This window comes from Strix aluco, chromosome 3, assembly GCF_031877795.1.
Source record: "Strix aluco isolate bStrAlu1 chromosome 3, bStrAlu1.hap1, whole genome shotgun sequence".
NCBI lineage: Eukaryota > Metazoa > Chordata > Aves > Strigiformes > Strigidae > Strix > Strix aluco.
Window position 1 is genome coordinate 115,019,063 of NC_133933.1, and position 72,089 is coordinate 115,091,151.

Sequence of the window (72,089 nt, forward strand, 5' to 3'; positions counted from 1 at the left end):
AAGAGCAGAAGGCTATTCAAAGCCGAGTCAATAGTGGCATTACTGGAACTCATTTGGAATGGACAATGTTTGGCCTATTGTGTTAAATTCCTGAGGGTTTGCCTATTTTTGTATCAGATTACAGCTTTATTAGGTACAACTGTTTTTACATTGCATTTTTGTGATTAATGATGCTAAAAGGATTTTGGCATTTCAAATGTTGTACACAAACCTAATGGGCAAAATCTTCTGTAAACTTCTTCTAAGCTCTTGGCAAACTTTCCTCGGGAGCAAATATTAACTCCAGATAGTGTTTATTAGCTTTTATAAAATAATCACTGTAATAGTGGCATGTAATTGCTGGAGGTAAGAGAACATCCAGGCCAAGAATTAATCAAGTTTGAGCTCCTTAATAGAAACAGGTCAGGAACAATTTATTTCTTGCCCAGTTTGTATTTTAAATAATATAATTTTTCTCTGATTTTGTGTCATATTCCAAGAGTGATTTCATACACAACATTCCCTGAATAAACTGTGTTCTTAACTAGAGAAGGGTCTGAACAGCAAAGTTCAGGACCTACTTTATACTCTGACAAAGTATGGAGGCATTTGGGCCTTAAGCTTTAATTTGCACATTATGTGGGGTAGAACAAGCAAAACATTCAGATCTGAATCCAACCCCACTGACTTTTTAACTTGATGCCCGAAGTTTGAATGTTTCTGTAGGCAGGTTTTTATTTGAGGTTGTCCTGTCAGCATCAGACAAATGGGAACCAAATATTATTCTTCAAAGAGATCAGAGTCAGTATGCCAGACTCATTAAGTTTTTACTTGTAATCAGTTATAGGTTACAGTTGATCAAAAAAAAAAAAATCAAATCACAGCAGGAGGAATACAACCATGACTTCTTATATATGGTATCTTTCATGTATCAGACATAAAAGTCTCCTGCAGTTGCGCTCTGGAATGTCAGTGAAGCCTTCCTATTGAACCACTGTGTCACAGGTAATTCCTTAAACAGAAGCAGTGCAGAAACTGTCTTTTAACAAGAGACATGAGGAATGATTAGAGCATGAATATAGACATATCTAAGACAACACCAGGTGAAAAATCCTGGAAGTACCACCAAAAAAAGGATTTTACCTGAGTTCAGTCCAGTATAAACACCACTATATATCCTCACAATTTGGGATACTAAGTTAGATGTATCGCTTAGGGTTCATGTTACCTCAGGCACCTCTGATTCCCACTCTATGTACAGTGAAGCTGTTGGTCATGCATTTTCTTTGAAGTTAAAGCCATAGTTCAGGATGCATATCAGGAGATGTGATCTCTCAGGCATATCAAGCTGCATCAAGGCATCCAAGTACAGTTTCAACACATTAGCTCAGCTGACATCTCTGCAAAATCTAACATGCCCAGGACCTTTCTCTAACACTGAGGACAACAAACTAGGAATCATCTGTGTCTATATTCAGTTCTCTTACCCTCCAAAGCAAGGTGGTTGTATCTAAAATGCTCTCTGGGTAGTCAGCTCCCCATTTCTGTCTGGAAATTGTCTGGGAGAGCGCCAGTTAGCTCAGGCAAATACCATGCCTGTGACCAGCCTATTTGACAGCATGGATCACTGAACTCTGGTACCTGGTTTTGTACTCTGAAGCTGTTTAATTTGCTAGGAAACAAAGACAAAGAGGTTTCATATATACTAGCTCATAGGGAAATTTTTGTTCGGTTTGTTCTGGGAAACAAAGATGTCCTTTGTTACAGGCCAGTCCTGGAATCTGCCATTTTTCCATTTGTAAGAAAAGTGAGAGACTTGCCATGGCAGTTTTAAGGCAAGGGTCTCATCACCAACAGCATGAAGTTCTCTGCCTGGATAAGCAGGAATCAAAAGCACAAAACCCACACTGCAGAAATCTGCAGAAATCCATTATCTAGTGCTAAAATTCATATTTCTGTTCAAAAGAGCCCACAGAAGCTAGTCCACTCTTCTTTTATAATCTGTTGAACATCGTCTATCATTCATATTTAATGTATATAAACACCTCTGCACAAAATCTTAGGGGATTCTAATCCAAATAAAACCATTAACTTTGAGCTTTGAAACGTCTTTTTTTTAAATCATAAGATTTGCCTTTATATTTGTCCTGATCAAATCAAAGTTATTTCAAGGTTATTTTCCTAACCCTACCCTCCTAGCGTATACTGTGAAATCACAATACTGTCCAGAGGAATACTGTAAATGGATAATGACTCGCAGTTGTTATGCATTACATCATGGAAAGAAGTGTTTCCCACTTCTCGGTACTGGAGCTTCACTTAGAAAACCTGCCGTTTCAGTGCCTCACGGGGCTCCCCAGCTCCAGGGGTGTCGGAGCCTTCTATTTATCTAAATCACTTCTGGTATCAGCTGTGGAAAAGGTAGTATTAAAACTAAATATGTAAGTCTGTCCAGACTTGGACCTCATCCAACTCCATGCAGACCTATGCAGGTGTCTCTGAATGCTGATCTCCAGGGCTCCAAGGGAACACAGAGCAGAAAATCCCACACTGACCCTGTCCAAAGCCAGCACAGGCTGCAGATCAGTTGATTTGCATGAGCTGTATATCTAACAATTGCCCTGCAAGATACACCTCACTTGCTAAAATATAGTGATAATTTTAATAAACTTTTATATTGGGTGGTCACTTTGGAGGACTAACATGGGCACCTAACTGCTATTCAAAAACATATTCAAGAACCTACCACTTACATAGGAAGAGGAAAGGAGCAGAATAATTCCCAGGAGTTATTCTTCAGTCTAATTCATGAAAATATACGTCTTTGTCTTTTTACCTTGATTCAAAATCCTAATATAAAACTCAGTGCAGTTTACACAGATTGATTCAGAACCTGTTGGTTCACATTTGCAACTCAATTTTCCCCCCAGGCAGAAGAACTGTGGAGTTATAAAACCAAGCTGAGATGAGATGAACCTAGTTTTGGTTGGGAGTTCTAGTGCAAGCAATTTTTTTATAGAGACCCTATAGCTAGAATGAGAAAAGACAGCAAAACTCTCAAAACTGTTAAGTGGCATTTACAAAAGTCCACAATAACTCAATTGTTTTCAGTGTTCCACAGAAAAATCTTTAACAGGCCTGTGAAGAAACAAAAGAAGTTTTCTTAGTCCTCTTCACAAATTGGCTAACCACAATTGCATCTTAAGTAAAGAATTTACCTTCAGGTAAGAATCTCCACAAGAGAAATGAAAAATGCAGGAGAGAAAAGGGCCCTTCCCTCTGCATCTGGCCAGCAGAGTAAGCTGACCATTTCAGGCATCAGGACCACAGCAAATGGCAGCATGTGACAGAGATTCCGAGTTCTGACTTTGCCATATATATCATCATTCAAAGTAAAAATTTCATATTTATACCAAATTATGGCCTTAATGAGAAAGAATGCCATAGAGTTTTATTGCTATGGAATTTTATATTACGTATATAAAAATACAGTGCTCACTGCACAGTTGAGTAAAGCTAAAATTCCTCCCTAGAAAATAATCTTGTGTTTGACAGGACATGGCAAATATCATTCATGAATAAAAAAGAGGAGAGAAATGCAGAGAAAGCATAAAGGAGACAATGTCAGCATGAGGTATTAACTTGAACAGACATTCATGAAAAATTATAGGTTTCATCCATTTCTGGTAACTTATTGTAGGCCTGTGTAAAAAATAACTTTTAGAATGAAAATACAAGTCTCAGAAGTAAACATGGCTTTCTGGCTGGAACAGGTCACACAGAAGAAGGCACAGAGATGTAACCCAGAAACACTTGTAGGACAAAACAAAGTTTGTTTCACATGTAAAGACATAATCCATGGGGAATGAGAATCTGGAACTGTCCCTGAGACCATTTTGGGGGGATCCTAGAAAAGAGCTATACCTACTGGCATATATACCTCTGTATCTTCACCACTGGCAGTAAATTATGGGAAGAAAAAAAAAAACTAATTTGATTTTCAGGCCCTAAGGAATCTGATCTGGACTTGCTGAGGCACAGTAAGTCTCAAGTATGATTTCCAGAGTATCATGCTGAGCAGGCTGGCACACTTAGGTGCATGCACACACACACGGACACAGACACAGACACACACACCTATCAAAGCCACACTCCTAGGATTGTGCCAGTTCACTTCTACCAGTCAGGCAGCACTTTCACGTGTTGTCTTTGCAGTGATGGTGTCAAAAATGTATGTTTCAGACATATAGTGAAGCATAGGATGAAAGTCTAGCTATAATTTTATAATCACTCATCTGGAAGCATATTTTTATGCCAGTGTGACACTTAACTTCAGCACGCAAATACTGTTTACAAAATCTTTTTCTAAATGTGTATTATCTACACAGCACTGTACATTTTACTGATGATTAAGAATCAAAGTCCCTGCCACAAAAGGTTCATAATCTGAATTAAAAACACAGGCTAGAGCTGGATTATGTGATGTAAGAAATAAGGCAGTAGGTGAAAAAAATAGCACACAACTGTTCAGGTTAGACACTTTTTAGAGAATAATAAAAATCAAGATTTCCTAAAGAAAAAGAGAAAAATCCTACCTATTAAAGCCACAATAGAAAGGCATTTTGGAATCTTCTATGTTTCTCAGTTATGTTCTTTTTGGGTCTATTTTCATCCAATTTTTGTAGAGATTTCAGCCTGTGACTGAACTGTAACCAACCAATCTCTCTTTCTGGTTCGTGTATATTAGCTCAGTGCTGTTTGGTTTGTTTCTCCAAAACAGCAGGGTGCTGGGATTTTTTAAAGGTTTCCACAGAAATTAAGAGGAGAGGGATATAATACCTTCAACTCAAATTTATTTCTTTTAATTCATTTTATATGCACTTGGGGCCTAAATAACTCAAGAGTAATTACTGAAAAGTAGCCTATTGTGTGACTTGCACCCCTTTGTGAGCAACTATTGCCTTAACTCCAGATGCAGAGTATTTTGTAACATGACTATGCTCCATATTCCCTTTGTGGAGCATACAGACAAGCAGTGGATGCATTTTTCACTTGCATGCCAGAATAGTTAATGTGTACATATGTGTACAGTTACCCATGTATATAAAGGCCAGCAATCAATTACTACTACTAGAAGTTAGTACAAATCAGGAGGCAGACAACACCTTAAAACTGTCTCTCTAAATATTAGTGCCCCCTAAGCCTACTTCTATAATAGATTAAAGTTATTCCTGGTAACACAATGTAGTTCTTAATATTTTGACTAGTAAGTGCCAACTTCTGGAAATGTGGTCTTGAATAATAGCAACAACAAGCAAGAAATTTTAAGCATTCATTCAAGTTGCTGGTCTCTGTTCAAATTGGTACTACTCATAGTGTGGCTTCAAAACTTTAATACACACATTCATTTGAACAGAGTTTACTTTGTGCGGGGCAAACAAGGCATCTCACACAAAAAAAAGCTGTCAGCTGCACAATATACAGTCATATCATTATTACAGGTCTCCAGGGCCTGTGTGAAATACAAATGAATGTGCAAGAATTATCAGAATGAAAGGGAAGAAATGAGGAAAATCTGGAACCAGCTAGCCACATTTCACTGAGCTAGATAACTACATCTTACCTCTCCTCATTTTTCCTCTCCATTACAAGCATCTGGAAAAAAAATGAATAAGGTGTGTGGGGAGAGGAGTCATGTCTGAAACTTTTTTCTTTGTTGCAATAAGCTGGAAATCTCAGGATCTCTAACAGCTGAGGGTTTTTTCCTTCTCAGTCCAAAGATAGGGGGCTGTGCTTCTCCCTCAGTATGAAGATTTTTATTTTTTCATACTTTTTATTTTTTCACACTTCTTTCTCTTAGAAATTTTCCTTGAACAAAAAACATTTGTTATAAAATCAGATTTTAGACAAAAACATTAAACCAGTACTATTCCTGGGATGTTTTATGTTTAGATTTTCCATGCACTTATTAAGAAAATGCAGTTCTGAATCTGCATTGCAGATTCACATTGTGTAATGTAGACGGACACACTGAACACACACATATACTGTAATGTAGTTTCAGAATTGTATTTTCTTAATGAATACATTCAAATATATACAAAAGACATCAGTATTACACAACCTACCACTCAAAAAATAGAAAACCACAGAATTAACATTGTCCATGGAATCTTAACTTATCCCCCTTTGGGAATATACATCATGAGGTTTGTACAAGATGGTATAACTGCACCACCTCCTATTTTTGCACAGGACCTTGACTCATTCTTCTCATTCTCCTTGCCTTCTTCACTCAGTATGTGATGGCATGAAGTCATGTGCTGAGTATAAGATTATAAATTTCCTTCTGGGTGTTATGTCCAGTCTGTCACTACTGTAACTTAATTATTCCCAACTATGAGTGAATATATCTGCCTGACACCTCTAGGACTTTAACTGCTGCTATTATTATTATCATCATCATCATTATCATCATCATCATTATATTAAATATAAAATAATAATATAATTAATAAGAATAATTTACAAGTTAGGAATAAATGAGAGATTAATGCTAAAATTTTCTATTTAGAAGTTTGACAACTGAAGATCCTGCTTTGATTATAATTGATGTTTCAGAGATCTTTGAGTATTGAAACACAGCAACAATTAGTAGAAGTTGTACCTGTTAGCAGTCAACATTCCTGCAAATCTGTAACAGCATCTGATGTTAAAATCCCTATAAATAAGGAAGGCACAGTTAGTGCCCAAGAGTAAAACTGTAGGTTTAAATAATGTTTGCTTAGTCACAAAAGAACTCTGCGAACAACTGTAATCACAGAGTAAAATTGCATGGCATTGCACCTCTTGAGCCAGAAAGCTGTTCATCTTTCCTGCAACTCCCCAGCTTTTTGTCCATACACACTTATAAGACAAGATCCTTCACAGAATGTTCTTTAATAAACACCCTCCAAGCAAGTGAATATGCAGTCTGATGCACTAAATAAAACTGTCATTCTGAAGAAAAAATGAAAAAAAAAATTTACATACTTGTTTAAATAAAGAGCAGAGGTGACAGTGTTTTTATAATAAGATAAAATACTGTGTAATCAAACATGGTCCATCATACCATATCAGTTTTGGAAAAAAAAAAATCTACTGGTACGGAGGCATGTTTCAATTGTAAACATATTTTCTATAATATTCTGAAATAGGGATATTTTTGAACAACAGAACCAAAATTTCTCTTTGAAAATTTTCAACTTTGTAAGAGACAGGCAACTGGTTTCTAGTCAGCTGTGTTACAGGCTGTCATAATTAACATATGGAAAGAGGCTGAATTAAAGTTACGTAGATAAACTTAAAAAATAGTATTTTCTTCCTTTTCAGACCTATTCATGATGCTAAAATTCTTCCTCTCTCTCCTATGTCCCACAGATAAAATTACAACCCATAATACTATCATACGGAACTAAACTGGTTACCGATGTGGTCTTTGGCAAATCCACAGTACCAACTTTATTCATTTGAGCCAAACAGATCACCAAGCATTACATTATTTTCTATGTAATGTTATACATTGCCTATATAAATGTTATACACATTTTACAAGAGCATTGCAGAGCAAAGGAATATGTAGTTTCAGCAAGACTGAGCTAAGATCAAACTTTTGGAAGAAAATGTCCCATCTCTCTCACAGAATCATAGAATGATTTGGAAAAAACCTTTAAGTTCATTGAATCCAACCATAAACTTAACACTGCCAAGTCCACCACTAAACCATGTCCCTAAGCACCACCACTCTTGTTCTGTCCAACCACTCAACACTGGGTCATTCTTGCAATCTTCTTCTACCTGCAGTTCTTGCAATGGATAGCAAGCCAGTGCCTAAACTGGAACCAGGGCTCCAGTTCACTCCCCAGCTACTCTTCTGGAAAAAGAAAGGTAGCTGGGCATGCCTGGTATTTTCTATGTGCTGAATTTGATATCCATGTAGAGAAAAGACATATCTCTCTTGCTGGTGTGTATAGTCCAGGTTCACTTGGGATGAGTATGTCTACATTACATCATTCAGTCTAAAAAGAAAGGCCATCAGTGTCTTACTGTGATACTGATGTTTCCCTTTTCTAAGCACTAGTGTCTTAGGGTTTTATAGGTCAGTTTCCTACTCAATAAGAATTAAAAAGTCAGGGACAGTCAGGGAATATTCTAGCTTACATTTTTACTTCCATGCATGCACAAATCCTAAAAAAAGCAGAGGCTAAATTGAATATAGGTACTGTACATCTCTTCTTTCAGAGTTCTTTGTCCAACACCAAAGCCTGGTTGACAGCAAGCAACTTTGTATGGAAACTTTAGGGCATCAGAGCAGCATAAAGCAAATACCTCTTTTGCTCCTATAAGTCCCTCTAATAAAGTATTGTGCATAATGTATTTCTTCTCAAGACTGAACGTTTGCTCAAACACAGAAAAATAACTTGGCAGACTATGTGTAATAGCACCACCTAGTGATTTCCTGCAAGAACCACGTGCTATTCCAGCATGGGCATTATAAAATTAAAATTATGTAAAACAGAAGCACTTTGAAATATTTAAACAGTAATTCTAATCTACGTAATCTATTGTACATCTTAAATTATTTGTAACTTGTTTCCAAAAGAATTATTCTTAGAATAATGTGTTCTTTCAACGATCCATGAGCAAGCTCACAGGAGATGCAGAAATTTTTAGAACAGAATTGAAGGTAGTAGAAAGAAGGTTTTTGCATTACTAAGAAATTCACCAGTGCTTAACGTTTTAAAGGAATGATGGTATTTTTTAATCATTTACTTGAAAATGTACCATTATTGTTTAAATTAATCCTTTGCAGCAAAGGGAGTCTGATTTCATTGAAAGAACATATATGGTTTAAGAGAAATTTGGCCTGCTTCTGTCAAAGAAGTATTTGCAATGACGTGTATTCTGTGAATGTAAAAAACTGGTAGGATTGTACACAACACAAAGTTCCCAGGTTGGCAAATATTGCCAGGAATAAACTTCTCCCCAAAAAACCCCACACGTGTTTTGAATATGTCACAACTCCAAGTATTGAATCATCTTAGCTATTCCTTGAGCACCTTTTTTTGTTTGTACAAGGGGCTTTTACTCAATACCTGACTACATTTGAATGTGGTCTTATGGACATAAATAGTTCAGATGAGCCAAAACTTGGGCATATATAGAACACACAGAATTTAAGTTTCAGAAGAAAGGATAGCACCAATGAACACAAAGATAGGCTTAGATAGGCTCTAAGTCCTTAACCTTCCCTGCTGAAGCCAATGGAAAGCCTTCATTAACCAAACTAAGTTCAAAAAATGCTCAAATGCTCATATGTGTGTGTATGCATATGCCTACATATGCATATATATTTATTTCCATGTGTATGCATATGTAAGTCTAGATTGGCCCTAGAGGAAATCAGGCCCTCTAAAAATGCTCTGATAATGACTGTACAATGGGATCCTTTCCTCCTCCAAAGTTGTGCATATGTCACAATGTGCTGAAAAGCATAAAAAATAATTAAGATTATCCTTTTTAAAAAAAGAAATGCCTAAACCCTGCTTCTCCTTAACAGCAGTTCTAACCTTCATCAGAGATAAATCAATCTACAGCTGTGGCAGGAAGCTATTTAAGGCCAGCGGATGGGGCCAGAGCCATGGTAAGTGCAGGACCATAGCTGTCGCATCCCCAGTCACTGCATTCCCATGCATAGGACTGAGTCACAAAATTTCTTGTGTGCAAGGCTGTCATCAGTTCGACTTTTTGTCTCTTTATCTCTGTTTGGAATCTTCCTGTACATAGATCTCAATTATTGCCCTTGCACATATGCATTATTTTAAATGCTTGGGGTTTGTTTTGTTTTAACTTAAAGTCTTGAATCCAAAGATTCACTGGAAATGCCTTGAGGTAAGTGGTAAGAGCCAGAACCTGAGCTGGATAAATGGCGATCTAAAGTGCGTGTGATAGTTTTTTCTTACCTGACTGGATAACCTCTATTTAATAAGACCTAAGACATAGTTGCATCATGCCATCAAGCCAGGACAGAGTTGTGTGAACTAATATGGCTCTAAACTGAAATTTCCTTCAGTGCAGCACGGCACTATGAAGAGATCCATGCTTCATCTGAAAGAAGCAAAACAGAATCAGTAGCACACTAATTGGCATACCTGCTAATCCCAGCTCAACACAGCACTGATTTGCTGCTCTACATGTAATCAGGAAGCTATCCTGGACCCCGACACTTCAACCCTATCTGCACCATGGTCCCATTGAGAGTGTGAGCTTATAGCAGTATACAGAGAAATCTCCACTCAGATATCATGTAGTTGTTTTCTTTTCTTTGAGAAAAGAAGAATCATCATCACTATTGCAATTTCCATCTCTTTCTGTGACATCTACAGAAACAGATTCAGCCTGGCTGCCAGCCAGTGGTGGCTGTATGACACCAGTGTTGCTCTTCACCCTACAGCTGAGAACCACAAAGACAGGATGTGGTCCCATGGCAGTGACTGCTCCTGCTGCAGTACCCATAGGGAGCTATAAGAGCTATGTTGGCAATAAAAGATCTAAAAGACATTAATTTTCCTCTGTGACCATGAGACTCAGCACTTGGACACTGGACACAAAGTGTGAGCTGTATGAAGAGACGTGTGGTCTCCTGCCCTGTGCAGACATACAGCTTTTTGGTTGTTCTCCTTCAGGTAACTCACCTCCCCTTACTTCCTTTGGAAACATTAATATACCTTAATCTATGGTATAGACTGTACCAACTGCGTCTTAGTACTCTAGAGTATACAGAAATCTTAAATGTAGATCTGCATTTTTTTACTATTTTTCTGTGGCATCTCTCTCACTCACATTCTGTTGTCATCTACGTTTTCTACGCTCTGTTTTCACAACTCATTTTCACCTTCCCACATGAAGGATATCTCTGGCAGGGGACATTTATATTGTAAGTAACCTAAACATTTCAGTTTGTGCTTACTATACTGAAACTGGCAGTAGTCTTAGAGCGATGGGGAAATGCATGCCCCAGTGTGGCCTTGAAAACATGCATGTATTGTACACAGGACCTACAGTCCCTTAAGCTCCCCATGTACAGACTCCTACCATTCTCTACGTTCCCATTTGCCCATAAAAACTAAACTTCTATTTTGTTCCTCAGAACAAACTTGAAATGCAAATGAAGGGCTAGAAGAGGACTGAGGTCTGTCTGCACATGATTCAATGGTGGCTTCAAGGAAAAGAACTTCTCTATTTTAAAATAAGAGAGAAGCAAACAAGTCACTGAGTCTTGCCACCTGGTTTGATCAGGGCACCATCTTTAACACTACTGTGGCACTACTTTGCATGTTTCCCTTTGAATTTAAAAAAAAAAAAAAAAAGGCAAGTAGGGAAAGACCTAAAAGAGACTTGGGTCTGGCAGTAAGAAGGGCTTCTGGGGAAATCCAACAACTTACAGTGCATGCTTAATAAAAAGGTTTCTTCTTAAGAAAAAGAGAAGTTGCTGTACTCTGGTTGGGCACTTCCCCTGAGGACCTTGAAAGAAACCCTGGTAGATGAAGTGCGAACTCACTTGAGAAACTCAGTAGATGGCACTCCTCCCCCTGAGTCCACACAAGGGATCAGCTTTGGGTTAAAGGCCATTCTGCCAAGGGGGATGAGCCGATATCTCTTCTATAAGATATAGGATTTTATATATATATACACAAAAACATATATGTTCAAGTTGTAAACATGTATAAAACTTAAAACACTCTAGGACCCAACTTGCTTGGAGATACCGTTCTCCATATGTCTCATTGTGACCCATTTCTGCCTAACTCCAGTCATGGTGGTTGTCGGTCCTGGCATGGACCAGAGGAGCAGACAACAGGCTATTGCAATATGATATTGCCTAGGAGTTTGTGGGGAGCCTGTTAAATCTTCCTGCCTGCACAGGACAAGACAAATGTCCTGCTTGGATAACTTCTTCTGTTTAAAAATATAAAATCATCCTCTTGATCTACCCAGGAGATGATTGCAATGTTTGGATAAATAATTCCTGTATTTGTACAGAATTTGCAAATTCTTTTATGATCTTTAGAACCAAAAGTCCACAATAAGCGGTTACTGTTAAGGTATACAGAGAAATAATACATCTAAATCTAGCTAAGTCAATCCGCATGTCAGTAATATTAATTTACACTGAAGTTCCTTCATCATTGATTTTCCATATATATTACTCTGCTGAACAACCTTTTCTTAATACTTGCTGAAGCACTTACCAATCCAGAGCCATAGTTCACATACATCTATGCTATCTTTCAAATCAGAGTTTGGAAGAAAACTGCAAAGTGAAATGACAAATAATCTGAAGAGGTAAAAGTAAGAAGATTTAGAAAATAAAGAATAGTTGGAACAGATATTAGAATTTTCCATTGCAAATTATCACCACTAACCGGCTGTCTGGGAAACACTCCAACCTGATGTTGGGTTCTCTTTGATAACGTGGTGTTTCTAAGCAACATTTCTAGTCAACCCATGTGTATGAGTGGTCAGCCACCACTCTGCAACTTCAAAACATGAAATTCTTTTGTTAGATCCAGATCCAATTTGCTGTTTGGTTTTCATATGAAAAATACAGCATGCTTTTTAAGATACAGTTTTAAAAAAAGGAAGCAGTTCTAAATATTGTAACACATTTCAACACATATAACAGCATGTCTAATTTATTTATTCAATACTACATTAATGAACCCCCTTTTTGTTCCTAAGCTAAGCAGATGGGTATTCAGGTAGCATGTGTTGTCAAGAATTTATGTTCTAATTCCTTTCACATAAGCAGACGAAGGCACTTCTTACATAAGAATGACAGTGATAACAATTAGCTAGTCTCTTCACTCAATATGTTTCCACTATAATCCCAGATGAAATATTTTTCAGGATTTAGACCTGCTGAACTAGAATTTCCAAAGTTCATTCCTTCCAAACTTTGTGAAAAAGATGTGAATTCCAATCCCTCAGACTCCATGGACTGCCCGTCCAGTTTGCATCTATGCTTTGCATGTGTTCAAGTGCAAGACATATATAGTGATTAGGTAATTCACAATTTAATTTCAAAACTGTTCCTATCTCACCCAAAAATAATTTTAGTTTGTTATGTAGGGATTCATATCACTGATAAATAAAGAACAGGCATGTTCCTGTGAAGCAAGCAATAATCAGTTCTGCAACAGACGGAATCTCTCATACAGACAGTAGAAGGGAACCGGACCTGTCCTTGGCTGATGGACGTTGAGCTAGACAGAGTCCTGCAGACTGCTGGAAGGGATGGGGATACGGTGGAGTCACGGGAGATCACTGTGTTCAGTGAAGTTAGGCACCATTTTCTGTGGCTGTGCTTGCATCTCGAAGAGACTGATTTCAGATCGCTGGCAAGGACAGTTGCCTTCCAGACTTAGGCAGAAAATATTTTAGATTTCTATAAAATCATCCTATCAAAATGAATATATTTTATCAACTCAGATCTGGAATATATGCATCCTACCAGTGCTAATTATAACGAGACATATGGTGAAACAGCATTTCAGATGGAGACAGTTTGGGGAATTTCTCTACCTATGATTTCTTCTTGACACTGGAATCTTTCTTATGGACATCTGTCAGGATGCAAGTTCCAGCAGGAATGTGGCACACTCAGCTCCTTCTTCTGATCCTTTGCTTCCATATTGACATAAAACCCACAGTAGGTGACAGAAAAGTTGCTTGCACCTGGCTCATGGCTAAAAATAGTGAGCCATTAAACTTTGATGATCCTCCATTTAAATGGAGCACACTTGGATAAAAGATGGCAACTGTCCAGAGCAAACGGTTATTTCAAGTGTGATTCCCAGGGAAGATAGTAATTGAACTACAGATTAGTTACCGAGAAACAGATCATCTGATACACCTTATCTAAGATCACCTGAGGTATAGGAAAGGGACTTATAGAAGTTGTTTCTTCTGAGATCACTTCAGAGGAAAGAAATAAGGAGCAGACAGGACTGAGAAAAACTCAGTGGTTCAGACCTGAAACTGGAGAAATGTCATGGACAACCCAGAAAACTCTGACCCAAGGACAGAAACCATCCGAGGTAAAGAGGAAACTCAAGCAAGAGGTTGAATGTGGAAATGTTTTGCCCACAGATGTGCACTTCTAATGTTAGCTGAAGTAAGACATGATGGTTTTTACTACCTGTCTCTTCATCTCAGCTATCCCATATCTGTGAGAGGAGAAACTGCAAGTTTATATTTACCATAATATGGAATTCTGGGAAAAGATATTCATGGAGAAGTAGGGGAGGAGGCAATGGGCTGTAGGAGTCTTGCTTTTCTGAAACAATAGTAGATAAAAAACATATCAAAGAAATCTGCCAGAAAGAGAAGCTAAATCTTACTGAGACGTAAGAAAGCTTAAAACATTTAGATATCTTGTAATATTACCCAAACACAGCAGCTTGGAGTGTACAAAGAGAACTGAGTTTTATCAAGGCTGTGATATCGCAGCCCTAGAAAAATTAACTCATCTAGCCTGCAGCTATATGTTCCTTTCTTAGCACATTGGCTCCCCTTGTAGTCACAAGAGTAATTCTGTCACCCGCTCTCCCTTTCACAACAGGCAGTCTTCACACAGACCTGAATTTTGGCTGCTTATGTGAATCATGACAAGGTACAACACATGGAAGTGCCTTTTTGACCTCTAAAGCATCCATCAGGGACACAAACAGTCTGTGGACTCCCTGAGTGCAGAGGGAAAACCATCTAGTGCATCTTTTGGCATTTCATGGCCACATGGAAACATGACCAGATGGATCAGGGGTGCAGACACTGTCCCTCCCTCGGTCTGGCTGCACGCACTGGGGATACCTCTCACCCTAGCACTAGTGGAAGAGCATTTTATGCCTTTCTCCACCAGTGCTGGCTGAGGTATTTTTCCTCAGTATCCCTGGGGTTCCCTGTATTGTCATGGAGCAAGACAGTCTCCTCTGGAGACTTACTGAAACCACTGAAGATCTGCATCATGCAGTCAACACGTCTATCTTTCAGCATTCAGCATGAGCAGAACTTAGGTGACATAGCTTATAACACAGAAACCTCATTTAAATTACTGAAAAAAAAAAAAAATGGATGTCGGTTTAATTATATCCAGTGGGAAAGACTACAGACACAAATCCTAGAAAATATAGGTGGAATTTAAGCAATAAAACTCATGAAAGAAATTCATTTGTAGAAAATACATCACAAAGTCACAGAATGAATTCACAGTTAAACGTAGGGCTGAAGGAAGTATTCCCAGCAAACAATTAATCTATGTAAATTAATCTTTAATTTTTTTTAAGCTAGTGTGGAGCTTCCTGAGTTGTGGGATAGCCCGCAAATATGTTTGTCAATAAATTCTGTGAAGAGATCTGTGTGAGAGGGAGAACAACACCACAAAGGTCAAACCAAAAGTCCATCTAGCACAGTGTCTTTTAAAGAGCAGTGAAAAGTAGATGGTTAAAGGAAGAGTAAGTGCTAGGAAAACAATATGATATTTTGTCTACTATATCATTCCAGCTTCTAGTCTGTATAGATAAGTGACTTCATAAGCCAGATGTTGTAACTTTGTGGTTAGTACTGCTTGACTGATTTTCTGCTCGTGATTTTAACTGGTCGCTACATCTGTGTTCAGACCATGGGCTCATTTCATTTACTTCTCTCATGAGCATTTCCATGCTTTCTACCATGCAGGCCACTACACTTGAAGTAACTTTTACCTATTACTTCATTTGATTCTCTCCATCTTAAAATTCAGAATTGCTCCAGAAAACCTCTGGGAAAGTAGTAGTGAAAAGATTGATGAATGTATCTTTCAAATTGTGCATGTGCTCTAAAGCTTGATCCAAAATCCCATTGCTGACTAAGCAAAAAAGAACGTTGATTTGAGTCAGATACAACTACTTCCAATGTGATTTTATTTTGAGAGATGCCAGAAAGTCTCAGGGCACTTGAAAACTCAAGTGTCATATAAATCAGGACTGAACATTAGATTCTATATTACTGGGATTTGTTCCCTGATTTAATTAAAGTAATAGTGTTTTCATTGCAAACACACAGTTGTGAATTTGACAATGACATTTGGAATGATTATTACACAATGTGCATCAAAGAATTTTTTCCAGTTAACATGTTTGGTGAATGTTCACAAAAATCCAGTATATGGTCAGAACAGAGATTAGTATTATAGTATCAATAAACATTACAGTCCCTTTTGATAACCTTCATCATTCTCACTAGTCCATGATTATGCCACTGAATACTGTGTAAAGAGCAGCAGAATCACTGAAGGTCCAAGAAGTCATTCAAACCTCTTTGGGTGTTTGATAAACTTGTCTCTTGTCATTGAGTCTGCAAATATGAAATCAAGAGATCAGCATTCTATATCATGAATGACACCCAAACTTAAAATTCACCAGATGGATCAGAGTCTTAAAAGATTCTCTTTCCTGTCTTTGAAAATTGGGTGGAAAGGATAAATAATCCATGTTACAACTGATCAGTCTGGCAGGACTGCCATTTGTCATTCCCCCTTTGTTTTTTTCTCCAAAATTTCTTTATCAGATACCATAGGATGAAGCCATTCTTACTGGGAGCATTTTCATTTTCTCTACCAGACAGCTATTGAAGTCTCAACACAAAGCCATTTTCTATGTCTACATCCTTTGCACATATAAGCCCCAGCATGTATACAGTATCATCCCAAGTACCAGCTCTTTCTGATGGTTCCCATAGTTCCTTTTAAGCTTACTTATTTTAAGATGGATTGCACACCTTATCTTTCCCTGCTCACCTCGGTCTCCACCATGACGTTTTCCCTCCTCTCTCCAGGACCAGTTAAGATGCAAGCACTTCAGTGGCTCTTCATACCCCGCTATGGGGAGCTTCTTGAGGAGGCCAACACACCAGCTAGTCTACCTTCTGCTTTTCCATTCTTCCAGTGAGAAGCCTGCAGGCACACCCTCCTCCCACTCTCCTGCCCCAAGCCTTTTCCTGCAGTTAACTGTCCTGTTCTGCTGTTCTCCCTAGTTCAGCTTTAAAAGGTTCATTCCTCCTCCCCTCTTTCCTATCCTAGGCTCTCAGCTCTTAGCTTTTGACAAAATATATTCTGATGTCCCCATAGGGTCCCCTCACCAGTTTACTGACTTCTCCAAAGAACCTCTGCAAGCCTGTGACCCCTCCTGCCCCTCTTTTTCCAGTTATTGGATTCAAACCTTCCTAATCAGTTCCAGTTGAGGTGCAAATGCTCAACCACAGGAAATTACACTTTGGTTTATTTGGCATCCCTCTGACAAACACTCCCCTACTTCACAGCACTGTACAGGGTGAGTCCTTCCAGGATCAGAACACTTTCCCAAGTCTTGGTTTGATTACACAAAATATTTCAGGGTGCAGAATCAAATTTTATTCCTAAAATGTTCCTATTCTTTTAGAAATCAGGACATACTTTATTTGAACCTTCCACCTCAGTGGTCAAGAGATGTGTCCTAAACAGCTTGTGAGAGATACTTGGAGCTCCTTACTTGCATGGAGTCAATTAGAGCATGAGCAAGCAGGGCTTGGCACCTTCAGGCTCTCTTTGCATTGATGAGGTGGTATGTGCCCTGACAGTACCTTTGCAAACTGCATTGCTTTTCTTGCATGGCATTTTTTTAAAAAAAATTCCATTGCAGGCTTGGCCCTTCAACGTGCTTAGCATTAAACACGTAAATAGTTTAACTGATGTGAAAGAAATCACCTACATGCCTGCACATGTGATTAAATGCTTTGGTGGATAAGGCCAGAATGCCAAACACATTGTTGAATCAAACAATGAGTGTGTATATAAATAAGATCTCTACAGACTGACACAAACATAACACTTGGGTTTCTTTAAGAATCTCATAACTGAGTTCAGCCCTGGCCTAAATGCATTAGCTTTAGTAAGAAAAGGCTGGCAATTAATTTAGCCTTACTTCTTTTTTGATGTAAAGACAAGCTGCTTAGGTAAAAGTCCGTGGTTCTAATTTTATTAGTTACAGACATATTTTCACCAGTTGCTATACAATCTTATGTGATGATTTACAGTATTGACAATATGCAAAAACTTTAAAAATATTTGGATTTCTATTTTTACCAAGACCCCATTGCTTTTATGAAGGATGATATTTGTGTTATTGGCCACTGGAGTCCAGCTAAGAACATCAGAACATTACCCTGCCCTGCCCCTGCAAGTAATGAACTCTTTTCCAGTCTGTAAAATGTTGGTGTTTTGTGGTTTCCTGGAAGGGAGATAGCAACTAGCTGTGCCTGCTCCCACTGAACGTGATGTCAGGGTTGTCAGTTTGTATCAGAGATTGCAGTGCCAGCCCCCTGCAGGCATTAGTGCAGAGTTAGGGAAGAAATCAGTACTTACTTTATTTTATTTTATTTTACCATCATGACTGCACAACTGTAAGTAATCGCCAGCTGGTATAGCTCCACTAATAGTCATCCTGTTAGCTGCAACTTCATGCACAAGGACAAGTAGCAGGGATGCTTTTATAACATCAAAAGTAAACCGGGATTTACACATCCAGTTTTTTTAGCAGTGTAATTATTTTAAATAGTTGCCATGAATTCTCTTAAAATTTGCACCACTTCTTTCTTTGCTCCTACTTCTATATTGAAACATATCACAAACCATCTTGAATTGGGTTAAACTAGTTCTTCCAAAAGCCTCCCGGTAGACTTGCCAAAGGTTTCATTTCCTACTTTAATCAGTCATTTATTCTGCACTTTGAGAAGACAGAGCTTCCATTGATTGCAATAAATTGACATAACTGGGATTATTTGTGTAGGCTAAGAAAACCGATAAAAACGTAGAAGTGACTATTTTTGTAGATGGCTTCAGAAATATTCCAACTTCTCTAGTACTTGCCTCCTATCAACAAGTGGAGGATCTGTGCACCTCAAACCTGTTAGTGTTAATGAGAATGATCTCTGCAAACGTGCTGCGTGTAGCTGGGAAAGGAAGAGACTCCGATGCTCTTGCTTATTAACATTCTCCTTTGTTTCTGCCCTCTCCAACTCAAACGCTTTCTAGCTGTTTTGCTGGCAGCTTTAGCAGCATTAATGCATTCCAAACTAGAAAAGTTTCTACTTTAATATCTTACAACTAGCTCAATATGTACTGACCTCAAACCCAGGATAGTAGTAATTTGATATTGCAGCTCATTATTGTTACTCCCAGCAAGTTTCCCCTTGAAAGTGCCTGATGCTTCCCCCTCCCTCTCACATGCACCCTCCCACCCTCCATTCAGAATTTGTTTTTAATTGTTCAGGAGAGAAAATTCAGACTGTGAGCCAACAATATATTTCCAGGGGGTACAAGATATTAATAGAGCTACATCGTGGCCCCATATATTGTAATAAACTGTGCTGTAATTTGTTTACCCACCGTAGACAGTAACATTCAGATAAATGGAGTTGGCGCCTGCAAGATTTATGATATACTTCTGTGCTTAGCAATGTTTAATCAGGGAGTTAAAATATTACAGTGTAAAATCCTTTACAAGCATGCACAAACAGAGAACGACCATTAGAGGCTTGGCAGACATACTCGGTGTCAAATAGTACCTCCAGACACTCTCAAAACACAAAGAGGAATATTCAAAGCAGCTACTAACTGACTAGCATTATTTGAGAACCACGTCAGAGCTCATTTTTTTAGGGGGACTTGCTTTTGAAGTGACAGAATGATAGGCAGGGACAAGTGGGCTTGTCTGCAGAGCCCATCAAGCTGAAAGAAGTTGGGGTGGATGGAAAGCGTGGATGTGGGGGGGGAAGGGAGGTAAATTTTGGTCAAAAAGGTGGTAGATGCCTGTCACAGAGCTTAGTGTGTTTGGATAAGACAGGCTAGCATGTGGGGGGATCAGCATGAAGCATCACACCTGGAGGAAAAGACAACTAGCTCCAGCCTCAGTGCCATAAGCCTGGCTCCACAAAGTCTAGCCAACATCTGGAATGGATATCAAGAGACACAGTGCAGCCCTGACTGGCGCTCTACTCTACCTTTGTACTTTTCACTGCAAATTGAAAAGCAAAACAGACATCAAGGATATATTTATATAACTGTCTTCAAGCTGCATTTTCTACTCCCATCTGCTGCACATGATAAGTTTCAAGTGTTTTCTAATAAAAAAGGGATTTTTTTTTTTTTTTACTCCTTGTTCAGTATACAGACTGACCTTTTTTTTATTCACAGTTTTAAAGGAACAGTAAATATTTTACAGCCTGAGGAAGTGTCAGCACCGTAAGACTTTCTGCTATTGACATTATTTAACCATGCTGGCTATGGAGCCAAATGTGACAGGGCATGAGTTTGTGCGTGTGCAGACTTCTGCGTTTGCCTGAGTGTGTAAACGAGCTCGCTCGTGTGCTTTCGGAGAGGAACATTCCTGGGAGTTTTACACTTTATTTTCACATCATGTTGTTACGTTGCTCAAAGGGGGAGGGCAGCCCTGTATGTACAAACAGGAGACCCTGTGGTAAATCGCTCTCCAGGAGGGATACACTGGAGGAATGCAGCCACAATATCAGAAGGGCTCTGGTTTTTCTCTCTGCTTTCCAGCTATATAGCTGATGAGACCAGATCAACCTTTTAGTCAGGTTGATTAATTATGAGAAAAATAAGCAGAATGAGAAATGGTTACATTTGACTGCGAAACTTCACCCTCTGACCATAAGGTACCAAAATGGGCCTGGCCATATGTGGGTTTCAACAGAGACGTAGGGAGCATAACCTGATGTACTCCTCGGCAAAAGCCAGCTAGACTCAGATATTCCAAAATACATTCTGAACCACATGGGCAATGACTGTATGAGTAGCCATGAGAAAGTAGTTATCTGAGGGATTCATCTTCAACCCATGAGAGACAGTAGGAACCAGAGATATTCATCCAGCCTTAATAGCTCCTCTTCAGAATAGATCAGTGAGTCTGATCCCGATGTACCTCATTTATTGGTATAAATTAGGGATAACTGCATTTGTTGGATCTGTACTGGTATAAAATGTTCAGATAAGTGCTCTCTGAGTTCACCAGTGAAAACTTTCACCAATACTAATAACAGGAATAACAATCCTATGAAAACTGGCTGGAACATCAAAACTGTTATTTGCTATTACTTGTTGCTCTCATGAGAAAGGAGAATCATATGAGAAAAATCTTGTTTCTTTTCTTCATATTGTAAAGTACTATTTTCATCTGGTTTAGTACTGTGAACAGGAGATGGGGATGTAAAACCTACAGTTCTGTTGTGACTGTACCAATTCACCTTATAAACCTAAAGAACTAGTAACATCTATGACAATTCCTTTGTAAAATACATATAATTCACCCATTACAGGGAGAATGTGAGGCTTAAATAGTGGTCCTAATTAAGATAATCCTGAATTTTGTGTTGGAAATTTATTGCTGTGTTACAGCCTTTCAGTGAAGCAAAAATCTTTTTTTTTCTCCATAGGAAACTGTACCTTTTTTTCCATAAGACAGCCTTCAGGGAAAAAGATATTGTCTTTTAAAAAGTTTTATTTTTGTAAAAAAAAATATTTTCAAAACTGAAAAATACTGTTTTCATCAACATTTCTTAGATTCAAAACCCCATCATTCCTAATTCGCTCTACTTGTAATATGCTTCAGCTGTTTCAATGAAAAAGCCCAGTATAATAGCAAATGCTATATTTATAGCATAGGAAGAAGTTATACACCCTGCATTGTGAGACCACATGAATTTCAAAAGAGCTAAGAGATGTTCTTAGCTGAACTTCTCTAAAGTACTATCAAAATGACTGCAATCTGAAAAGTGGATCATTTAATAACATCTACTGAAAATCACTCTGTGTTAGCCAATGAAACATATTTGCCCTCTTCCATACTATGCAGGCAAATACAAATATCTGTTTTCATTTGCTGCTGTGTTATCAGCAGCAATTATTTTGTTAGGTAGCTTGGGAGTTTTTGTGGTTGGGTGGGTTTTTTTTCAATTAAAAACCTATAACTTCATTGAACCTCCCAAGTTTTATTTGGAAAAAAGGGCAACATAGGATCTGTGAAGTGAAACTCACAGTGTCGGTAAAGCTGGTGAGAAATCACAAAAAGGAGAAGCCTTTTCTTTGGCTGAAACCAGTCACTCTGCATGAATCAGGCAAATTTCACAGGCAAAAAAAAAATAATTGCTTGCTCTCTTAATTCTGAAAATATGGTTTTCCTTTGAAACCTCACTGGCAAACTTCAGGCATATTCCCAATGTAATTTTAGAGTTTGATACTTCTGAAGCTATGGTCCCAAGTGAAGTTATCACAGCAAAAGTAGCATTATGACAAAAGATTTGCACATGCTTTTAATATGGAAACTCTTTGGAAAGAAACTCTAGGCCGGTGTTTGGATATAAAGAAGGAAGTTCTTTCTCCTTTCCGTATCTAGACCATTTCACAGCAGTTCTTGAGATGTGTTTTGACATGCATATCCATTCAAAATAAAAGCTCCAGGAGTTTGCTTTCTGGAGAGTAAGACATTTCTGGTTGCCTTTTAACAGAAGGGATCATAGATAAAGGAAAAGCAGCCAGGTGGGTCTGACGGAAACACCAGCATTTTCTGACCCCCCCTTACTTGTTTACAGATAAACGCAAGATAGCTGTAAAAGTGACAATCTAATGTGTTTGCAAGAGTGAGAACGAAATAGAACTGAACAAATCTGAAGAAACAGGAATATATTTCTAACTTTTACAATTCTTGAGTTTATTTAATAATAACTGTTTCTGTAGTGACTTAGAACATGTTAAATATTCTGTACCTATCATGTACGTGTATTTGTATCGTCTCATTTGTTAAATTCAGATGGAAGGACTTGTTCTCTATGGAAGGTCTAAAGAAACCAGAAAGTCATCTGTACATAGTTTGTAGTGAGAGGAGCGGTCGGCAGCACACTATGCTACCAAGTCATCTCATACTACATAGAAAGTAATGAAATTAGCGCTCTGTGGAGTTAGACATCCCATGCTGAAAGGCACTGTCTGCAAGTTCAGTATCAAAACTACATTAAACCCCTAAAATATGCTGAGTGAGGTTCAGTTTCTGAGCTTGTTCCTCCCTCATATTTCATGTGCTATATTTCTCAAACAGGGAACCTGCTAATTCTTTCTGTTTACCAGTATCTGCCTGATAAAGTAGAACTGAAAACATTGCGTTGTACTGGAACGTGAAGAAGTTTGGAGTTCAAAACAATTGCTTGCTACAAAAATAAAGGAAGGCCTTTCCTATGAAATCTATGAACTTGAAAGAGGGATACAGAACTAGTCGTTGCCAATAACTTTAACTTCATTTATCTATATTTGGCAAAAATTGTGCTGCAGCTGGAGATGAAATGCTGAGCTAAATAACTGCAGCGACGTGAGCTCCAAAACAGCAATTACTAAGCTGTGCTGCCTTGTGTAAGATTTTACTTTTATTTATTGTATTTAAAGCAACTCTCTAGCTATGTACAGTACAACAAGAACTGCCTGATCAAATAATGCCTGATTGCAAGGCATCTCAGCTCCACTGTCAATATAGTTAAATGTTTAGCAAGGCAAACATGTCTTTCATGAAGCCAGAGTAAAGTGATGTGCATGGTAGTTTTACAATTCTACATACATTTTATTGTCTTCAATTGCAAGGAATAACTCATTTTAAACCTAAACTTCGCTTATCACAAACACTGAATGTATTAAATTTACTTTTTCTTATTGTTAGAAAAGCTATTGATAGTTTTAAAAAGCTGAAGGAAAGAGGGACACAATCCCTATTCACTGCCTTAGTGAAAACGTCCATCTCTGAGTGCTTGATTGTTTAACCTTTCTTCATGGTTACGAGAACAAAAAAAAGCATATTAATAAAGTTGTTGAGGGAACTGCTTGCCAACATGAGTTCTATCATCTACCCTTTCAAAAAAAGAGGACAAGGAAGTTGGGGGTTTTTTTCTGCAGTGTCCTCTCTTCCTTCCTGGTGGATGTTTCTGTTCTCAAGTGTGAAGGCCAGGTAGCGGTAATTGTGGGTGTTCTCCAGTACTATCTAACTCCACACGTGTGTCTACTATTACAGTGGAGCCTCACAGTGGCTTCTGTCTCAAGCACAAAGAGATACAAGAATATTGAACAAGTTTCATCATGCATAAACAACTTCATCTAGGGAAATATTGACATTTCTGAGAAAGAAAAGGAGAAAACAAAGTGACATATGAGTATTCTGCTAGTTGTTCTAGAAAATGGATCCTGATGCCATAAATTTAGCTCATTCCCAAAAAGTAATGTGACTGAAATAATACGACAGTGCCAGAAAAGCTGACTAATTGCCTGAATTCCAAAGGTGACATAATTTTTCCAAGATGACATAGTATTCAGTCCCTCAAACAGTGGATTTTATCCTTGTTTGCCATATTTCTGACTGTCTCTTTACTTCCACAACCAGAAATCCTGATACAGAGCCTTCCCTTCTTCCAATTTCTTGGTCATTCATGAGCTTTTTAACCCAAAGCAGCACAAACTCTTAACTATCTCAGCAATTTTCTAGATGTGGACAGCAGCATTTCTTTAGGACATACTGCCTTTCAGCAGCTGGTTCCCAAACATTTAGGGCCAATGAATCATTGCTGTCACTCAAATTAATCAAAATTAGTTTGCACTCCTATAATCTAACTTCTGCTTGGAGGTAATACTGAAAATAATTCTAAATATAGTTTCAGATTGCATCAGCAGACCACCTTTCATGACTTCATTGATTGATTACTTGTCATTGGTGAATACAAAACTACTGACCTGTTGTACACAGAACTGGTGACATTTGTTCCTCATCATCTACATCCTGGAAACAGCTATGTCAGAGGAAGCAGTCATCTAGGTAATAGTAGGTCATAATGCTTAATTTCCCACCAACTTCATCCAAGGAGCAGCAATGTTAGATTCTTCTGTACTTAGGAAGCACCAAGCTAGCTGCTTATATGTCCTGGGATGCTTCTCCATTTATTTCAAGATATTGAAACCTTCTGGGAGAAGTAGGAGTGGGAGGTTTGCTTCTTGTCACCTTCTCTCAACTTCTGAGCCTACCTCATTTAATGGAATAAATTTTAGTCTGCACTAGTCATACAGATATGTCTTTTGCTCAGATTTTGTGATTCCAATCTAGAACTTGTGATTCCATCTTCTTCTAAATTGCTTGATTTCTTAGTGGAAAGGAAAGCAAGGTGAAGCAAGCTGAGGAAAGGAATACAAGTCCTGTACAAATTTTCAGAATCCTTGATGGAACTTATCCACCTTTCATTACTGGATATAGACTGTCAAAGCTTGGCTTCTCTATTTATCCATGCTATAGGTCACTCTTGCAGTACCATAGGCACAATGTAGAAATATTTCAACATGTTAACCTACGACTGCGTCACCACCAAAATCGTCTACAGGCTATAGTTGTTCTCATGGTACTTGTTACTATAGGAGACCTTTCAGAATGGAAATTTGGCATTGCTAAGCATATGCATCTAGCAGCCATTTACATCCCTAGACCGGTTCTGTTGTACTGACTGAGAAGCTAATGCCAAAGTCCCTCTAACCTTCTGATATTCCAGTCTGAGTAGATCAGTGATCAGGTGCTCTTCAGAGCCAGGTCCTTGCACTTTGAAGGACATAAAAACATGGTTTACTTTTCTTTGCAGAGTCACTAAGAGATGGCAGAGCTAAATATTTCAACACCCACCACTTTAAACTCAGTAAACCAAATGAGCTGAAACATTCCAGCATCATTGCTAGTGCTTTTAAAGTACGGTCCCTGTTTTCTGTTTTTACATCAGAAAGCTCATACTTACATTGACTTCCTGCTAAGAGAGACTGCACACATACTTCCAGGGTACTCTAACTTGTACCAGAGGCTGCTAGAGATTAACTGACTGGGTGTAACTCATGTTGACACTCTGATATATGGCTCCCTGCTTCTACTTTAATATCTTATGGCCATCGCACATGTTGAATGTTGTTTGGGCTGCGGTGCTTCAGCATAACATGAAGCAGGAACTGCAGCAACATGTAATTTACAATGGAAAGTCTATGTTTTACTTTCACATATAGAATTCTTCCTTTTAAAGTAAAGCTTCCTCGTCCATTCATCAGACACCACTAATCACCACCACTTAGGCATCTTAAAGAAAATGATATACCATGTATCAGAAAAACTGACAGGGCAAACGACTGAAATTGAACAAATCTGTACAAATTGTGAAGAAACTGCAGGACTGTTATACAAATGATAATAATGGCAGCGACATTTCAATTCTAAAAATGGAATCATTCCCCTGCCATTTGCAACAGTTTAGTATTTACACACCTCCACAAGTCTTCAAACCACTCTTCCTGAGTGATTCTGAGGCCTAGATCATGGTTCTGTTGTTTTGGAAAGATCAACAGCTAGTCAAGTACATAACAAAATAACAGCCTGACTAACTCCTTGTATTCAGCAGGATAATAGCACTGACGAATCTTCTACATGCTAACAAGGTTATATTTTGTTTGAGGATGATCTACATGCACACGAATCTCTGATTGCATTTAGTCTTTGCATTGAGATCTGCTCTCCATTATTCAATTCACTACCTTTTATATCTTACATTCCATTCTTAGCTATTAAATAGGAAAGACTATGGTGTTGCAGTTTGTGTTAATGAATATGATTACCATGGTAAAGGACGCATTTGGTATCTTCTTCAAATTACTGATAGGTATTGACTGCTCTTTGTCTGCTGTACTGTTTTCCTCCTCTTTGCTACAGTGTCACCTCTTCTGTTCCCAGTTCCTCTGCAACAGACTGGACATAAAAGTCTATGTCATCTCCACAACCGGTCAGATAAAGACACAAGAAAACACTACGCCTCCTAAAATAAGGGGCTTCTGGAGTGGAAAGCATTTCAGCTGAAAGCCAAGGGGTAAGATAAAGATAGTTTGTCCCACTCCTACCTCAAGTAGACACCCTGCTTTGCCCTCTTAGAGACGTGCAGCTTCCCATGGGGCTCTGACATCCTATTTTCCTAGAGTACCTGCAGTGCAGGTAAATTACTGTCACGGCAGTAAGGTAATTCCCATTTCCACACTCTTCTAATCTGCCTCTGCCTCATGTTCACTTCGGCTCTTTATGCTGATTTTGCGACAGTAATTCTTTTCTTTTTATGCCAGCTGAGGGCTAGGTTCCACCAGTCTCTGAGCTTATGGTTTACCATCTCTGTGAAGCTCATGTTCTTTTGTGTTTATACCACAGAATTCACTTTCACCTGTTAAAAGAATGACTTAGCTCCATACACAGGAACATTTCCACCAAGCACAGCATATTGCTGCCATTCTAGCATGACTCTATTGTAAATAACTACTCAGGCACAAGACAGTGAGAAACCTCAAGTTGATGTGCAAAAGAAGCTAAAGTGGGTCTGTGCCTTTTACAAGGATATGCATTATTGATAGCTTGTAACCTGCAATCATTTAAAAGGCCTGGCAAAACCGTATTGGACATCATGAATTGTGGTTTCAGACAAGGAAATAACTGAGTAGCTCATATTCTTTGATGGCAAACATTTTCTGAAGGGAAACTATTGTCCTAACCTTTCTAAATAAGAAAAAAAAAACCATGAAGAACAATTTATGAGGCTTATACTAGACTCAAGGCCCTCAATTTTTATTTGTTTGGTTGGCCTGTTGGGATTTTTTCTTTGTTATGGAGATATTTTCTTTCTTTATAGAGAGTGCAATATTGTTAAAAACAAAGGATATACTGTTGTTAGTAGATCTGGCCTGAATATTATTCAACGAATGTTAGTTATTGGGTCAGAAATAAAACCTAGCTTGTTATTAAATCCATATTCTACCACAAATACTTTGCTAGCAAGAGAGCACATTTCTTCATATGGCAAACAGAAGCTGAGGAGAGGCAATGGTGAGGGATAATAACAGTGGAATCTCATTTATCCTAAAACATTGCGTAAGACTTAGGTTGTAATTTTCCTCTGCATTATTGAACTGTTTTTCTTTAAATTCCCAAGAGCAGACAGGTGAATCAGGAAAGCATGAGAATGAAGATTAAACAGATTTCCTTTCCTACACTTCCACTCAGGTGAGGAGGAAGAATTCAAAAAACCCAGCTATTTTAACTGCATTTGTTGGAGGGAAAGAAGTAAAATTTGGAGATAGTGCCTTTTCATTTACAGATTAATATCAACTTTCACTGTAGAGAATAATGCAATTATGGGTCTGCCAAAATGGCTGAGATTATTTGATAAAGATTCATTAGAGAAGGAGAAAAATAGAAAGTAAAGGAATGAAGATCTCGGATAATCCAGCATCTTCCACCAAAGCCGACAGAGCTAAAGATGCAATTTAGGGTGCATAGTTTCCAATTTTTTGTTTTCTGTATTTTCACACATTGCCTACTAAAGCAGCCATTACTAGCAACTCAGTAGGTGCTGCGGGTCAATTACATGACAAATCAAGATAGGTGAAATAATATACAGCATTTACCAAAAAGTATAATTTCAATAATCCTAAAATTATTTCTGAATTTGCACTGAAGAAGTAGAATAAGGGTTTGAGAGCTAGATGCTGATAATGCTGCTATCACTCTGGTTTTGCACTCTCTTCCAGTAATTACAGCTCTGCCCAGACACATGAGACTGGTTCAGTTCTGTCCGTCACTAAACACAATTTGAACCCAAACCACTTTTCTCCAAAGAGAATGCCCTAGACACTGAACTAGGCATTCAGAGTATTCAGCCACTCTTTACTGTTATTTTAATATTCCTTGAGTTGACAAGAAATTAGCCCAGTAGCCTAATGGCTACTGAGCCTGTAGACTACCTTGGCTTCAGGCACTGTTCTGAACCAATCATAACATGACCTGAATGTGGTTCTTGCATTTTTCAAGCAAATGTCTTAACAACAGACTGTCAATCAACTTAAGCCTAGCTTCCTCAACCTGTTTCTGGTGGTGTTTCACAATAATTGGTTCATCAATCCAGTGAGTAAATCATGGTTTAGCCCAGTGGTTACGGCATTGCTCTAAGAAACATGACAAGTGGCTTCTTGTCCTCCTTCACTGCAATTTCTTCACTTATGCAATTGAAACAGCAATGACTTAAGAGCTTTTTTACCGGGATATCTTAACCAGATGGCTCACATTTTCTACTATGAGTAAGACACTGGGATTCAGTCTTCATTAGGAGGAAAGGGGGACTGTCTCCCACACTGAATAAATAAATGTTCAATACTCAAGACAGACAAAAAGTGTGGGAGGAGGAGTAAAAAGGAGTTAAGGATGGAAAGTGACCCTGTCTCTGGTCAAATAGACAATAATGTTAAAAATTGAATGAAAATTTGACCTCCTGGCAGCCAGGGGACAGTCTCAGTTACTAGACAGCCTTGCCTGCCCTCACTTCATTTGCTGCTGTTTTTCTAACTTGTCAGAACACATTCATCAAGGCACTCCATGTCACCTGGCTTTAGACCTCAAACATGGGTTGACAAAGTGTCCCTGAGCTCCATTTCTGGGCAGTGGAGACCTTTCTTTGTCTCAACCTGGGACAGGTTTTGAGATGGCTGAGGTGAAACATCAGATTGCATAGTATTTGACTATAAGAGGGGACTAAATTGATAAGACTAAACTGGGATGACTACATTTCAGATGCCTGAACTACACAAGAGGAACCTTTATGATCCAGCTGCCCTGTCCAGGCACTACACCTGTTTGTCCTACAGAGACATCATGAATTAGAGTTACTGCATATTCCAAAATCCTCAGAAAAAGGTATTAATTACACATTATTTTCACCAGCTTTGCAGACACATTCAAATTCACTTATAGGTTGCTATTACTCTTCAGTTATTAAGAAATCCATCCTATATTTTCACAGAAGTTTGAGTTAACAATGGAGCTAAGCTTCCACAACACAGTGACCATCCCTAACAGCTGGCTTTTTTTAATGGCATCCAAGTCAAAGAATAGAAAATGTTTCAGTGATGCTGACCAAAAAGATGTGCCATTGCTTCATGAATAAGAGAAAGGGAAAAGCACTCCACAACTGAGCATACTCACCAGCTGGAAGAGTAAGGAGAGGCAGCAGGCAGGTGCAAAATAGCCATTTTGGGGCTCTAGCCGGTTTTCTCTGTATTCCAAAGGACTGACACCAGAAGAGCTTTCTGCGAAAAGAGACAAATCTAGATTTAGTCCAGAAGTGACTAGTCAATGAAAAGGGACAGTATCCAAACTCCTGCATTTTTAAGGATTAGGCCCCTCACACATACACACTGTTTTTCAATATTGTTCTCTGCAATAAAAACTGAGATTGTTTTCTGAACAGGACGCCAGCTGCTTCCTGTTCATGCTACTAATACATAACACTGCCATTGTATCAAATCAAGGGATCCTCACTCTGATCATCAGCCAGCAGAACAAATGCACTATATTAAGTAAATCCTCATAAAAGGCTACAGCTTCGATTGGTATAATTCAGCCCAGTCACACTGTCTTCAGCAACAGTTTACTCCTGCTTAGGACCTAATCTGCATTGAAATTTATCCTTCACATGATTAACTAGTGTGTTGTACACTTATACATAGGAAATACAGTTCTATAGGTTATGTACGTAGTATGGGCCCCAGAGTTAGTCGCACTTACTAGTTATGACCTCTCAGGCGCACTCGCAACAAAAACATAGAAAAACAGCACAAAGCTCCTGGGGCATGAGCTGAGTACTGCTCTCCTTTGCCACAAAGAAGCGTTCTCCGACCTTCTGCAACTCTTGCTGCAAGCATTCCCTTCCCTCCTAAGAGGCGATCTTCCCCAAGAAGCCACTGCCTCATTCCACACAACTCAAATCTGCTGTTACCATGGTTAATATTTCTGACTTGATTGGCACCACTAGTAATTGAACTGCAGTCTCTTGAGTGCAGCAAGCTCTATTCATTAGCCCCTATTGTGTTAGGACACTGCATCAACCCACATTATTTTTCTGTGCTAAGGGGAAAAAAAAACAGCCATGAATACAAAGTTATGTTGCCATACAAGATCATGCTGTTTTGCTCTTGGATTAATTTTATGAAATTAAATAAAATATTGCACATAAATTTTATTTATATCAAGAGCAGTGCAATATGGGATGAGGCACCTTCATTTTGACTGCATAATGTTATGTATAAAATCTGAAATAGCTCAGTATTAATTTTACAAGAAGAGTTTCAGTTTCATCATCATATTAGCAAAATATTTGCAGTCTTCTTTCTCCTTTTTTTCACTTTATACAGAGTTATACTTTATACAAAGTTGCTGATTTGAGTCTACATGTGACAGAATGCCATATAGGCAATGAAAAGAATCATATATCAGGTTTCCTGTATAAGAAACAAGACAGATAAGCTTCATGCTGCAGCTTCCAACTGCCTATTTAGATCAAGATTTTATATAATATATATCTTTTATAGATGACCCTATGATATACATAAGTGAATTAGACCAATTAGAAATTACTTCATAAATCTTGGTAATTTTGAGCTGACAGGTTTAATAGAAGTAGCTAAAATATGAGCAATGTTTTGTATCCTGGTCCCATAAAATCCTCCACAAATTAATAACCTCTGACATCAAGGAGATGGCCATACCAGCAAGGTGTTCCAGAGTGATCCTTTTGTTAATCCTACAGCATTTTTACTGCAATGAATACCCTCCTGGTTTTATCTTTGCAAAAGTTTTCATGTTTTGTCTGTTTTATTCCTTTTTCCTTTCCCCTTTAGACAGGCCCTTTAGAGAGGTCTGAGAAATATTTGCCTCAAAGATTCTTTCCCATGGGGAAAGGAAAAAAAAATAATGAAGAAAGGAAGGTAAGAGAAACACGGGTGCCAAAGTTTTGCTTTACTTCATCAGCCTGCCTTGGCATTGTGAGATGGATCTTGGAAGACAAGGAGTTTGCAGGGCTTCAGGAATGTGAGTCTGAGAAAGGTAGATGGGAGGGAGAGCAAGAGACACTGTGAGATACTGACAGCAGACAAACTGCTTCTCATCGTAACTTGCTATTGAGTAAGCTGTTCTTTGTACTCTTAGTGCCAAGATTCTCACCTTTTCACAATTTCCACTCTGTGTTGAAAATGCAGTAATATACTCCCTATTTCTTCAGTTTCCAGCTTCAGCAGAGTCCATGGCATTATGTAGAGTCAAATAGGTTTACAAATCGTGAGGCAAGTCACATAAACAGCACATGGTCTAGCAGAGACACACTCATACAATACAGCAGTGCAAAAGACCAGTACTGCGAGACATGCATCCCCAAGTCCACAGGATGGATGGTCCTGTCAGTAGTTCTGACTTGTCTCAGCTCTGTCTGAGGATGGCCAGTGCTTGGCACATCAGAAAAATCCACTTGTGTCCCATTTTATACAAATTACTGTTGAAGCACCCAAAATTGTGGCACTGTATGTTTAGATCCTCTTCCATAGCATGCAGATAACAACATTTGTCTTTCCCTTTATCATTGTAAAGCTTACTTTGTATTTGCAAGGTACTTAGTTGATAGGGCAGCAGTTGCCAGAAGTCCATGGCACTTTGAAAATTCATTATCTGGTGTATGCCTGCTGCTGGGACTGCATATGAGGAGCACTGTGAGTGACAAACCCAAACAGGCTGTGAAATGCAGTATTAACTGAACCTGCTTTACACTGAGCAAGTGATTCTCTGATGTCTAATATGCTGGTTGAGGTGAGTTAGCAAGGTTCTGAGGACACACACTATACCCCTTTCCCCACATCAAGTTTAGACTGTCCAATAGATTTAAAGTCATTAGAGAGAGGACTGGCCAACAGAAAAATAACAAAAGACTCATTTCTTAAGAATCACAGAATCACACAATCACAGAATCATCTAGGTTGGAAAAGACCTTGAAGATCATCTAGTCCAACCATTAACCTAACACTGACCATTCTCAACTACACCATATCCCTAATAAGAAAACAACGTTAAAACTAATTATTGATCATCTGTTTCATCCAGCAATTTCTGTACATGTCATTCAATAAATAAGGTAGGTACCACTTGGAAAACCATTATATGTGATCAAGCAGTAGTTCTCACAGTACATGTGTAAATGGGTATGCCTGTAAGCATCAGATTAAGGCATTTGGCTGTCATGATACTGACACATTCACACTTCTGATTACCTCATTTCACAACTGTAATTTGTTTTAAATTTAATCTTCCCTTAATTTGTCTTTGGGTGTGCATAATCTGCACAGCTACATGTCTTCTTATTCTGCATTTTTAGGTTAAACTGATAAATTGGTGCACCAGCCAGCATTCAGTGCCAACAGACACATGTTCCCAGAGCATGGATACACACACTTTTATAGCTTCCCAACTTCCTTCTGCCCTTTCACAGCCTCACCACCATGTAGGATTTGTAGCGTTAAGTAGCCCCACAAATGGTCATCTCTGACGTGTGTTAACTATGCCCCCTCTGTTTCACAATTTACACAGTCGTCTTCAAGCTCCTGCTGGGACTATTGCAAGCAAGACTCATGTACGAGCAGACTGGTTATTTTCATGCCCGTCAGCTTTCATTCTTTTGCTTGGCCAACATGCCTGTTACATAAATAATCATGGTTTAAGAATAGAGCTAAATTCTATTCCTCTGTTTGACATACTGAACTAACTGCAAATATTCTCAGCTCAGCTTTTTAGAGCAGTTTGTAAACAGCACAAAAACCAGATGTGACTCAGAAAGGACACTCTCTTGTAAATATAAAGAGACATAATTCAAAGTACAATGTTAAGTCTCAGTAATTCACACCCATTTGAACTTTACACTTTGATGGCAACAACCCTGACCTGACAAATACTACTGTGTAAATTTCTATAAAATGGAGTATGTTACAGGATCTTAAAATCATAGTCACATTATAATAATAGCACTTAAAATCATAGTCACATTATAATAATAGCAGTGGACTTTTCCCTTGAGCTCAGTACATACACACAGATTTTCTAAAGCGCCTAAGGAATGTAGGTGCATAAGCACTACTGAAGGTCAGTGGGATTTCCATGGCTAAATCCCTAAGGCATGTTGGAATCAGTCCCTTGCAATTACTAATTCAGGTAAAAAATACAGTTATTCACTTCTATATTTTAATGGTCAACTTAGATAGATCAACAGGCCGCATTTGGACTGATCCTGAGTCACACCTGCCTGCATACCTTTCCAGTGAGGTAACGAGTGTTGGTTAAGTCATCTCTAATGAGAGAGAGAGCATCTGAGTCTGGCTGTGGCTGTTTATTTTTATTATCTTTGGTTCTATTCTCTTGCTTTCTTCTCTTTATGTTCAGCATCTCCCGTTCTCAAGCTAATTTTCTTCGTGTGTGTTTTGATATACACAGTGTTTCTCTTCTTGGCCACACACTCTTTTCTCTCTGCATCACCAGGCTGAATTCAGAATGGATTAGTGACTTAGCTGCCTCCCTCTCCAAGCTGTATTAATGATGATGACAACACTTGGGTTAACTCCTTCTTGTTTTCTGATAGAACAGAAGCAAAATTAAATGTGTTTGTTGGCCAGACAGCTACACAGAAAATTTTTGGAGTTAGAGGTATGTCTATGGTACTAGAACACTGTCAGGGGCAAAAGAGACATAGCCACACAACCCTACACCCCCTATAACCCTCCCCCCATACCCATCTAGAGTTATTCTTCCTCCCATTCCCAAACACAGAAGTGGGATGCTACCCTGGACAGTCTTGCTGAACCCAATGATCATCAGTGTCCATTACATTTGAACATCTCTGTCCGTTACATCACAATATCCACCAGCAAAGGAGCAAATCGTTAATATGTCACATGAGGCAATATCATGCCTGCATTACTGCAAGGGAATGCTCCTGGGAAAAACATCAAGTGCTGGGGGAAAAACCCCAGCAGGAGACTGCACATGAGGTCTTCTTTATGTGAGCCCCTGAGAGACGTCAGACAGGGACACAGCACAGTGCTGGCAGATGATGAGCTCCACAAAGAGATGTGCACTGGTCAGCAGCTGCTTGGACACACTGCTCAGTGTTAATCTTTGGATTCCAGAGGAAGAAAATGGTCACTGTTTCACTCCACAAATGTGAGAAACCAATGCAGCAGAGTCTAGGTGTTTGAGTGCTGTTCACTGCACTGACACTGAATAGGCTTTGAAATTATTTTGTTTGAGTATTCAAACAAAAAGTAAAAATCAAAAGCCATTTTGGTAAAATATGAACTTAATATGTGGACCCAGACCCCCAAAGATATTAGCCATGTGAGGATTGAAGCCTCAGTGTGTGTTCAAGATCCTTCACCACTGGAAAGCAGTGAGATTTAATTATTTTATGGCTGGAAGATACATACCAGTCCCTATAGGAAACAGCAAGTAGTATTGCAAAAGATTAGCCTTATTTGGGTTTGTTTTCTTTTACACAGAGTAACATAGCTGCTGAATCGTTATTAATAATTGTTTATGTTACAGTACCGCCTTAAGCAACCCTCCAGGACAAATACAAAAAAGGATAAACCCTGACCAATAGCTCCAGCAGAGCAAGGGGGATTTTGTTTCCCCTGCACCCTGAGCCTCTTGCACCTGCAGTTAGGCTGCCCCCCAAGATGTACAACCACACCCGTTTTGCAGGTGCTGGACTGTGTATGATACGTGGGGTGCAGCTAAGCAAATGGCGCTACCATCCTCTAGTCTGCTCCTGAAACCCAGTCACCCCTCAGCTCCGAAACTTCCCAAGACATCTAAAACAAGCCTGGCATGCTCTCAGCTATGTTAGTCAATCTGAATAATTCCCTAGCTTGGTATCAGGCACCATGCAGCTCCCACTCACCTCCGTAGGAGGGAACTGGCCCTGTGCATTGCCCAATTTATCAACATGATACATGAAGTCTGTCTGGAAGATAAACAAGGGGACATATTGCGGTGACATATGAACTCTTTTCAAGTTGTGCATCCTAGGAGATAGATTACATGATGAATATGTGCAGTATGCCTTTTCCAGCTTGTGCTTCTGAGCTGAACTGTGATGTCCTTCCTGAGGACAAACTGGGTTCTATCCCACGGATAAAGCTGACTTCCCTTTTGGGGGGAGCCTCTCAGAATTCGGTTGCTCAGCATACTTGACAAGTGCCTAATGAGAAGAAATTTATAACCCTTTGCCTGATGAGATTTTGTGTTGTCTTTCTATTTGGGGAGAGGTGAAGAAGTACACTTCTATTCAGAGAAATGCAAAGGAAAAGGAGAAAGTGTGTAAAACTGTCCCTGTCCCTGCCTACCTCCCACCAAAGCTTATTGCAAAGGTTGTTTGAATCCACCTCCTTCCATGCTTCCCCTCTAATTCACCATCACTTGAGAGAGAAGCAAGACCAGCCAACACACAATTTCTAAAAGGCATTAGGAGGAATATTGTGACAAACAAGTCAGCAGCAATTCAACACCCCCAAACACAGAATGGCAGAAGTGTGCCCGTCAAAGCACAGCTACAGAACAATTTCTGGACTTGTCATCCCCAGTGTAAAGTACAAAGGTGGGAAATCTCCAGGAGCCTAAAAGACAGACAGCCTCCCCTCTCACAATTGAATTGATCTGGGGACGTTTGCACTCCTTCTGCCTTTGAAAAACTCCCCCTTCAAATGTAGCTGATGTTAGGGTTATTATTAAATCTGCACATACCTGGACTGCAGTATTGCTTAAAACAGTTTATCTGAAGATAGTAACCTTTTAATAATATCTTTTCAAATGATCTGTTCTGTTGTCACTGATATGTTGTCATATGCTCAAAATTCATTACCAACATTGACATTAAGCTTGAGTCACCTGGCTGGAGAAAACAGGCTGGCATGGGAGTTTTTAAGAGATATTCACAAAAAATGGCCCTTTTAGTAAATATATTAATGTATGGGGAATATATACAAACCAGATAGCTGTACTAACAAAGAAGCTGGTACTGGCTATACACTTAGACTATGTCAAAGTATGAATTAAGTAGACTTAAACTACTAGATGCCATAATCTACCCACTTTCCTTCACATCACTTACTCTAAGGCTACACTGAGCTTGTACCTGACCTGGTCAGTCCCAGGGACAGGCAGAAGCCCGTGTCTTGAGACCCTCAACTCAAATCAATGCTGCCAGCAGGCTGCCTACAGCTCTCTCGCATCCCGAGGCCTCTCTAGGAAGGACGTTTGGGCTGGTGGCTCAGTCACACAGGCAGTGGGTCAGCTGGATGCTCTCACCAGGCACAGAGCATCCAGGCCTGTCCATGTGGAATATCCTTGTGTCCTAAAGCATACAGTTCAGCCCCTTGACAGTTTAGCCCCTCAACAGTAGCCACAGGGTTATCCCAGGGCTACCAGGTTGGTCCTACAGGGCTTCAAGGAAAAAATAAGATGGATTGGTGGTGACTTATTGCAGCTCCAGACTCATGGCTGCATCTATACTATGCTACAGCCATATAAACACAAGCAGACTAGAGATCTTTTTTAGACTAGAGATCTTTTTTAGGCTCTGAAGCCAAGTGGCATGGCCCAACGTGCATTCATACACATTCAAAAACTCCCAAAACAGGATGGCTATATCCCAACTGCTTTTTGGGGATAGTCCTTGTTATATGGTCTGTTGCCATCCATCCCCAGCTGAGATAATGTGCTGGTTAAATCCATTACAGGGACCCTGCTAGCAGTTTAAGTGTGGTCAGTCACATACCAGTGCTCGAGAATAAACTCCCAACCCAGGTTAGTTTACCAGCATAGATGTAGCTCCTGTGTCCACACCTGCCCAGGGAGAGATGACTCAAGATATCCACTGTTGTCCTGGGATGCCAACACAAGGTGTCACCTGGGCCAGCTCCACACAACATCCCTGGAGCAAGAACTTGAGTCCACTTTATGGCCCTAAACACACTCCCACATGGTGCTCAGGAGGGCCTGTCTGGCATGTAACGATGAGACTGGTAAGCCAAGATTTGGAATGTGGTTTTGACTAGGACTGACTGAGTTGTCGTACTTTAAAGTCTCCATGAAAACACTCCTAAAGCAGCAAAAGTAATGGGCTCTCTGCATAATAGCAATAGACATCAGAGCAGCCTAAAGGATTAATGAAACAGAAGGCACAGTTTTGTTACTTTGATGCTCAGCTTCCCATGCAGCCTTTTAAATCAGCCTCCTCAAAATCTGAACACACTCCCTTTTGCACAGAACCACAATATACACTAAAAGGAATATGCAATGCAATTTGGAGAGACAATATTAGGTTGGAGAATTTTGGACTATTTCTCTTACAGACGCAGTCAGTGACAGTTTTGTGTATCTTTCTACCTGCATGAACAAAATAATTACCAGACTACAGCATTCTGCAGTAATGATCATTAACTGCAGTAGCAATATTGCAGGCTCTAGGGCCTTATTGTAATCTTCCTCATTTCAGTGTTAAACTACTCTAACTTCATTAGCTTCACTGGAGATACTCCACTTTACACCTACATAATTGAGAGCAGAATCAAGCCTCCACTGCTGTGGAAAATACTGTGTAGTGCAGCACTTTTCAAATAAAATGTAATTAACATGAAATTCTAGATCCATATTGCAATTTGCAGAATGATCACTGTGGGTGCAACATGACTTCCAACTCCCTCTCTCGTCTTAATTTAGTTAGAAATAGGACTGCCTGTGTAATATTTTCTCCATAGCAGCAAACAGAGGCATATTTCTTGTTCTTTTCCTATTGTTATTTTTTTCTTTTTATAAATCTTTGTCAACAAAGGATTACTTGCTCACCTGAGAGAGGCAGTTAAAGTCAGATACTCTCCCGTAATTAGGGAAACTTGGAATCCTTGACAGTGAACACCTGGCTTCTCATTACTACCTGAATTTTATACTTCCAAGTGTTAATCTCTCCTCAGGGTTTGCCTTGGAGTTTCATTCTGGTATTCAATGAAACCATCAGGTTTTCCAGGCACTGACACCTTTGAAATGTTTTCCACATGGGAACCAATATGAAACATGTGTGATTATTACTGATTTCTCTGTGTTGATTTCTATTATGGTAGTGCCCTCGAAAAATAGTACAGACAGCAGTAATAAAATCTTTCATTGAATGACTTTATACAGCAGGAAGAGTTGTGTTTAAAGGGGCTGGTTTGGCGGGGGGGCTGCTATGATGAATGGTGTTATCATGATTATAGCTTGGTTTAAAGGATTCGAAGAACTTCTTGCACATTTTTTAGTCTTGAGAGTAAGTCCTACCAGCACTTCTTTCCTCTTAAAAGCCAGAACTGCTGCCATTCCTCATAGCTCTAGATTAAGTACGTAGGCTAGCTGGAAGCAGGCTGAGCATGAACTCCCAGCTAACACTACAGGGCTACAGTTCAGGCAGGTTACTGTTATTTTCTTTCCTTTACTGAGTGCAGAGCTTTCTTGACTTCCCAACCTTTGCCGGCCTTATTGGCAGGTAAGTTTTCTTATTCTCACAAGATCAAATGTGCTGAGAACTTTGCATTTTTACTCCAGACACCAGAAAATCTAGTCAAAAGGATATCTTTGGGGTTTATCTTATGTTAAGCACAAGGACTTACTATCCTGTGTCTGAGTAAGAGTTGTTTAAAACACTCCAGGCCCAAAGCTCTTGACTACTGCAAGGCAATAGGGGCAATAAGAAATCAAAATAATCTGAAAGAAGAACATCAAAGCTAAGATTTCCTATGGAACTGAAACTCACTTAGAAACATGAAAACAAGTGGCTTTTAAACAATAGTTCCTTTGGTTTCTGAAAGCACCAGGTGCCATTGAGAAGGAAAACAACCAGGTTATCTTACCTCTATCAAGTCCAAGCCCTGATGCACTTGAGACTTTTTAAAGTTTTCACTCAATTCAGGAAGAGTAGATGATGAATTTTTCTTAAGGAGTAAGTAGCACACTCAGTGAAGGAAAATATGTAAGACTTGTTTGTGATCTGAAGGGGAAAAAAAAGGAAGCAAAACAGTGGGAGATCTTGTGACTGATCTAAGCCTGAGTATCCAACTTAGCAGTATTTTGCTGATAAAAGAGCATTTGTGATTGAATTCCAGAAGAAAAACACAGAAGAAGACAACTGAGAAACACCAAATTAACCTATGGTGAGCTTTATATGTGAAAAGATTAAATGAATGAAGAATGGAAAATTTAATTAAAATATCAGAAAATCAAAGGTGTTGATCAAAGTAGTCTTTATCTTGCAGTTCAGTGATAAAAAGTGGAAAATCCAGTTGCCTACTGCTTTTCCCTTACATGGTTCTGTTCAGACTCTGATGTCTAATGTGTCATAGATGCTAAAAAAACTGAGCATCGATATGTTCCAGAAGAACAAGAGTTTGTTCTTCCTAGATTGATAAAGGAAGAAAAATTCATGTCCCTATTTGCCAGAACTCAGTTTCATTTAAAACCAACCATAGTCCAGTTCTCACCACTGCTAGAGGACACCTGACAAATTTTTCCTGAAGAATAACATTTTCTTTCTTTAGCTGCACAATTATGATTTGAGTTCTGACCCTTAGTGAGGTCCTAGATGCATGGATTCCTAGATGCAAACTCCTTGGGAATATCCAATAATCCTTACCAGTCTCCTGGTCGCTTGGGGAGCCGCTGCAGAGCACTGCTTTCTACTCAGCAGAGCTCAGGGAAAGGAACACTGTATCTTCATAAATATATGCTTCAGATTATTCATAAAATTAAAAAACAAAAACAACCCTCCTGTGCCATAGTGACAGTGCACATTACATACATATATATGTAAGTAATGCAAAGGAAAGTTTAACCTAGATGCTTCTCCCCTCAGCAGTTTTTCAGTCTCCACTGACCAATTCCTTCATTAACCCCCTTCCCCTCAATTCCCTATGGTCTGTTTTCTCCCTCCATTGTAATACTCCTTCCTGTCTCTGCCTCTTGCCATGCAAATGTGGGTTATCTGGGGTGATGATTATAGAACTGAAAATAGAGTAATACAATAGTTCTGCTCTAGAGCATTAGACTCAAAGCACAGTGGATACAGTGGATCACTACCTACCCTGCTAGGAGCATTTCTGGGCACTGAGCTGCACCTTCTGCAATTCTTATCTTCCTTCCTTCAGATCCTACTATTTCTCTTCCATTTATGTGTCAGGACTGAATTCCCTCATAAGACTATAGGGCAGACTCGTGCAACAGTCCAGCTCTCTGGGACTGGTGACTTGCATCACAGATGTGTGCCCCATCACAGAAATGACGTGATACCAGCTTCCCAGCATGCAATCTTATATATTTAGTTGTGTCTGCATATAGTTAGCTGTATCTCTCATTTAATACTTCTGCAAGTCCCCATTTTTTCTGACACCAGCTTCTCTCATTATAGGCATTATAGTTCTCAGTTTTCTGTTAAGAAAAACATCCTCAGAGGAGGTGACAAACAATGTTGCAGTGGTGCCTCCTGTAATGAGTTGGTGAATCTGCCCCAGTACAACTGACAAATTCTGGCCACCAATGAAGTTACAAGGAAAATTGTTGGGCTGTGAAACATTTCTGTTAATTCACCTCAGCTGTTCTCACAAGATGAGGAACCCTGAAGAACTGCTAATCTTAACAACTATGATTTGACCAACTTTGGCTCAAGAGATCAACTGATGAATCAGCTTTAACTGCCTGTCTGTCAAGAGGACTGAGGAATAGAAAAATCCCAAGGAGGATTTTAGAGACACATACAAAAGCAGTGAGGGAGAAGGGTCACAAAACTCACAGTACAAAAAAACAGGTATGTTCAAGTGATGGGGAGACTTAGCTAATGGATCAGCTCAAGATGTAGAAACACTGGCTTATTCAGAAAGCAGCAAGAGAAATATCTAACAGGATGCCAGAGGACCTGCTTCTAGCCTAAATTATGTACCAGAGGATTAAGGAAAAGGCAAAGAATGTATATAGGATTTATCACATTTATCTTGTGCTAGTAAGTAAAGAGCAAAAGAGTTCTGAAAACCTGAACAGAGCCCTCTGAAAAAGTATTAATAAATACATCCATGCCCTCCTGAATACTTACAATGTAAAACAGCATGCTCACATACTTGCCAATAGTGATTTCTAGGAAAACATGTTTAAATTTGGGAAGTCTAAAGAGTTGGTGTTTTGTTTAGTGGAGGGAACAAAAACAAATGTTGTTTTGGATGAGCACAAATGTTTCATTTTGTGGTTTTTTTCAATTCAGTCAACAACAAAAAATACTCCATTGCTAGGATCACTTGCAAGTCAGGCGTATAAACAGGAAAACAAAAACCATAGATTTATGTTGTCTTCTTGCACTGGAGAAACCCAAGAGGAAACTACGTTTGACAGGCAAAAAAAGTAAACAGAGAGGAAAGAATTCTTATTTTATAATCTCTAACAGGATTAAAGTGATGGGGAACAAATGACTACAAACCTCAGAAGCTGAGGACTTCCATCTTTAGGTGTGCTGGCGCTTCTGTTATGAGACCACTTCAAAGATAACTACACAGAATAAATTGATTTCCTCTTTTTATGACTTTTTAAAGGCACATTAATGTTCTGCATAACTGAGTATTTGCACAGTACTTGATTACGTGAAATACCATTAATTTCAATGGGAGTTTGTGTAGTATGGTAACGATGCCATTAGGCAGGGCTGTTAAACGCATTGGGCTATATACCATCCTGAATTACACCTGTACACCCCACTCCCCCTAGTTAGCATGCCCTCTCCCACACCTCTGTACCTGAGCCATACAGCATGCCCCTGCTTCCCCTAGCTAGCAGGAGCCAAAGGCCAAAGCTCTGCAGCTGCAGCTAATGACTAACAGGAAGTTTTGAGACATAGCCTATGTTACATTCATCTGCACAAGAACAAGATTTGTCCAAAAGACACTTATAGACCTTTACTTTACTGTGTGTCTGTGCCATGGGTTGGAATGGCTTCATTTATCACTTTATCCTAAAATGGCACAGGTTTATTCTCACAACACCTTTGTGAAGAAGAAAAAGAGCAACTTAATTCCCCAGAATGGAACTGATGCACACACAGAAGATATGATCTGCCCACAGCAAATTCATCCAGCGGCCTGAGCCTTGAGCAGCATCCTGGCTAGAGGCTGCTTTCCAGATACATTACTGTTGCAACCAGTAGAGACATCAGTATATGACATGCTTTATAGGTGACTGTTTCCATTTTAGTCCATGGATAATAACTTGCATGCTCGAAGTTTTGCAAGTCTTTGTCCCTTTAATGTTTACAGATTAAATTGCATCTTCAGAAAAAGCTTGAACTAATGGGTTGAGAGTAAGCTGCACCATCTTTGAAGTAGCTCCAGGAAGTATTATGCTCAGTGCTGCTCCTCTGAAGTATTGTCAAGCCTCTTTCCCATGTGTGCTGAGCAGAGGGAGGAAGGCTTGTTTTCCTTCCTACCCTATCCATGCTGATTGCCTTCAAGAGAAGAGAGAAGTTGATATACATATAGATTGGGGAACAAGAGGCTGAAGTGCAGCCCTGCAGAAAGGGATCTGAGGGTTCTGGTTGATGATAAACTCAATCTGAGTCAACAATGTGCAGCCAAAAGGGGAAACAGTATACTTGGGGTGCATTAAGTACAGTATAGCTAACTGGTCAAAAGAAGTGATTGTCCCACTATACTCAGCACTGATGCAGCCTCACCTCACACACTGTGTGCAGCTTTCGGCTCCACAATAAGGATATAAAAATTTTAGAATGTGCCCAAAGGAAAGCAAGAAAGATGTTGAAAGGACGGTAGGGAGAGTGGCTGAGGATACTATTACAGAAAAGGAGACTGAGGAGTGACCTCAAGGCTGCCTACAACCTCCTCAAAAGTGGGAGTGGAGAGGGGGGTGCTGATCTCTTCTGCCTGGCGTCCAGTGATAGGACACAAGGGAATTGCTTAAAGCTGCATCAGGGGAGGTTCAGATTGGATAGCAGAAAAAAGTTCTTCCCTGAAAGGGTGATCAAGCACTGGAACAAGCTCCACAAGGAAGTGATTATGGCCTCCAAGCCTGTTGGATGTTTAAGCAGTATTTGGACAATGCTCTTAGATGTCTGAATTAACTTTTAGATTGCCCTGTGTGGAGTCAAGATTTGGACTCAATGATCTTTGTGGGTCCCTTCCAACTCAGGTTATTTTATAATTCTATGAAAATACAACCCATTCCTCAGCTTTCCACTTGACCTATAGGCAGCATGGCAGAATGGACCAGGAACCAGGAAGGGCCTGGTATGAAGGAAGCTCTCATTTTCCATCTTCACATCATAACTTGCAGCCCAAATCATCTTTTTCAGTGTAACCTCTGTCTTTTTCTCTCTTTCCCAATAATGGGATTTTCTTTAGGATGGTTTCTTCCCATCCCATTGAAGTCAATTAGAGTTTTGTTAATAATTTCAGCAGAAGCAAGATCAAGCTCTTTATTTTTCTTTTTTTTTTTTTTTATTGGTATCTCATTTGGATTGCAGTTGTACTGATTGACAACTCCACTACAACTGCATTGAATTGCTGCCCAAATCAGTAATCTACTTTGGTGTCTTAATTAACTAGACTTAAATTTGAATTGAATTGCTTTTCTTGGAGATCTTTTAGGGTGGCTGTCAATCCAAAGGTAAAGACTTTTATAAAATTGCTGCTGCTTTTTATTTTGTACAATTGCTTTAGATAAAACTATTTTTCTTCATCTTTTACCTCTTAGTACTTACATTTTCATATTTCATATTCCCTTCTATTTCCTTTTTTCATTTTTAATATATTCTTTTCTCCCTCTTATTTTTTAATTAGCCTTCTATTTGAATTTAATTATTTTCTTCTCTTTCAGCTAACTCCTGTCTTGCACAGCACACTATCTCACCACCCCCTTCAATAAAGCTCTGTCTCTCAGCTTCACCTGCCTCTTTTAAGTCTCAACTCTCTAATTTATTTTTTGCATTTCTAATCCCCCCCCCAATAATTCTTCTTTAACTCATGAGTTTCCCTTCCAGCCACAGGGCCTAGGTTTCTCCCCTTTTGCTTCCTTTAAATCAATGCAGTGCTGTAGGTCCCAGATGAGCGGCACCAGATCTGTACCCTTCCAGTGTAGAGAAGAATCAGGCCCACAAAGCAAACCCAGTAAAGAAACCTGGGATGTTTTCTTGGGAAAAATGGGGGTGTTTCCTTTTGAACAGACTGGGAAACAACTGTTCAAAATATGACAGATAATGGGAGAATTTTTCACGTTCCTGATCCCAGGAAGGTGGAAGAGCACTGCAATAAGCATTTAATCAATACTCTTGGGTTTTATCCATTCCCTACCAATATTTCTCTTCCCACTCCCCTTCTTCCTCCAAAATTCACATATGCTGTCTCTCTTGGGCACAGATTCTGATTTTGTTTTTACTGCTTTTACACTGGCTTCCCTGCACTAATTTCTGTTTCATTTATTTCGAGTTATCCAAGCTTAAGCAAGAGCAGGCTCAGGTTCTCTGTTGAGCTGGGATTGTCTTTTTTTTTTTCTTTTACTTTTTAAATTTGATGTCCCAGCTGATCTTAAACAGGCTGGCTTTTTTCATTTCAGGAGTAGCTTAAGTCTGCACTCTCCAACAGCATACAGCAGTTATCAGTTAATGAGATGACTTGTACCCTTGTCCACACTTGCATCACTACAGCTGCTTAAATAAGCTGCTGTGCTGCAACTGAGGATTAAACCATCTCTTTCAATCCTGCATGCACTGCAGCATAAACTAGTCACTCCAGCAACCACAGAAGCAATTGCAGTCCTGGGAAAGTCAAGATGAGCAGAAACCCTTGTGCATTAAAGGTAAAGCAACTTCAGCAGTGGAGAAATAAAAAGAGGAACACATCCTCTGCCTGCTGTTCAGATGCTGCTGAAATCCCCAACCTGTTTTTCCAAATGTACATTGTTTTGTGTAATTTCACATCCCTCTTTAATCCACCCACTCATGCTTCATTTTTGAAAGGTGCACTGTGAACATGCCAGGGTTAAAAAGGACACTCCAACATTCATGCCTGTAGACTTTACCATTTTAAAGCCATGCACATACAACATAGGAAACATGTTCTAGAAAAACAACATTCCTAGTGTTACAATATGATCTTTGGGGTTTTATACTTCCAGGGTGAGGTAACAACTTTGGTACCCTGAATCTTGAAGAAGAGTTATTTTTATAATAATGCTACGTTTGCTGACCACAGGGAAATCACAAATGTTGAGATATGGTTCCAGAGGATTTAATCCAAGTGTTGGTCCCATGCTGAAGGATATTCAGCTATAAATGACTACCTGGTTATTTAAACTGGGGAGTTGAAAATAATTACATACATCTTTTGGTTGTTATTGATTACAGAAACACCACAACCTAACTATTTCAGCCCTAGGGCTAACTAGGTTCAGATGTACCCTCTTCTTTCTACACAGACCACATAAACAAAGATGCCTTAAGGAAGGATTGGAAATTGGGATCCATTTATCAGTGCAAAATTAATAACATTTCTTCATATGTGGAGGCAGCATTTGCACCGACGTGATCATACTTGCCAAAACAAGCAAAAGCCTCAGTTGCTGAATATTTTTGCTGCTATCTGTTATTACTCTCTTCTCTGCAAAAATTCTGTTTTAGGCTTCTTTGACTTACAGTAGAGAGCTAAGACACCACTCTTATAAGTAGCTTTATGTAGTACCAAGACTCTGTAAGACCCCAACACAGCTCTAGACACTGTGCAGACACCTACCAATAGATAAATCCATGTAGCCACTCAACCCTGAAATATATTTATACCAATGCGAAATGAATGTATTATACTACCACTCTGGTTTGATGGCATCTGAGGTCCATCAGTTAATCAATTGTGTGCAGCACCAAAATAGTACTGAAGGGACACAACAGTCCCTGCCGTGGCAACCTCATGAACTACTTTCCCATCCCTTCCATGTTACACTTCTGTGAGCTCTACACATAGGCAGCAAGTCTTCAGGCTTTAAAAGGATTCAAAATAAAACCCACACCAAAACAAAAACCCCATTGTGTACTTTCTGATTAATTTTTGAGTGCACCTGAAGCAATTACAAGAGTAGTAATGATATTCTTCATAGAGCCTGTCCCTTAATGTGCACCATAATTAGAGGAAACCTGGATCCCAACAGACATGGTCTCTAAAGACTTGAGGGATTGGAGGTGGGGGTGTGTGAAAGGGCTATTAAACATATCCAAGGCACCTCTGCCTATCCCTCTCGGCACAGACCAATGCAAATATGTGGTCTGAAAATTAACACAGCTAGGAAGGAAACATCCCACAGGGAGAATCAATACCCAGCAAAGGATAATGGGAACCCTGTGCAAGCAGCTGTGATCTGCCCTCTGAACATTAGCACCTGTCGAGGACAGCAATCAATGCTGGTCAATGGGCAGCTCTCCTTACAGCTCAATTCACACAATGATCGTTAGCTGGAACCAACACTGTGGCACCCCGTGCTGCCAAATGGTGTCCCTTTCTTCCTAAATGCAGACAAACAATGACTTCCCCAAATAACTGGCACTGTTCTGCTTTGGCCTTTTTGCAGTATACAAGGAGGATCCATAGAATCCACAGCTAGAAATTAAGTTATTCAGCTTAAATTCAGAAAGTGTTCTGCCACGGAGTCAAGGCATGACAGGCACTTCAATTCAGCCATAGCAAGGAATTTGGGCTTAACCATTTCCATTGATACCATGTTTGTCTTGTACTTTATGATTATTATTAAAGAATCTTATTTATTACTCTTTCAAGGACAGTGGAAGAGCAAAACTAGAGTTGCTCAGAGCAGGTTGGAATTTGAATCATTCTCCACAGGACAGAGAAATTTTGCAGGCAGTGACCTTTATGCCTGTCTGTAGCTGTCTAAGTTGCATCACTGATGACCATTCTTGACACAGCTTTTGTGGGTGTCTCCATACAGTCGCACTGTAATATAGTAAAAAGAGAAAAAATGTATATACAAAGAGTCATGATGGTTTCATGGAGTCCACTGAGCAGAACAATTAATTAGTCTGATGTAGTCAGCAGCAGGTCCTGAGAATGCTTTTTTCACTCAGAAGGACCTTCTTGTTTCTGGTATAAGTAATAGCAAACAGTATCAAAGTCTGCATATTTCTTTTAGAAATTTGAAGCATGTAATTTTGACCCGTGACAGTATGACACCTCCTAATAGTCTCCAAACTCTGTTGTGCTTCAGCATCCCAAGATACTGTGAAATACATGCAGGAAGCTGAACTCTGAAGAGATCAAAGCCTCACTCTTCTAAATGCCATGTGACTACTCACGTGCTCAAAATTAAAAATGTGCTTCATTAGACTGGGGTCTGTGAATCTGCTCTAAATACTAAAAGCCAGAAGAATGTCTCCAGAGTTCCGCAGGAAATCATAGGAGCCACCAAAAATTACTCTCAACATAATAATATCTAGTTTCCTACTAGAGAACCCGGCAGCATTAGCAAACACAGAAATGCAGATTGAGCTTACTGAGATGCCAGCTAGGGCTCTGAAAGGTAGACAGCTGAGCAGTGTACTGGAAAATGATCTGATATATTTAAACTGGCACGATGCAGTTCACCACATTCTGAACTGATGCCAAAAGTTCAGGGGCATTGCGAGCACATCTTACGTAAGGGACACACGTTTCTGCCATCTACTCCTGGTACTGAGCACAGCCGAATGAAGAGCAGGAAACAGAGGGCAGAGGATATCCTACAGTGTTCTTTCAAACTTGACACAGATTTCCATTTTGTCACGTTCTTAGCATGTGTGTTTATTTTCCTTGAATATTCAAGCATTTGGAGCTTTGCAGTTGCCAGAGCTTATGAAAAGTGCATATTTAGCTCAAAGAGTTCCCAGATGTGAATTTCCAAATGACACTGTGTTGATTAGCTATAGAAGGCAGCCAGTCAAAGAGCAGAAACAACAACATGTGACTTGGCATTCCCCAGCCAGCCAGAAAATAGTCACCCATTTAATTTTTCATGAATTTTCCAAAATCTAGGAATACAGCAAAAGTTAAAGGCATGAACAAATGTTTGTTTCCTAGTCCACACCTAATGTCTTACCCTATTGTCACTGCTGTTTCACTTCCTCCTGTTAGGAAAGATCTTCAGAAGACCTGTGGGGTCATCAGAAAACAGTGGCCAGGACTTCAAGATTCCTTCATCACTGAAGTTATCCTGCTATGGAGACACCTGGGGCTCTGCCCCACCTCTGGGGCAAAAAAATGAAATTAGAGTGAAATGCATATATTTTCTCTTAATGTTATGCATTGTTTGCAGCTGATCATTCATCATCACAGCTCACCCTTATGAATGATTCATGAGGGGACAGCTGTTCCCAGGGCCTCTGCTCCTGAGCTGCACATACCACAGGAGGCATCCCCAGGCTGGTTATGCAAGAAGTTGAGCACCTGAGAAGTTCTGAGGTCTCTTCAGCTCAAAGAGCTTCATTTTTTCAAATGAAGGCAAGGCTACAATGCACCCTAACAGTACAAGTGGGAAAGGAGTGGGTAAGTAGGTTACAAGGAGAAATAAAAGGTGTTTCAAGGCATTCCCCAGCCAGGCTTTAAGTCAACCTTTAAGGAGAGGTAGTATTAGTTTGATGAGCTGGAAACACTGGATTCAGTAACCTATACAGGGTTCTTCTAGCTTCCACAAAATGCATGCATAAAACACACAAAGCTTTGCTAAAATGTTGACATGTTTTGCAGATATTATTTAGTTTGTGTCCTATTTTTCAGGAAAAGGTCTATACTTAAACTGCAGGCACTACAAAGGGCACAGTAAAGCCAGTTTTCATATCCATTTCTGATTTGCTTCTGAGTCTTGTCTTTGTATAATAAGCTGTGTGTCTCACACTTTCATGCACAGCATGTATAGCACTTTCTACTGCAGACAGAACTAAACTTCTCCTAATGAGGCTTCCCAGCTTTAAATTAACTGTAATGTAAAAATAATATCCTCCCTCTTTCTTTACTATTACCTCAACTGAAGGAATAAAACATAAGAGAGAATTTTAAAATCTACTTTAAAAGCACAGTTGGTAATATTACAGTAATTATTGTTACAAATCAGCTATTTTTTCAAATACAATGACAATTTTGCCTTAAGAAAATAGGAAACTGGCAGTAGAACTGAAGTGGCAAAAAAATTCTGCACTGTGTGTGGATGTTGCACAAATCAGGAACGTATTTTATGCCTTTTTCCTCTCTCTTGTGTCCTTGCCCCTTTAGAAAAAAAGATAAATTACTTCCATGATGATATTCTACTAGCAATTTTAGGAAATCCCCACACCCCAGCGATTGCGCTGAAGAAAGACTGGTGCTACTCTTTCAAGCTCTACACACAAAATAAATTGTATTGCCAAAATCTGATGCCATTCCTAATAAACAGCACAGATGTTTAGAATACAAGAGAAAATGCTACTTAGAATTTGGGTTTCAAACTCTTTAAAACCACTTTGATTGAAAAAGCATCATAGACTGACATTTCAAAAAAATAGTTCCTAACTGGAAAGCCTCTAAATCTACAGCCCAGCTTTGGAATTCACATATCACTCTCTTTTTTAAGGAAGAGTAGTTTACACCAATGCAGAATGGGATTATTTTTTCTTTTTAACCATACCTTGTGTTAGATGCTCTTTATCCTATTTGGATAGTGCTTTCTCTCAGCCTTGTTCTGACCTTTCACTCATCCCACCACAGACTGTCTACAAAGTATTCAAGGTTATTTATCATTGTTTATACAGAAGTGGGCAGGGGAAACTCAGTTGTTTGTAAATGCAGGAGGGCAATTTAAAATAGAATGAATTTCAGCTGCAGTGCTGGAACTCTTTACCGTGTCTCCATAAGAGATGTACAAACCACTTACTCTGAAGAGAACAAGGTTACAAGTCGCACATCATACGTACACTGGAATTACATGGTTTGTGGTAGACCTCTCTGGTGCCAGAGCCAAACTCTGTTCTCAGTCTCTGGAGACAATGGGCTTGTGTTGATATAAGGTTGCAGAATTTGACTTTAAATAAGTAAGCAGGCATACCAGACAAAAAACAACAATCCTCTGCAGACATATGTCCTTGATCAGATATTACTTGCACATGGAAATCATTTTTAGTTACAGAAGAAAGCTTTTTGTTGTCTCCAGAAAGACCAATACTATATCTAGGCAGTCAAATGTTAAGTAGCTCCCTGGAAGCAGCACTGGTCACCTTTGCTGTAATGGAGGAGAACAATAGGAGGATTTTCCAGGGGAAGAGTCAATGTGTCTAGTCACCTTTTTTCCCATTAACAATGGTTAGCGCAGTTCACACTCCTCATCCTGTAGACATGCAGCCCAGAGAATTACTTATACAGTTCTCTGCTTCAGGGAGTTGGACTCAGTGATCCTTATGGGTTCCTTCCAACTCGAGATATTCTATGAGTCTATGATTCTATACATTTCATCTTGCTTCAGATAACATTTTCCAATGACAAAAGTCCAAAAGGATGAACCACCGAAGCATTCATTTAATAAACAAGTTACTATAGGATTATTTCCTTTGATATAAAAACCTCTATTAATTGCCTCAGGCTCATATTTCTTTAATGAAGATCACTTTAAATTATACAGTGAGAGACAAAATTTGTACAAAACAGTAGGATCCTTGAAACTGAAACAAGGGCAATCCCTTCAAGTACAATGTGGCAATAATATAATACCTCTCCTCTTCTCAGTACCCTTCAGATTCCAACTGTGTGCAGAACATGATACTATTATCTGCAGGAAGAAAAACAAGGAGAGAAATATGGCTGGTTGTCTGGAACAAATTACTACTGTTAAAGGTGAGGCATAACAGAGCTCAGAAACCATTAACATTAGATATGTTGTGTATGCCCATTCTGGTCACTCTCTGGGAAACATATTCTTCTCTAACAGTTGTTTAAGTCCTATATTTTGTATCCTCAGTACTGAAGATCTGATTGAAGCTGAATGCTACCAGACTCAAACATACTAAATTTTAAGTACTACCACTCGTAATTAAAACCTTGCTTTACTTCTTATTTAATCTTGCTGGATTTTTAATGATGAAGATAAAATTTTGCTCTTGGATAATATTTATCTGCAGATTTGCACACAGTCTATCCAAGATAGAACTGAGCATCAAAGTAGTAAAGACCATACATGAGCTCCTCAGCAGAGGGGAGGTTAGATCCCTCAATTCACTACCTTGTCCCTGGATCACTGTGCCAGGAGAAGTCAAAATTACAGAATTCATAGAACCATAGAATCATAGAATCATTTAGGTTGGAAAGGACCTTTAAGATCATCAAGTCCAACTATAAACCTAACACTGCCAAGTCCCACTAAACTATGGCCCTAAGTGCCACATCCACACATCTTTTAAACACCTCCAGGGATGGTGACTCAACCACTTCCCTGGGCAGCTTGTTCCAATGTTTGACATGATGAAGATGTTTTTCCTAATATCCAATCTAAACCTCCCCTAGTGCAACTTGAGGCGATTTCCTCTTGTCCTATAGCTTGCTGTTTGGAAATGAGAACAACATCCACCTAACTAAAACCTCCTTTCAATTGTAAAGAGCAATAAGGTCTCCTCCGAGCCTCCTTTTCTCCAGACTAAACAGCCCGGTTCCCTCAAACACTCCTCATAATACTTGTGCTCTAGACTCTTCACACTCCAGCACCTCAATGTCTTTCTTGTAGTGAGGGGCCCAAAACTGAAAAAAGTATTTGAGGTGCAGCCTCACCAGTGATGAGTACAGGGGGACAATCACTTCCCCTGTCCTGCTGGCCACTATATTTTTGATACAAGCCAGGAGGTTATTGGCCTTCTTGGCCACCTGGGCACACTGCTGGCTCACATCCAGCCAGCTGTCAACCACCACCCCCAGGTCCTTTTCTGCTGGGCAGCTTTCCAGCCACTCTTGCATGGAGTTGTTGTGACCCAAGTGCAGGACCTGTCACTTGGCCTTGTTGAACCTCAGCCAATAGGCCTTAGCCCATCGATCCAGCCAGTCCAGATCTCTCTGTAGAGCCTTTGTACCCTCAAGCAAATCAACACTCCCACCCAACTAGCTGTCGTCTGCAAACTTACTGAGGGTGCACTCGATCCCCTCATCCAGATCATTAATAGAGATATTAAACAGAACTGACCCCAGTACCGAGCCCTGGGAAACACCACTTGTGACTGGCCACCTGCTGGATTTAACTTCATTCACCACAACATTTTGGGCCCAGCCATCCAGCCAGTTTTTTACCCAGCAAAGAATATGCCCATCCAAGCCATGAGCAGCCAGTTTCGCCAGGAGAATGCTGTGGGAAACAGTGTCAAAGACTTTACTAAAGTCCAGGTAAACAACATCCACATCCTCTGCCTCATCCATTAAGCAGGTCACCTTGTCATAGAAGGAGATTGGGTTAGTCAAGCAGGACCTGTCTTTCACAAACCCATGCTGACTGGGCCTGATCACCTGGTTGTCCTGTATGTGCCACGTGATGGCACTCAAGACAATCAGCTCCATAATCTTCCCCAGCACTGAGGTCAGGCTAACAGGCCTGTAGTTCCCTGGATCCTCATTCTGGCCCTTCTTATAGATGGAGTCACATTTACTAACCTCCCGTCAGCTGGGACCTTCCCAGTTAGCCAGGACTGCTGATAAATGATTGAAAGTGGCTTGGTGAGCACTTTCACCAGCTCCCTCAGTACCCTTGGGTGGATCCCATCTGTCCCCATAGACTTGTGTGTGTCTAAGTGGTGTAGCAGATCACCAACTATTTCTTCTTGGATTCTTGAGACTTCATTCTGCTCCACGTCCCTGTCTTCCAGCTCAGTGGTCTGGGTACCCTGAGAAGTCTTATTGGTCTTACTATTAAAGACTGAGGCAAAGCAGTCACTAAGTACCTCAGCCTTTTCCTCATCCTTTGTCACTATGTTTTCCCCCACATGCAATAAAGGATGGAGATTAATGTATTTCTAGAAACATTTTTTATTGTCTTTTACATCAGTAGACAGATTAAGTTCTAGCTGGGCTTTGGCCCTTCTAATTTTCTCTCTGCATAACCCCACATGATCCTTGTAATCCTCTTGTATTGCCTGCCCCTTCTTCCAAAGGTCATAAACTCTCTTTTTTTTTCCTGAGTTCCAGCCAAAGCTCTTTGTTCAGTCAGAGTGGTCTTCTTCCCTGCCAGCTCATCTTTCGGCACTTGTGGACAGCCTTCTCCTGCGCCTTTAAGACTTCCTTCTGGAAGAATGTCCAGCCTTCCTGGACTCCTTTGCCCTTCAGGACTTTCTCCCAAGACACTCTGTCAATTAGGCTCCTAAACAGGCCAAAGTCTGCTCTCCAGGAGTCCAGGGTGGAAATTCTGCTGACCCCCCTCCTTACCTCTCTAAGAATCGAATCATTTCATGATCACTATACCCAAGAAGGCCTCCAACCATCACATCACCCACAGGTCCTTCTCTGTTTGCAAACAGGTCCAGCAGGGCCCCTTCCCTAGTTGGCTCACTCACCAACTGTCAGGAAACTAAAGCAACCAGCCTGGCTGTAGACCCCTACGCCCAGGATTGACCTGTTTTCCAGTGTTCTTGGGTGATCTAAGAGAGATACTACAGGTGTTGCCTCAGTTGAAAACTGATGAAGAAGCAAGAAAAAAAATGCTGTGCATGTAATGGATATGAATGGAAATTCTTTGAACCAATTAGAACAGCAGTGTGTTCATACTGATATATGAAATATCTGAGGACTTAAAGCACTTTTTTATGATACTTAATAAACCTTATATCTATGACAAACTAAAAAATGGAAAGGTCAGTTTTTCTTACAGTAACATTCACTACAATTTTTTCTCTGTAATGCTCACATTTCTGTTCCCACAGTTAAGGGTACTTTCTCACCCTTATTGAACACAGCAAATATTTGAGACAGAACTGAATAAATTCATTCAGACAAATGCATATCTTGGAAGAAAATCCAGCTGCATGAAGGCAGGTTAGAAAGGGAATAATTTTGTAGGCACTGTTGTTCACTTCCTAAAATATCACTGATCTTTGTGAAGAACTTGTCCTAGAATAATTCCAGACTCTTTCTCCATATTACTGGCAGACTTCTGTGCACATAGAATCATCAAGGTTGGAAAAGACCTTGAAGATCATCCAGTCCAACCATTAACCTAACACTGACAGTTCCCAACTACACCATATCCCTCAGCGCTATGTCAACCCGACTCTTAAACACCTCCAGGGATGGGGACTCCACCACTGCCCTGGGCAGCCCATTCTAACAACCTGCTCTGTAAATAAATACTTCCTAATATCTAGTCTAAACCTTTCCTAGTGCAATTTGAGGCCATTCCCTCTTGTCCTATCTCTTGTTACTTGGTTAAAGAGACTCATCCCCAGTTCTCTGCAACCTCCTTTCAGGTAGCTGTAGAGGGTGATGAGGTCTCCCCTCAGCCTCCTCTTCTCCAGACTAAACAACCCCAGTTCCCTCAGCCGCTCCTCGTACGACATGTGCTCCAGACCCTTCACCAGCTTCGTTGCCCTTCTCTGGACACGCTCGAGTAATTCAATGTCCTTTTTGTAGTGAGGGGCCCAAAACTGAACACAGGAATCGAGGTGCTGCCTCACCAGTGCCGAGTACAGGGGTAAGATCCCTTCCCTGTCCCTGCTGGCCATGCTATTTCTGATACAAGCCAGGATGCCATTGGCCTTCTTGGCCACCTGGGCACACTGCTGGCTCATGTTCAGCCAGCTGTCAATCAACACCCCCAGGTCCCTCTCTGACTGGCAGCTTTCCAGCCACTCCTCCCCAACCCTGTAGCGCTGCTGGGGGTTGTTGTGGCCCAAGTGCAGCACCCGGCATTTGACCTTATTGAAACTCCTACAGTTGGCCTTAGCCCATTGCTCCAGTCTGTCCAGATCTCTCTGCAGAGCCTCCCTACCCTCGAGCAGATCAACACTCCCACCCAACTTGGTGTCATCTGCAAAATTACCGAGGGTGCACTTGATCCCCTCATCTAGATCATCAATAAAGGTGTTAAACAGGAGTGGCCCCAAAACCGAGCCCTGGGAGTCACCACTCGTGACCGGCCGCCAACCAGATTTAACTCCGTTAACCACAACTCTTTGGGCCCGGCCATCCAGCCAATTTTTAAGCCAGCGAAACGTATGCCCATCCAAGCCACAAGCAGCTAGTTTCACCAGGAGAATGCTGTTTATATCCAGACTGTCTTCTGGATGTTCAGCCATTTACAGAGATGTATGTGTGCTGTGGCTCTTTTAAAGACCGCTGCAGGAGAACTAACCTACGGCTCACTAATCTACTGCCAGGCATCACTATGGGAGACAAAACCTCACCACTGCAAACAGATGCTGAAACTACTTCAGATCCACTCTGCCATTGTGAATGTGCTTTCTATGTGGTAAGTGGCAAAGAAAATTGCAAAGCAGAGATTGGACTAAATGACTTCCTAAGGTCACTTCGAACCTGAATTTTCCTATGATCCTATGACAAGTAGCAATGTGGTACATGAGACTGAAACTGCTCCTACTGCATAAACCTGAGGATTTACTGTCTATTATTATTACCAAGCTGTTGTTACAGTTCTGCCATCTGATGTGAAGTGTTGCACGAAGTAACATCCTGATCATGTGAATTACCTTCCTCTAATATGCTTTCCCCATAAAATACTAGTATATTTTTATTTATAATTTATATGCTTATAAATTAGAAATAATATAATTCATTATATAGGCCCACATGACAAAATCTAGTGAAGACATTGTGAGCTAAATTAAAACCCAAGCAACTCTTTGACAATTTAGTGATCTCTGTGCACTGTGCTACATCCTTTAAGCAGAAGCCCACACATGAAGATAGAGTGTGAAGTGGCTTTCCTGGGACTTTACTGCAACCAGGGCTGCACTGCCCAAAACAGCACAGCTCTCAGCCATGTTCAACAGTTGTGCAACACTGATTTAGAGCAATATCAGAATGGGACCCCCCTTTATGACAAAAATAGGGCTGACAAAGTTGTGGAAGAAGCCAACGCTTAACAACAGATACAGCACGTGGCAGAAAGGAATGCTGCTTGGAGCATAATGTAAAATAAGATTACACTCATACAGCATTGCTGTTTGCAGGAAGAAAGATGTTACCCCTCCAAAACAGGCGCACACACACACATTGTAATGAATCACAGATTAACCATTACGTTATTCCTACAGCTTGAAAGGGCTGTTGTAGAGTAGAAGGCTGTGGGGGTGGTTGTCCAACTGCTAAGAGCACCCATGAGTTGCCTCATTTCACTTGGGAACAGGAATTCCAACATTACACTAACAGAAGTGCTTGAAAAGTGTCTTTTCCCACCTATGCTGTGCTTGCCATCATGAACACAGTCCTCAGATACTAACTATTTTGGATTATTTCAATAAACAGTCCACTGCCTGGTGTCAGTGGCCAGGTACTCAAAATCCACAGAGTGATTCAAAGCATGCACACTTCAATGGAAAGACATGCCCTGACTCCCATCCTGACTCACATGAGCTGAGGGTCAGGCTCTTAGAGTCTGCACATGACTGGTAATTTTAAATGATTACAATGAAAGGAAAGACTGCCTTTTTAATGCCCAAGCACAACAGCTGCAATGTCATTGGGGTTGTGTTCTGAGATGCTCCTAGACTGCAGCCCAAATAAGCGTCTTAATGATACTTTGAAAATATGTAAAGCACTTCTTTTATATGCAATGACAATTCTGTCTGGGCGCATCATCTATTTGTCCAGCCAGAACAGAATTAGAATTAATGAACTAGATTCTACTCCAATTTGTACAACGTGCAGCTAGAGTAAATGCAATGAAGCTACACCATGTGTAAATACGGGGAGACTTGGACTAAATTACTTTATCTATAACAGTGAGCTTACAATTAGATAGCACCTTTCAACTCCAGTAGATCTCCAGGTACTCTGAAAAGTGATGCACTACACAAGGCTCTGCTTTATTTACATGCATCTACTGTTTAACAATTCTTAACCAACAGCTTCAGAAAGCTCATACAACAATAAAAGTTGTTATCAAAGCTACAGAAGGAGTCTAGGGTAGCAGACTACAATTACTTGGATGGGAACTTGGACAGTATTCAGACACTTCACCTCTACTCCTGCTAGAAATGCCTTTGGAGCCTTTAGTGATTGTACTACTTGATGATGGCCTTGTCTTGTTACCATATAGACAAGACAGCTTCTCTGGCACAGTGTCCCAAAGGTTACAGTTTGAGTCACTCAGAGGTGACACAAAATGATGTTCCAAAGGTGTACCACTGATTCAAAGAACTATCATCTCCTAGTTGCAGTAATTGTTATGTACGGTAATTATATTACTAATTGTTATATATGGTAATTGTTATACATGGTAATTAATATGGTATAAAAAAAATATCTGGTGCTAAACAAGTAACAAAATATAGACTAGGTTCTTGTCTTCAAAAAAAGGTAAACAAAATGAGTTCAGTGGGGTGCACATCATTGTCTACAGAAGAGAATGGCTGAGGTCCTGCAACTTACTACTCCAGATATCTCAAAGGAAGCAAGTGATGACCTAAGTGCAACATGAATGAATATAGTGATGGTTGACAAAACAGTAATAGCTGACTGTATTGGTGGGAGGTGAATTAGAAACAGACAAATGAACCAATGTTAGTTCCACCAATTTTCTCATATTCTTATTGCCCTTATATCAGACCAGTGTAAGGGCAGCAGCATCCCAGACAATATCTGATGTATCTTGAGATTATAATTGCTCTCTCTGGTAGACATTTGACTTTTGTGGGTTCTTCTAGAGTGGGTGAAGTGTTATGCAGCAAAATATAAGCCTGTCCAAAGCTCTTCCAGTCTGAAAGACAGTACGCCACTAATTTATAAACCCATGAAGGAAAAAAAGGAACTGCTTTATTCCAAAAGTCAGCTTTTTATAAGCAGTGCTTTGCTATATAAAGCAACTCAACCTAATGAATGATACCTGCCTGACAGTACTCTGCACACTGAGACGTAGGCATTTCCACATACTAATAGGCTCATTAAAATCTGGAGGCCAGAGAATTTTGTAGTGCTTCCCCATTCTGGTCTTTCACCTGGTTTTACACAGAAAAGGCAATTGTCCATTTTCTTCTTTCTTTTAGTGACAGTTCCTATAATTAAAATAAGATTCGGGGAACAGGGTGCAGGATAGAGGGGAAGAAGGTTAATGTAAAAGTCCTGAGAAACTTTAAGAGGTCTCAGCTGCTCATTAGGCAACATCTACACAGCCACCAGTATGAGTGAATAAGGGAGCTATACCTTAGGGACAAACAACAAATCAAATGTGACATTCCAGCTTATCAGATGGAGAAGAGTCCCCTGGGAACTGGCAGCATAGTCCTTGATAGTAAAGTGACTTCAGTGAAAACATATAGAAGCCAGCATATGGTTATGCCACCTGACTCCTTATTATACTTTAAAGGACAGAGGTCTGGTAATAGCATGGGGTTATAATGCTAGTGCAGCCCATAGCATATGTGCTTCTTTCTGAGTATAAACTTCTGTCTCCTTCATACACCTATCAGGCTGTGTCTGTCTGATTGACTACAGCAAGTGACTTTGGAAGGGCAACATACAGCCCTGAGGAGGAAGGGCTATAACATATTAATATAAGAATGTAGTTGATTACAATATAAGCCGCTGAAAGTGAGATGGCTGTACCACAAGACTGAAAGAATGTGGCTGTCTGCAGGGTCCCGCCGGGAGAATGCATCTATCTATACCTACAAGCGTGCGGCTGACTGCAGGCAGCTGTCATGCAATCGGAGTGGTCTGGTGGGGTTGTCACCTATCAAACCATTGCACTCACAGTTATTGTGGCTTTAAATACACCTCCTGTCTATCTCCCAGCAGCTAACTAGCATTTGTCTCCAGTGAGAGAGGAGGAGGAAGGGGTCTCACTGGGTTTGTTTAGAAGTTTCTGAATCACCACTTTGACAGAAAGTTTTGTCCTTCAACTGGCAAATGCCATTCAGCTCGTGTACTCAAGGGAATGATTCCATTATTAAGAATCTGATTTATTTTTAATAACCCTTCTGCTGTATATATAGGAACACCCTGGTTATTATAATCTAAAAAAATCCCTAAGGGTAATTTGTTTTGAAACAAATATACTGTCTGGGATTTTTTGAATAGTGGACAGTAATCAAATGAGGTCCTTTTTCTATATCTGATGTGTTGTAAGAACATACTGAAGTGTATGCCTTTTTTTGTTTTCTTCTTCCGATACACACAAGCAACATTTAAATAATAAAGCATTACAAAAAAATAGATCTAGATAAATTCTTAATAAACCAGTCCTGCAATCAGACCCGTCAGGCCCATCCCGCCTGAAAGCCAGAGTCCACCTGCTCTGAGCTGACTGCTATATTTATATATGTATCAGACAGAGGTTTGCCAGTTACTCTCTGCCCTTAGTTAATGGAGATCAGCCCTGCATGGTCTCAGAGAGGATGCTTAGAATAACTCTGCACAGGGCTGCGGCCATCCTCTCCAGCTGGTGTAGCATACCTTCCTGTGCCCAGCTCCCCTTCAGAGTGATGGGCCCTTCCAGGCACCTGTCTTCTCCTTGTCTGCAGAGCAGCCCACTGTCTTTCAACTCTCACCTTCACTTTCCAGATCTCCTGCCCCAGAGGCTTCATATGCAAGAGTTAGCTGGCCTCACCTCTCTTTCTTCAGTACCAGTATATGAGAGTCCATTTAGACATCCCAGGTTGGAGCTTTTGATATCACTCTCCATTTACATGAATCAAGTAGGCTGAGCTTTTTCCTCTTCAGTTGTATGCGCTATTAGTATGAGTGTTTTGTCCCTTTCTTCCCCTAAAAAAGAAAGCTTAAAATGTTATTTGCTTTGGATTCTGAGAAGTACAAACTCTACCACATGGCAGACACATGTGAATCCATATGCTAGCATGTCTGTAAAGCCGAGAGAGATTAAAGCCTGAAGCTTCTATTAAATGCTCTCATTTTTTTCTTGCATGCAACATTTTTAGATTGAGTTCTAAATGTTCACCGACTCATGAATATTTTTGTGCCGGCTCTGTTCACTGTGATAAATCATGCTGCTTGTGTGTTGGTTTAATGACAGATAGTTACCTGAAAACTTCTAATGTAAAATGGTTTATGGCCATCTGAGGGGAAAAAATCCTGTGATCTTTGCCTGACTGCTGGAACAGTATGACAAGAGGAAACATACTGTATTCGAGCCCCACAGCATGCCAACTTTCTTTCTTTCTTCTAGAAATGGACAGAACTGAAAGGAAAATGACTGCTGGCATATTGTGAAAGTACTTCCAAGTTTGTACAAGCTCCAGCGATAGATGCAAACACAGACAAAACCCTTCATAGGAAACGAAAAGTTCTGCAAAGAAAGCTGAAAAATATCCTATGAAAGAAACAACTATCATGGTTAGTCCTTCCAACAAAAAGAAACAGACTCTCTCTAGGCTTATGTTCCAGAGTCAGATTTATTGTAATTGCTAAACCAAATATAGATATTAAAGAATGCTATTCACACTGTAAAAAACACATATCATATTTAAAGCAATGCAAAGAAACCTTTTCTTTTAGAGACCTCAAATACAAGGATTGCCTTGTCTCCTTGAAAATTAGCTACCTTGAATCACCTCACATTACCACGGTGCATGAGCATATAAACAGGCAGTTGTCTGACAAGTTACCCTGCATGAACTGCTCTGTGATAGCAACTTGCATGTACGCTTCCACACAGCCATAAATGCAGGACAGACTGATTTAGCTGATCCCTAATGGCCATCAAATTCAACTCTTGGATTAGAGATTCCTCTGGGGTGGGGAAAAAGTTGTCTTCCGTTCAGGTGAAGCATGAGAACGAAACTACCTGTAGACAGTTAGCAGAGAGCTGCTATCCTTCCCCATGATGTTGACTGAGAAGCAGCAACCTTAACTGGAGTGATCATCAGATGTCTCAGATCACGCACCACACCAGCCCTGTGCTAGTGAAAAGAGAGAGATAGGGCTTTTAGTCCTTCCCCTACCAATCCTTTCATCTTAAATCAGTCCTAAAACTGATGTGTTCTTCATAGACTAGGGGTTCTCCTAGTTCTAGAGAAATATGAAATCTTATTCCTTTGGAATAGAAATGTAAGAGGTAGTGAAAAAAATTTCCTCCTTCTGCTGGGTGGAAGTTCATTAGCATAATACAGGATTCTGTAGTTAGGCTAATAAACTGTGTTTCTTTTCTTGATTAGAAGTAAATCACAGCATAGCTATACAATCATCATTAATACGACACAACCACTCTGAATATTTTAGTTCTGGGCTCTCAGTAAGACCTGATAAAGATTTCTTGCAGAGTGGAAACAAATTTCACTATCTATTTTAATGACCAAAATCAGCAAATCTAGATTCTCTTTTTTCCCAAAGGAATCCAAGGGAATAAACCACCAAGATCCTACTGATTTTCAGTAAGATCTGGACATTAACTCCCTATAGATGCCTTTGAAAATATTAGCTTGAAGAGCTCAGCCAAGAATGAAATTCTGCTCAGTAAATCCAGAGAACACCACTAACGTCAGTTGCACTGAGTGGGAAGGATGAAGGGTAATTACAGTCCCAGCTGCCAAATTCACCTCAGTTGCAAGTAATCATGATTTGCACTGGAATTAGGAGGTGGGGGAGACACAGACACACTGAAAAGCAAGCCACTTTTATTAAATGGTAAAACATGGATATAAGCACTTCATCTGTGTTTGAAAACCTTCACATCGATGACTAGGGAAAGTCAGAGAGTAAATCTGTGCAAGGATGTGAAGACACCAAGACCATCCTGTTCCCCAACAAGCAGACCATGCCTCTTCTTTTATTAAAAATATCACAGAGTACCCTCGTCTCTACCCAGATTAGTACTTTTGCATCTTTATACTTAGATAATGCTAACAATGAACTCTCCATAACTACCATAATTTTACAGATAGAGACTGTTTACATAAAGTTACATGTATTTGCAGTAAAAGTACTATTGTTTATTAAACTGTTATTATACTGTTATATCATTGTTCTTTATTAACTATCCAACTGCTATTCTTTTATATGTATCCAATAAACTAGTGTATTAAAACAGCCCCTCCATTAGAAAGTGGTTATTTACAGTATAAGAGCAGAGTAGCGCAGTAATCCACCATCACCTGAAGCTCTCAGGGAACCTCTGCAAGGATAAAAGGTGGCACAGGTCCCTACAGATGCAGCACTTCATTCCTGACTCCCAGCCCTCTGTAGTTCTCAGCCCTTTCCATGGAGGCACCCTCTGGAGGCACTGCTGCTCAGCATTCACACGCTTGCTGTTCTAAATTGGAGGAAATGCCATCCTGGAGTGTTCAATATAGGAAATAAGTAAGCAAGACACTTAAGGCGAAAAATAGAGCTCTGTTAAGTCACCTACCATTCTTAGCATCAGAAGCCTGTTGGGGCCGTTTTCATATTATGGTACTAAACACAACAATCAGGACAGAAATGGCAAGTGGAATCAAAGAGATCTTCCAGGGAGAAAAAGAAATCAGATTTAATGTTTTACAAAGTTTTTGGTTCAGTGGTCCATTGACAACACTCAACATTTCTCTCAGACTATTCTGCACATTTATCAAAAAATTTTCAGTGGAAAACACTATTGCTTGCAGGGGCCTGGGGCCAGCTATGAAGCAGGCATGTTGGCTTTACAGAGCAACTGCTGTCTTACAGACAATCAGAAAACTTCAGTCCAGAGCATCTTATTGTTCTCAGTATTGTGGCATCTGACTACCTTTAAGAGTAGATTATTTGGAAGAAGTAGGTAAAGATTAATAAATTAAAGAATTAAGTAAACACACCTGGCCTTTCTCTGCAGCAAACACTCTGGTGATCAGTGATCTGGATCTAATCTCTTTCCTTCAGTGAAGCATAAATTCAGCAGTGATTTGGATCTCAATCCAGGTTTGAAAGTTAGATATTTAATAGGCCAAACTAAGCCTGTGATCTACAGACATTCGGAATTTAAGCAGGAATGTGACTGGGAACAATGGTATCTCTTCTTTAAATTAGCCTCCTCTTTCCAATTTTCTCAGCTTGCCAGCTTCAGTCTGCCTCAAAACCAGTCACCGCGGAGAACAACACACTTATCTGTTACTGACAATCTTCACTTTGTATTTTTGCTGTTCTCTTTTACTAGTCCAGAGTTAACATATTGATTTAAAAAAAAAAAAAAAAAAAGAAAAGAAAAGAAAAGGAAAAAAAAAAAGCCAACCTAAATTGCTTTTCCCTGAATCATCTAATTAATTTATCTCCCTACAGTAACTGAGTTAATTGCTCTTACCCTACAGTTCTATATTCCCATTTCACCTTTGCTGGCTATTTTCTAACCACGTTTCCTATCAGTTTCCCAGAAGAAATACTTCACCACTTACAGTAATGTTCTGTTTCCTTGAAGGAGAGGCAAAGTTTTAAGGACCTGAAATACAAAGTTCAGTAGCACTATTCCTTATTCTCGTGTTTCCATACAGCCAATGGACCCCAATGGAAATCATCCTACTCTTGTCTCCCTCCAGCAGTCAGATGAATAATTCTGAAGAGTAGCTAGAAAACTCCAATTTCGGACAGGCTGAGAGAGATCTGCTCATTACGGGCACCCTTCAAGCTTCTCCAGGCACAGGCATTTATCTAATATCCCAACTCAGCCACAACTCATAGATTTGAAGCAGGGACTAACTCAGGTAAATTCAGGAGAAAGAGTCAGGAAAGGAGGGAAAATATACCAAAGGTCAAATTGGATTACCATGATGGCCCATTGTAGGCTTAAAATGCATGAATATAGACCAGTTCTCCTCCAGTAGTCTTTATATAGTGCTGTCACATGTTTTCTAGCCACGGAGACTACCAGCATTTCTCAAGTGCCTCAAAATTATTGTTACCACTTGGAAAATATCCAAGAAAAAAGCCTTCTTCATTCACTGATCTCCAAAATTTTCCTCAACTATCTGCAATATCAAGCATGCTATGATAGGGAACATCCTTCAGACAGGTTTCCACAATTCCACACACAGTCAGAGTGAAATCAATACATGTAACACAGGGATACCTGTGAACCTCACAGAATATCAGCCTTACTGCTCCCCTTTCAAATACGTATTTGAGGCTAGGATTGAAAGGAATCAGCACAGCAGTGTGAAGATGTCTGTACTACCACTGCATATTTTCCTCACTTTTTGTGTATGGAGAAAATATACATATAGTTTATGTGTAAAGTTTTCAGATTATTATTTTCAGACTAAATGTTATTTTCTAGATTATGTGCAAAAAGGAGGAGACAATCTTTCTATATTCTGACTCAATACAGTTGAGTCAGATGCTGACTGGTTTTTTTCTGGCAACTAAATGCCTTTTTTCTTTCCAGATTTATATAACACCATATTGATTTCAGGATCATAGTGATTTGTCAAGGACCACTTTTATTTCCAGAATTTAAAGACCAGGCCCAGCAACTGGATCTCATGAGCAATCTTGGGCACACAGACAAGTTTAGCAAAGAACAGATAAATCTAAGGTTAAGAAGATGGACATTACATTCAATCATTTCAGGGAAAAAAAAAAAAAAAAAAAAAAAGGAAATATTTGTCCTTCTGATTTGGAAACAGACATCTAGTAATATCTACTAAAATATTCAATGAAATGAAAGGATATATTTTTCAGTATGCACCTGCCCCTATTACAAATATCCCAGGAAACTGCCAAAAAGAACACCAATATAAAATTCCCATTTTTCAGCTGGGATAAATTTTGAATGCCATTTGCAGGACAAGAAAAGTAAGGAGGGTGTTTCCATAAAGTTACTGCAATTGTGCCTGCATGGGTGAAATCAGTCAATTTAACTCAGATATGCCTGGCTAATAATTATTCAGAGTAGTTTTCTTTCTACCAATGGAGTGTGCAGGTGTGCGACATCCTGTTCTGATGTGACTAGCTGAGTACAAACGCCTCCTATAAAATTCATCCATGGCTGTAGTGACTGTAAATCCAGCTACTCAAAAATGGCAGTCACACTTCTGAAACTCAAGCAAACAATGCCAGAGGAGTGCTTCATAAAATGTTTCCCTCCCCAATCAGGACAAAGTCTTTCATGAAGTACAAAGAACAGGTGTGCATGTGAGCTAAGTTGTCTCTATTGTTTTATAACAAGCCCTCTCATTTTTTTGTACTTCAGCCCTGTGTCCATTAAATGCAATTTAGTGGGATCATCAGAGCTTGAAAGGGCAGATCAAACAGCACTGAGAATCCCAGCTGTGCAGGCCCCAATTCAGAGTGAACATTAACCTCAGCATTCAACAATAATTTATTCTACTCAAGACAAGAAGATGCTCTATTTCTGTCTTGCATGTTGGTCCTTTTCCTCCTGAAACAAAGTCACACATGTATATATATATGTGATAAACTAATCAATTTATGTATGTGTGTGTGTGTATACATATATATGTGGCACAGAGAATTATATATCTGTCTCACAATTAATTTTAGATGTGCTCAATGCTGAACTAATACCTCAGAAGCCCTTCGGAGGAGGAGACTTTTGTATTATTATTATTATTATTATTATTATTATTATTATTATTATTACTACTACTACTACTACTACTTATTTTACAGTGCCTGGGCTAAAAGATAAGAAACCTTGGTAAACACAATGACTCTACAAGCTCCTATTCATATCTTTGTGGTACTGGGGCTGAAACCTGATGGTTGAGGCTGAGGATTGTGCTGAAGACACTTATTTTAGACAGAAGATTGTGATCAGTGATTGTACTTTAAAAGTAAACAGCAAAAATGTGTTGTTTTGGGGTTTTTCTCTCCTTTTTAGTCCACTGTTAGCTAAAACATCTCAAGCAGTGCTTTTCCTAGCACCTGAAGATGAGATGTGCACAGAATGATTCACCTCCCAGTCAGATAATCAGAAATCTCTCCATTTCACAGCATATTTCTTCCTGACATTTTTTTAACTATATGAGATATATAGTGGTACAAACCTCAAAAGCTGGTCAAGAACCAAAACCTGCAACTGTCCTTAAGGTAAAAGAAAGCAACGGTAAGGTGTTAGTGTTAAATTATGTATTAGAGAGGCAATTGCTATTTTAACTACTAGGGACATGGCTAGTATTTAAACAGTAGCATTTCTATTGCCACACCCAGCACTGGAGACATCCAGGGAAAGGTCAACTCCAAAAGATCAGTTATAAAAGAATTGCAATTAATGCAATTAATACCCAAAGTAGAGAAATAACCTGTTGGGGTTTTCTTTCTCTCTCTCTCTCTTCCTGTTCTTTGCTTCTGTACCAGATTGTGCTCCATAAAACATTTTCCTTGTTTTGATTTTTCCTAAGCAGTGAAGTTTATTTTGGATCAGTGAGGTGAGAAACCTTTGAAAGGCTCATGAGACTCCCTAAGCCCAAGAGTCCAGCGTTTGCACCTGTCAGGATCACGGTTTCCTTCAACAGATTGCTAACTTGGAAATTTAGCAGACACATTTCTGCATTTATTTCCTTCTCTGTCTTAACAAGAAAAAAGGCAGTATAGTGTAGGTAACATGTAATCAAAGGTTTGACTTGTCAGATTAAGTAGATTGTGATTTTTTCAGAAGTGAAAAAATGCTGCAGCAAACTCGGTCTGCATTGCACAATCCCCCAGGTACACAGACAGTAGTTAGCTTGTCCTGGAGAATGTTAGAAGGATTAAAAGGCTATATAAAAAGAATAAATAAATGGGGTTACTCTGATTAAGGAAAGCAATAGTTGCCCCTTTGTTTAAATCTTCACAGTCACATTAAGGGCTTAATTACTTTTTAGTTGAGGATTCAGGTTCTACTGAGGAAGAGAACTACAAAGAGACAAAACTAACTAATGCAAAATATTTAGAGTCAGGAAGCACAAAAATTCTTGCAATATCCATTTCTCTTAGACACACTTAAGTTAGTGAAAGGTACACCCAGTAATATCAGAGAGATTTTTACTGCTGAAGTATTGCAACGTAGCTTCTTTCCTCCATTCTTCCTTTCCTTTAGAAATAGATCCAGTATTTAAATTCCTTCTACATATAACTATTCACAAAACAGAAAGTGAACAGATCTGGACACTTGCAGATAGCACAGATCACAGCTACAGAAAGATACAAATAGACTTCAGTCTGGAGGTCAACAGTTTCAGAAGCTCCTGAACTCATCAGCAGTCTAAGTCCCACAGATAAGCCTCACTTTGAAAAGGAAGCAAATAAGAATTCAAGCTTCACCAAAAAGTTAGAACTGGGCTCCTATGTCTTTTCCAGAAATCAGGTATAGTTGAATAAATTGCTTAAACTTTGCCATTTTTCAGAAATGTGTGCCTGCTGTCACAAATCCTATTGGAAAGTAATACTGGGTACTTATATGAGGCTTCAGATACCTACTTTCTTTTTAGAATACAGACCTATGACCCCAAAGTATCTACTCCTGACCTGCTGGCTGGCTATATCTGAGTCCCACTGAACCTGGTCCTGCTTTGTGAAGGGGCCATTTGCGTTCCATTATATCAGAAATGCTCAAAAGGTGCTCCAGTTAATGCTTAGCTGTAACACATAGTGAACCAAAATCACAACCAACAGTCAACACAAATGAGTGTGATTGAGACACTGTGTTGCCTTCCCCCATTTCCTTCTCCCTTCAGGCATGCTCCCTTTTGGTGTTATCCCAACAACACTAAGGCAGAGAAATGTAGGTGCCCCACAGTAGCTCATCATCTCAGAATTACATTTATGCTGAGCCAGATCCTCCAGCTTTTGCATTAGTTTATGCTGACAGTGCAGAGAAAAGCAGCTGCACAGTGATGGAGACTCCTGCCCTACATTTCTGTTTCTATCTAACCCAAAGGAATCATAAAAGGATGACCACATCAATCATAAACGATCCAAATGTATTTTGATGCATACTATGAAGTTGGATGAATGTTGCATTAAAGAAGGTTGTGCCTATTTGTTAAAATACAATCCATGAATGAGATTACTTTGTGCTTTGTGAATATTCAGTAGTTAGGTTGTGCTGTTAAAACGTTCAAAGGAAGCACATGTGCATTAAAACATTTACAAGAACATTTGTGCTAATGTTGATGGATGTAACATTCTCACTGCCATCTTGACATCTCTGTCAAAACTTCATTTACCCAAATCAGGGGACAGAGACAATGGTATGTGTCCTACTTAATCACTCTAATACAACACATAATGCCTGAGGTAAAAAGATCACAAAAGCTAAAGAGTTTGCATAGATTGTTAAACAAAGGAAAGTAATAAGGGAATTACTAAATATCCAATACAATACATAGGGAATTCATAGGTGAAACATGAAGACATATTGCCTGGAGATCATTAATACTTCCTCAACTCATTGCAGTGGTATGGAGGACACAAGAACCTTGGCAAATTATCTTTATTTTTTATATTTACACTGGATACCAAAAGCAGTAACACAGTCTCAATCTCAAGGAACCTTTTGTCCGAAATAGGCAAATGAGATGAATAACAGGATGGAGTCAATGTAGATGCTCACACTAAATCATGTCTCAGAGACATGTCCCCAACACTGTGGACATGCGTTATAGAGGATGGATCTCCCTGGTTCCACGTGGCATGGTTAGTGCTCCCAGGCTGGGATATGGACCAGGATGCAGAAAAGAGACCACGCCCAGCACAGCGTGCCAGGATTAACTGGCAATCAGAGTCCAACAGAAAAAGTATAAAAAGCTCCTCCAACCTCTCTTCCCCTGTTAAATCTATGCCTAGGTAAGTCACAGAGAACTGAAACTATTTGTCCTGGTAGTCCAACTACAAATCTAGGAAACTCCAGGCTTCCCAGCTCTCAACACAATGTGCGTTCCATTAAACCATATTTCTTCCAAGTGCTCTTTTAAGTTAATGCCACTTACAACCTAGCTCACAGATTGTCATATATTAACAGGTCACCCAGTTCTAGTAACATCTTCCCATCCCATACATCTTTCCATCCAGAAAAAAAAAATCTTTTTTTGAAAACTGTATTCCTTTCTACCTCATGCCTTTGAATACATCATCTCTAACAACTGTGATAGGAAGGCTCAGTGTGAGGGCTGCAGAACTTAGCAATAGGCTTGCAGGAAGTGTGAGCCACACATTCATTGCTGCTGGCTTGTGTTTCATCACTGATTTATGCAGAGGTGTACTTGAACTACACTCACGCCTGAGGAACTTGTCCAGTTGTAATTGGAATCATCAAGAAGCCTTGGAAGATTGGGCATGAGCAAGTCTTTTGAGAATGTGTTTTTGCCAAAGAAAGAAAATGAACATGGCAAACTGGCATCCAAGTAAAATATGAACCATGTAGCATTTTATTTCCTAAGTTGCACATTTCATGCTGCCTACTAGCTTTTAAAGGTCAAACATGTAAACTTAAGAAATGTGTGTGAGTGTATACTAGTTGCAAAGCTCTTTTTTTGTCAGTTCTATGAAGCAATAACCCATGAAATATAGTTGATATCTCATGGGCACAGTTCTCCATGCCTGCAAACATTTAAAATTGCACTTGTGGTACATAAAAGATTTATAATGATCTCACCCACAAATATAAATTTTATCCCACATAGGAGAAAAAGACCTAGAAGCAGAAGCAGTGAACAGCTGAATATGAGCACAGTGTCATAAATTCATAACACTTACAGCTTTTTAACAACCAGTCATAAATGTGACCGATTTCAATTTAATTTATGAGACTTTGTGATAGAACCAGGATTACCTCCTTAAAACTGATTTTTAAAACACAGTGGGTACAGTTATGGCCTTACTACACTGTCAGTTGAGGCAAAGGGGATTGAGGTGGCCATCTGGAAGGTCCCTGAGCCATGCTGCATGTGCAGGGTCAGATGACTGAAGCTGAATGGATTCCACCAAACTGTAGTGGAGATCCTACTACTGCTCCAAGCCAAGCAGCACTTCCTGCTACCACTAAGCTACACAAGCTACCACTAGTTAATAGGGGCTATGCAACTTGCCATCACCAACTCTTTGTACGGGTACAGCTGGGCAACAGATGGCCAAGACATACATCATGGTAGTGTTGTGACTATTTCTCATTCAGGTAAGTATCAGATTCACCTCATCTCCATCACTGCATCACCTCCCCCATACATTCACATGACTCAATCCTTGTAATATTTTACACATATTTAGACAGTTTTGTCTGGACTGCAATTTTTAGTGGCAGTTATTTGAAAGGAAAGAATAGTTGGGAAGGGACTGCACGATAGGAAACAGCACCAACCAAGAGGATGGGGGATGAAATAAGAAGTCAGACATGCTTTCTCAAACATGATTCCTCAGGCATCACTGGAACAGCTCATGTCAGTCAGCTGCCATAAGTTAAAAACCTTTGCTTTCCAAAATGCAATGTTACCTTTCTCCCACAACTGTATTGTTTAAGTCCAGTATCTATGGTAAAAAAAACATCTGAATTTCAGCTACATGTATCTCATAAAAACTCCAAGACAGGCCCTGATATCTGGCAAGTCAACAGAACTGTTTGCTTTCTTGGACGTAGGGACTGAATTTTATTTTGGGTCTGGCAAGAGGAAAAATTTTGAAATACCCTGGGGAGTCAGAGTTTGCCTCCAAGCTCTCTCTTTCTGCACCTGTCAGAAGTTTGATTTATTTATTTTTTCTCTAACGTACATATTGACAGCTTGGAAACCTAACAAACAAACAACTTGTATACTTTTCCTGTAACTTCATCAAGAAAAAACAGGAGGAAGAAAACACATTTTACTACCTAAGCTTTTTGCTTCCATTTTTATCTTACATTGCACTTGTTCTTACACGT